At 44.6% G+C, this 72,089-nt stretch overlaps 1 protein-coding gene and 1 pseudogene across 5 annotated transcripts; both read right to left on the bottom strand.

The window, feature by feature from the left end:
• Positions 1-11,776: 11,776 nt before the first annotated feature.
• On the bottom strand, positions 11,777-31,018 carry LOC143725686 (protein-glutamine gamma-glutamyltransferase K-like; annotated as a pseudogene). The gene is made up of 15 exons (XR_013198304.1): positions 30,935-31,018; positions 29,704-30,109; positions 23,529-23,693; positions 17,694-17,870; positions 16,282-16,533; positions 16,031-16,149; positions 15,849-15,956; positions 15,546-15,723; positions 15,304-15,435; positions 15,006-15,192; positions 14,549-14,702; positions 13,818-14,075; positions 12,746-12,906; positions 12,480-12,616; positions 11,777-12,354 (listed from the first exon to the last, which is right to left on the bottom strand). The product of XR_013198304.1 is annotated as a protein-glutamine gamma-glutamyltransferase K-like (transcript).
• A 4,335-nt stretch (positions 31,019-35,353) lies between these two features.
• LOC143726103 (cytochrome P450 2J4) lies at positions 35,354-58,701 on the bottom strand. 4 transcript variants are annotated; one of them, XM_077219115.1, is made up of 12 exons: positions 58,617-58,680; positions 51,503-51,720; positions 50,381-50,583; positions 50,141-50,303; positions 49,293-49,442; positions 49,005-49,165; positions 42,219-42,395; positions 41,863-42,001; positions 41,598-41,785; positions 39,078-39,219; positions 37,922-38,153; positions 35,959-36,204 (listed from the first exon to the last, which is right to left on the bottom strand). In XM_077219115.1, the coding sequence occupies exons 3-11, from the start codon at positions 50,576-50,578 to the stop codon at positions 37,957-37,959; spliced, it is 1,515 nt and encodes a 504-aa protein (XP_077075230.1). In that variant the 5' UTR covers positions 50,579-50,583; positions 51,503-51,720; positions 58,617-58,680; the 3' UTR covers positions 35,959-36,204; positions 37,922-37,956. The 4 variants fall into 4 exon arrangements, with proteins under 4 accessions (XP_077075231.1, XP_077075228.1, XP_077075229.1 ...); XM_077219116.1 differs by lacking the exon at positions 51,503-51,720 and having other exon boundaries at positions 35,354-36,204; positions 58,617-58,683; XM_077219113.1 differs by lacking the exon at positions 51,503-51,720 and having other exon boundaries at positions 35,354-38,153; positions 58,617-58,701.
• Between the last annotated feature and the right edge of the window lie 13,388 nt (positions 58,702-72,089).

Genomic DNA, 72,089 nt, shown 5'->3' on the forward strand with positions numbered 1-72,089 from the left:
AGTGTAGGCTATAGCCTACATTATTTTGAACATTTAAAAAAAAATCATTTCTTTAGGGCACTTTTTTAGGCCAAGCAGAGATTCTGTTGTGCTTGGAAGGTACAGTGTATTTAGTTGATTTTAGTGTTAGTAGTAGGCTAATGCTATGCTGTCACTTTAGCCTATTCGCGCTCGAATGTTTGTTTTATTTAAACATGTTTTGAGTTGTGGGAGTTCATTTTAGCTTCGAGGTAGAGAAATCGTTTAAAGGAGCTATGAGAATCAAACAAGCTTTTCTACACTTTGTACTATAGGCTATATCTGATGGTTTAAATATTATTTTAGATTAGGGCTGTCACAAAAAACATTGTCCAGTGCGTAAATTGTGTCATATATAAAAAATAGCGTCTGACCAGAGAATGTCTAATATGGGGAGAAGTTTCACTCGCAATAAACTTCCGGGTTCTGAACTGGTTGCAGTTCCACTCTGGCTCCATATGAGGGCGCTCACAGGACGAGTGCAGAATGAATGGAGGTCTATGGCGATATATACCCCTAAAAATCCAATTTTCTCAGGATATCATTTTTTGTCTAGTAATTTGAATGTTGTTTTCGAAAGGAGATGCAAAGAAATTACAGATTACTGGGTGTTAGATTTTTTAGAGTCACTTATTAGCTTTAAAAAGTATTTTAAAATGTCAATGATGTCATACACATCGTACGACCAGAGAACTGGAACTGCTTTACGGCAATCCTTCAGTCCTTCAGGTATCTACAACACCGCTGACACACAGGTAAATAATACACCTGCTAGAAGAGTTTTTGTTTTGTTGTTTTAAAAGACCGTGCCAAAAATACACACACACACACACACACACACACACACACACACACACACACACACACACACACACACACACACACACACACACACACACACACAGTAGTAAGTAACTCCTAAAAAAAAACATTCAGTCTGTAGAGGGTGATTCAGTGAAGTAGTTCAAATATTAACAAAACAATTTGTGTAGCAAGCTAGATGAGTCTCCCCTCCCAACACGTATCATTACGATCTGTGTGATAGCCCATACAACCTGGCCAATTTTGTACATTAGCCAAAACTTTCCCTCCCACGTGAACCACCGTAAATTCAGGTAGGCTTTGACAAGACAGGAGCACACTTACCTTTTTTCGTCCTTTGGAAATGAAAAATAGGACAACCCTTTCCCACTATTAGAACACACCAGCGAGGCATTTTTCTCCTTTTTCAATTTTTATTGATAATTGGCACTATTGAGCGGGAAATTGGTTGTTGTTGTTTTTTAAGGTGGCAATACTATACCATATGTATCCTGTATTTCCTAACACAAGAATAACACAAGTACTTGGTGATGCACCGATGTGAAAATTGTGGCCGATACCGATAACCGATATTAATATTGCTGTTGTGGGTGGCCGATACCGATATTTACTGATGTCGATATCTCTGTATAGAAAACACATTTTTATGATAATCAAAATAAGAGCTATTTTCCAAAACACTTTTCTTTTAACTTTTGTAATTTATTTTCAGAAATGACTGATATTTACCTGTGTGCAAAATATGTCATCAGATTTTCAGAAGAAAAAATAAATATTAAATAAAAATAAATTTTTAGGCTATAAAGGATACAAATGTGCCCTGAATTCACACTATGAATAAGCCAACCCTGAGTATTCTCAATAAACATCTAACTCACTTGAGACCAAGTCACTGTATTCTGTGAACATTGTACAACAGTTCAAAACTTTAAAGTACAGTACTGCCCTACGAAGGCAAAATACCTTAACTTCTATTTTATAGCACAATGTTATGATAACACTTAAAATGTAAGCAATATTAACCCTATTAGACTTACTATGATAAAAATGGCTTCATGTATAAACAAGAAGTTGAAGTAGTGAGAATAGTTGGAATGTCCTGTATGAACAAAATGACGGAGTATGTTTTTGTTTCCACGGTTCGATCGTGCCCGCGTTCTCTCTCTCTCTCTCTCTCTCTCTCTCTCTCTCTCTCTCTCTCTCTCTCTCTCTCTCTCTCTCTCTCTCTCTCTCTCTCTCTCTCTCTCTCTCTCTCTCTCTCTCTCTCTCTCTCTCTCTCTCTCTCTCTCTCTCTCTCTCTCACCCCTTATCCACCAAAAAAGAACTGGTTCGGAACTGGTGCTTGATTAAAGTTGGTTCGGAGTTGGTTCAACTTGGGAACCTTCTCAGAACCTGTTTGTTTTTCCACTGACTAGAGCGCCCAGCGAACGACGTCGTTACGTCACCGTGTACGTCACCATACATCTTAGCTAGAAACGCTTGCAAGTACATTACTTTGGGATTATCTCTAACTCGTGTACCAAGAAGCCTTTAAAAACAATTGAAATATGTAAGTCTTTTAATCTTTTCCTTTGATATGTAATCTTTTCAGATTAGTTATGTACCTCTGTCTTGTGTCTTTTTTTCCTTTCCATTTATTTGTTCTATATTGTGACTGTTTTCTTCTTTGCATAATGTTTTCAATAAAAATAAAAAAAACTAGAAACGCTTGCGCCAACGTCAAGCATAACAATTACAATCGCGGACTAAATCGCGTTTCTGCAAATGTTTCTCCTGGCTTTGCGATCCTATATTATGGTCAGAAAAGATGTTTTGAACACATCTAAACCCGCCCCCAGCCCCCGGCATAAGCATGACGTGGTAAAAGAACGTTCTCTTACGAGAGGTTCTCTCGTATTGCGTAAGTTTAGCTTACGCTACGGGAAAGATTCATCTTCTCGAGATACTGAAGCCAAAAAATTATCCTTAATTTTGTATAACTTGTCAACGCAGTGCAGCAGCTAGCAGACCTAGAGCAGGCCATCTCGCGTGCTCATTGGCTGCCCTGCGGGCAACTGCTGCAGCCTACCAGTGCGCCCGGCGTGACGTCACGCCCAATGAAGGGCGCCCGCGCCTTTATAGCGTCACAGCCCACCAGATAGGCGTGGCTTAGCGTATAAAATAGGGGCTGTAGGCTGAATTCTCTGATTTTTCGACTCTTCAGCGAGCTCTTCGCATCGCTGGATTTGAGAGAAGCCACCGCCGCCGTCGAACAGCGAACAGCCAGCTTAGGACAGCGCTGAGGAAGCCGGCCGTCTTCGCCACCTTCAGCCATCCGTGCGAGCTACGCTATCCGGCGACGTATCCTTTTTTGCAAATCATTCTAAAAGAGCAGCGTGCGTCTTTTTAAAGATGCCTCGCACTTCCTGCGGCCCGTGTAAAGCCCCGCTCAGCGCCGGAGACCGCCACCTGATCTGCGCTCTCTGCCTGGGCCTGGAACACGCAGAGCTCGCCCTCGCGTCCGGGGGCTGCGAGCTCTGTGAGGAGCTTCCGCTGTCGACCCTGCGGGCTCGACTCGAAGCGTTCAACACCACAGCAGTCACTCCGCCTCCTGTGGGAAAGAAAGCGCAGAAAGAAGCGCCGTTCCCTGAGACAGCCGGAACCTGTGGCCACAGCGACGCGCTCGCCGGAGAACCTCCCTCGAGCCTCGCTCTCGCCTTCCCCACCTCTCCTCACTGACGCGCAGCTGCCGCTTGCGAGCCTCACTGCCGTCACTTCGGAGGATGAGTCCGTGGGACACGCCACAAAAGACTGCTGCTCTATCCTGGCATCAGACAGCGAGGAATGGTCGCTTCACTCCGCCTCCTCGTCAATCCAGGAATCCGCCCGTACCCGCGCTGGAGCTGACGCGGAACTTATGCGCCTGCTGACGCAAGCTGTCGACCGTCTCGGGCTCGAGTGGTCGCTGCCGAAGGAACCCGCGCCGAACAGGCTCGACGGCTGCTTCCTTCAAAGTCGCCGCCGCGCAGTTTCAGAAACCAGGCCCGCTCCATTCCTGCCGGAACTTCATGCGGAGCTGACGAAGTCGTGGAATTCGCCTTTTTCGGCTAGACTTCAGTCCCAGGCCTCCGCGTCGCTCTCCCGAGTGGACGGCGCCGCCGAGAAAGGGTACACAGCGATTCCCCCTGTGGAAGAGGCGGTCGCAGCGCACCTTTGCCCGCCCTCCGCGAGATGGCGGTCACGGTCAGCCCTCCCGTCTAAAGCCTGCAGAGCCACTTCCGCCTTGGTCGGCCGCGCTTATGCCGCCTCCGGCCAGGCCGCGTCTGCTCTACACTCGATGGCTGTGCTTCAGATTCTGCAAGCCGACCTCCTCCGTGAATGGGATGAGAAGGGCCGGGACCCAGCTGCGGTTACGGATTTGAGAAGCGCGACGGATCTTTCTCTCCGCGCCACCAAAGCTGCAGCCCAGGCCATCGGACGAGCCATGGCCGCGTTAACCGTGACGGAGAGGCACCTCTGGTTAACGCTCGCGGATATGAGGGAAACTGAGCGAGCCACCTTTCTGAACGCGCCGCTTTCCCCCACTGGTCTCTTCGGCCCAGCGGTGAACGGGATTGTTGACCGCTTCTCTATGGTGCAAAAGACCACGCAGGCCATGAACCTCTTCCTGCCGCGACGCTCGAGTTCCGCCACAGGCCGCTCTCGCGAGAGACAAAGCCAGCCTCCTGTGCGAACCAGCACCCAGCGTCCAGCACAGCCTCAGCATCAGCCTTCGCAGCGATGTCAGGGCGGCCGCCCTAGATCGCGCTCAGACAGCCGTCGCAGACCGCCGCCCCCCAGAGGGCCTCGGCAAAGGCTCACGCTGAAGTCTGAGCACGCGAAGCCCTCCTAACAGCGGGAGAGAAAAGACGCGCGTGTCCCGCTGCGGCCGGACCGCCGTCAAAGTTCATTTCCCTGTCAGTCTCCTTCGAACAGGCTACTGCAGTGGTTCAACTAGCAGCCAACGAGCCGGTTTATTCACCCTCTCGCCTGCACACAAACGCCGTTTTCACGGCGACCCAGAGAAATCTCAAAAAGAGTATAATGTCTGGTCCGGCTCACGCCGTCAGTGTTTTAAGTGTAGTGAATGTGCCCACGCCCCAGTGTTCACCCCTACACATAAGCACTCAAAATCCCGTGTCACTCACAGAGCACACTCTCATAAAGCGCAGAAAAGCCGCTCGAGTGTTGAATGTAAGAAATGTGTCCACAGGTCTGTGCCCACTATCTGCCCGCTCTGTTACACGATCAAAAAAGCTTATGAACGTAAGTCTCGTGCCCGCCAGAGAGCGCTCACGCTTGCTAACACAAACCTTCCCCCGGGTCCCGCCTGTGCGTTTAAGTGTTATCACGAAACACAGGGCGTTAATAAAACGCTCCCCATCTACTATGATCGGGGCATCAGATACAGTTGTAAGTCTCGTGCCCGCGTGCGCGCGCTCACGCTTACAGAGAGCTCTCCCGCCCAGAGCGCTGCTCGCGCGTCAAAGTGTGGCAAAAGTATGTTCCCCATCCCTTATGATCGGGACATCTCACATAAGTCAGCCGGTCTCGGCTGTCAGCGAGCGGCCATTGCCCAGAACCGAGAGCGCGCGCGCCGCGCTCTCGGCTCCAGTTCAGTTTCACAAGCCCGCAAATGGCGGCGGTCTGAACCCGGAGGCCATTCGCCCCCTGGCGGCTCACATAGCTGCGTGGGAAACTATCCCAGGGATTTCAGAATGGGTGTTGAGCACAATAAAGCAGGGCTATGCACTTCAATTCGTTCGCCGTCCTCCGCGCTTTCAAGCCCGGACCGCGACGATAGTGAATGCGGAAGTAGCACACCTACTTCACGCAGAAATAGCAAAGCTGCTGTGCAAAGGGGCTATAGAAAAGGTGCCGCCTTCTCTGAGCGAGTCAGGCTTTTACAGCCGATATTTTCTCGTGCCCAAGAAGGACGGAGCCTTCAGACCTATCCTAGATCTGAGATATTTGAACAAAGTGCTTGTAAAAAGACCGTTCAAAATGCTTACGACCAGAAAAATCCTCGCGCACGTTCGCCCGAGGGACTGGTTTATTTCTCTAGATCTGAAGGATGCCTATTTTCAGATTCAGATAGTACCCCGTCACAGGCAATTTTTGAGATTCGCCTTCGACGGTCAGGCATATCAATACACCGTCCTGCCGTTCGGCCTGTCCCTAGCACCCCGTACATTTACAAAGTGCATGGACGCGGCGCTCGCCCCCCTGAGAAGTCAGGGGCTGCGCATAATGAACTATCTGGACGATTGGCTGATATTGGCACAGTCAGAGACAGAACTACTATCTCACAGAACAGTGCTTCTCAGTCATCTGGAAAGCTTGGGTCTCACGGTCAACTGGACCAAGAGCTCATTACTGCCCAGCCAGTCAATTTCCTTTTTAGGAATAGAACTGGACTCGGTGACCATGACGGCTCGTTTATCGACACAGCGCGCGCGCCGTGTTCGCCACCTAGCCGCATCTTTCCAGAAGGGCAGATTTCTCCCTTTGAAAACATTTCAAAGGATGTTGGGCTGTATGGCATCAGCTGCAGCGGTGCTCCAGCTGGGCCTACTGCGCATGCGCCCGCTCCAACGCTGGTTGAACGCTCGCGCGCCTCGCCGAGCCTGGGTGTCTGGCGGCCAGAAAATCAGAGTGAGTCAGACCTGCATAACAGCTCTGCAGCCCTGGTTAGTGGCCGATTGGTACCAGCAGGGAGTAATGATGGGAACCATCTCTTATCGGAAGGTCATCTCGACAGACGCGTCCAACTCGGGTTGGGGCGCGCTGTTCGAGGGCAGACCGGCCTTTGGCCAGTGGTCAGACCAGGAGAAGGGTTTTCACATAAACTGTCTGGAAATGATAGCGGTCGAGAACGCGCTGAAGTGCTTCCTCCCGTTTATACAGGACCAGCATGTTCTTGTCCGCTCGGACAACACATCTGTGGTATCCTATGTAAACCGTCAGGGCGGTGTCAGATCCAGAAATCTCTGCAATCTGACGGAACGCCTCCTTATTTGGTCACAGACGAACCTGCGCTCGCTGAGGGCGGCGCATGTGCCTGGCCATTTGAACGACGGCCCAGACAGACTGTCCAGGGACAATGTTCCCCCAGGGGAATGGTCCCTGCACCCCCAAACGGTCCAGAAACTGTGGCGCCTATTCGGCAGAGCGGAAGTCGACCTGTTTGCGTCAAAAGACAACGCTCAATGCCCGATGTTCTTCTCGAAGGACGAGGACGCGCTGGCCCAGGTTTGGCCCAGCCTCCCGCTATATGCTTTCCCTCCGGTCTCTCTGTTGCCACAGGTGATCAAGAGGATCAGGGAAACGCGCCACTCGGTGCTCCTCATAGCCCCGCGTTGGGAGAATCAGACTTGGTTCCCGGAACTGGCACGGCTTGCCGCGTTGCTGGCCACCTTATTTTTTCCACTTATGTGCTTCCCCTTAAGCTCGGGGTCTCATGTGGATGCTTGGCGCGCACGGCGTTGACAAAGTGTTCCCGTAGCGTAAGCTAAACTTACGCAATACGAGAGAACCTCTCGTAAGAGAACGATACTCGGTTACTAACGTAACCTCGGTTCTCTCTAGAGAGGGAACGAGTATTGCGTAACCGGCCGTGCTCACGCCACGAGCGACTTCGCTTCAGTCGTCGAAAAACCAGAGAATTCAGCCTACTATTTTATACGCTAAGCCACGCCTATCTGGTGGGCTGTGACGCTATAAAGGCGCGGGCGCCCTTCATTGGGCGTGACGTCACGCCGGGCGCACTGGTAGGCTGCAGCAGTTGCCCGCAGGGCAGCCAATGAGCACGCGAGATGGCCTGCTCTAGGTCTGCTAGCTGCTGCACTGCGTTGACAAGTTATACAAAATTAAGGATAATTTTTTGGCTTCAGTATCTCGAGAAGATGAATCTTTCCCGTAGCGTAAGCTAAACTTACGCAATACTCGTTCCCTCTCTAGAGAGAACCGAGGTTACGTTAGTAACCGAGTATCGATTCTAGTCCAGCAAAGAGTTGGTGCTGCTTTGGAACCAGTTTTCCTGGCCGAGAACCGGTTCTTTGGTTGTCGAAACACAAAGAACTGGTTCGCGCGCAGGCAACGGCTCCGAACCGGCTCACAAATGCTTTGGTGGAACAGGGGTAGAAAACACACACACACACACACACACACACACACACACACACACACACACACACACACACACACACACACACACACACACACACACACACACACACACACACACACACACACACACACACACACACACACACAAACAAACAAACAAATTCCAGCATTGCAATCTTGACGTCCCAGACAGTTCATAATAGTCACAGAGCTTCAGAGCTAAGGCAGGGCTACAGATTAGGTGTCCCTAAAGAACTGTATCTAACAGTTAGTAGTTCCGCATTCTAATGGATTTGCTTTCTAGTCGGTTGTTTGACATGGATTTTAACCAGGGTTCAACAAAAGGTAGGCTTTAAATTACTACATTCCTGGTGCTGGTGTATAATGGGTGTGTCGTTGCGGCTCCGACCAACAAATTAGCGTAGTTTTCAGTCAGTGGACTGTCATTGACAGACGAGAGCTAGCATTTTATTTCAGTTGTAGCCTACATGTCGCCTTGTATGACGGGCTGTGAATTAAGATATCCTACAAGCCTGCTCCAATGCAGCGCTTTTTACTAGACATCAAGTTGTTGATTATGGCTCGAAACGAGTTTGTGTCTCGTTTGTGAAGTAGCATCTCTAGCTAAAGGCTACCGCTAGCTATTACTGGATTTTAAAGATAATCTTTTTTATGCACCCGTGCCGTGTGTCATTCTTACCTTGATCATTTTCATCATCATTTTCCCCCGAGAGTATGCCATTATTCAGTAATCTAACAAAAGCAATCACTATGAAACATATAACTTACATGTGTGTCTGAGGTGATTTAATTGTTACATCATTACCCCGTAACTCCAGCGCGACAATACTTTGATGGTCGGTCAGAACAAGGCAGAGTGCCATAATTTGCGCCTCCAGCACCTGCTTCAGCACATTATGTGTGTAATGTATGCGCTCGTGCAAAAACAAACATCCCCGCCGGCCCCACATAAGCCTATACACACGTCAAATACACATGAATGATTATCGGCCTGTTCACATCGGTCCTATTTTGACATCGGAACAATACCGATGTGTAAAAAATTGACCATACCGGCCAATATTACATCGGCGGCCGATATATCGTGCATCACTACAAGTACTCCAATTCAATTTATTTTCCGTGTTAATTTCACAGTACATACATAACCATAGGCAGATAAATGTGCCATCAACCAACCAACCAAAAAAAAAAAAAATTGCTGCGTTGAAATAAAAATTGGGAGAAAAAGTCTGCCTTAACATTCTGGTCCCGCTTCGGATGCCATCAAGCGGTATCTCTGGACGTAACCAGTCCTTCACTGACCAATCAGCGTTCATTAGCAGAATGCTAGCATGTATGGACAACAACCCAACCTGTAAGAAATCGAAAGGACATAAGTACTCATTCATTCAACTTTCGACCTATAACCCATGTTGAACTTGCAAAACCTACAATCAAATCTGAGATCTCTCAATGGCAATCGGTGGAAAGAGACAAATTTAGCCGTCTAGCCCCATAGACTCCCATTCATTTTGTACTCGGACGATCGCCCCCCAGTGGAATTCTGGTGGAACTACAACCAAAATCCTTTAAAATAGTGCTTAATAGGGAGTGGCCAGGCTTTCCGTAGACGGGCTTTGGTCTGACTGTAATAGCCATTATGCTCTATTTATAATTTGTTGTAGTTACAATGCTGGACACTGGGTGGAGTGTGGGTTTAATAGGTATAGGTAGCCAGAGAGCAAGTGAATTCAGGTGTAAGTAATGAAGGAAGCAAACAATTTTTGACCGTGTCAGTAGATCGTATGAGGACATGCAAACTTGTGGATTACAATGTGTTTGAGCATTGTACTGTGCTCGTTTGAACTGTGACAAATAAAGCTGATAATACTGCAGAACTGTAAGCGTTTTGTTTGGATCGCGGGTCAGAAATAATCATATAAAAACAATCCAACACTGCTAAGGAGCTGAGTGCAGGAATAACTTCTGTGATACGGCAATCCTTGAAGCTTGCATCTTGTTTTATTTTGTACAGGTCTGCACGGTCAACAAAATATGTGCTCCAGCAGACTAGCACTCACCCCCATTCTTCCATACTAACACACACACAAACACCAGCTGTATTAACCCCACTTAATTTAATAATGACACTACCCTTCTAACATTTGGTCACATGACTTTCCCATTACATGGCTTCTACAACCATTAAGTGACAAGAAGGTTATTGTCGCTTCAGCGTCTACTTATTATATTGGTATGATTAAATAAATGTATAAATTTTATGAAGTCTTAAAGGATTAGTTCACCTCAAAATGAAAATTTCCTGATAATTTACTCACCCCAATGCCATCCAAGATGTTCATGTCTTTCTTTCTTTAGTGGAAAACAAATTAAGTTTTTTGAGGAAAACATTTCAGGATTTTTCTCCACACAATGGATTTCAACGGTAACCAAATTTTGGAAGTCCAAATCAAAGCAGTTTCAAAGGACTTTGAAGTGCTTCAAAGGGCTCTGCACAATCCCAGCAGAGAAATAGGGTTTTATCTAGCGAAACGATTTAAAAATAAAAAAATAAAAAATTATATACTTTTTAACCACAATTGTTCGTCTTGTGCTAGTCTGCGACGCACCAGGCATTACTTAATCACGTTGGAAAGGTCACGCTGGACGTCGGCGGAAGTACCGCCCCTTTGTACCGCTCCATTGTTTACCGCCCCATTGCGTGGAAAAGGAGGATCGTTCAAATTTTAATGTATGTTGAATGACATATTGATCTCTTTGTGTCAGTTCCTGGATCCTGGGTGTTTAAAACAATGGGGCGGTACTTCAGCCGACGACAAGCGTGACCTTTCCAACATGAATGATTACGTAATGCCTGGCAGACAAGCACAAAGGGCATTTGTGGAACAAATAACAAAGATGAACAAATTTGGTTAAAAAGTATATACATTTTTTAATTTTTTGAAAATGAGAGATTGTTTCGCCAGAAAAGACCCTATTCCTCAGCTGGGATCGTGCAGAGCCCTTTGAAGCACTTCAAAGACCTTTGAAACTGAAAAAAAATTAATTTCTTTTCCACTGAAGAAAGATGACATGAACATCTTGGATGGCATTGGGGTGAGTAAATTATCAGGACATTTTCATTTTGAGGTGAACTAATCCTTTAATGATTATTAAGTAGACTATCCTAAATACAGATTACTACTAAAATAACTTCTTTTATTTACTTCAATTCTGTAATCAGAGCTATAAATTTAAATTAAAATCAATCAGTATTTTTGTTTGGTACAGCATGCATGTCATACTCTTTATATAGTCTACACATCTCAAAACAAGACGAGAACGGTTTCTGAGTGTAAGTAAATACTGACAACTTTGACAATACAGTAACAATGCCTTTATAGTAGCTCGACCTGTCACTCAATGCAGTTCAGTGCAAACTCACTGACCGCCCATGTGCACTCACAAATACTCAATATACATAATCAATTAATTAATGTAATCATAGTTTCAAACTCACAGCATCTTGAATCTAAATTTCACGATTCAGTTATAACAAACCCAGTTCTTCTTACACATTTATTCAAATGAAAATGCTAGTGATAAAGTTAAATCTTGGAACTTCTGCAACCTTGTTTTCATGTGTATGTTGTTTCTTCCATTGTCTATCTTGTTTATGCATAGTAAAAGCAGTAAAAAGGTAATAGTAAAAAAGTATCTTTTTCCTGAGAAAATAAGCCAGAATTATGAGATATAAACTCGCAACTGCAAGGAAAAAAAGTCAGAATTGTGAGATGAAAACTTGTTTATTGTCCTTGTAAATAAAACCATATTATAGTCAAGCATTATAGAAGTACTGTTTTTTCAAGCATTATTAAAACACTTTCCATCATTTCAGGGAAATAAATAATGCTTATAAGTACACATAACTAAAACGTATTACATTGATTATAATTGAATTTGCTACAAATATTTTCTTTTAAATATGAAGTTACACATAGGCTACATATTAATAATCTGGCTTGTGATCATTTAAATGAGGAATATGTAATATATGTTGTTACTTTTATTGTAAACCATAAATAAACTTTAGGTCCCTCACTTTAAAGTACTTTAAAGGAATATGAGATACAAAATGCTATATTATACATAAACAGCATCTAATCATAAGCCTTATGATCCCATAGTTAAATGCACTTTAGCAAGTTGACACAAACCATCTCTGTTTAACCGTTAATCATTTCACTAACAACAACGTTGGTGAATCCATGCACCTGCGTGAGCTGAGGACAATCAAGAGATGCCTGGAGTTTATGTGGCCCGTGACATTTGGGAATAAATGTCTCTGTCAGGTTCACGGTGTCACTGAGTGACAGAGAGAGAAAATTATTATGTACATATTTCATTTGTATTCATTTTACACTGTGCTCATCAGTCAACTGTAATTTATATCAAGCAGTGAAAATTAATATAATACCCTTGCGTCTTACCCGTAGTTAATTGTTCTAACAAACTGTAATCCCAGTCCTTCAAAATTGAAAACTACATTCTTCAGCACACAGGGCAGTGGGTTCTGGAATTTGATTTTGAAAGTCATCTCTTTGCCCACTAACCCACCACATACAGTCTGAAAAAGGTTTACAGATGATAATCAGGCAAATTATGGTGCCATACTGGGTTGCAAAAACTCTAGCTCCAACACATACACTGGCAGATGAAATCACTATATAAAGAGTTCATAAATAAGAAAACTCACAATGATAATGATATCTGGTGTGCGCAATCTAAAGTTGAACTGGCTGGCCAGTATCTGTGTCATCTCTGAGACCCGTCCAGAGAGTGTAAGCATCAACACTGCTTGATCAACCAGGTGGTCCTTATAGTCCTCATACTGCGATGTCCTCTCCAGAATCTGGACTACCGATAAAAGAAACCAAGATAAACAGTGATTGAATACAAATCCTTTCATGACAAAATTTCATTTGAAATAAATGATCATCCTCATTGTTATGCTTTTTTTTCACAGCTGATATACTGTATGTGAAGTCTAAGATGAATTTGGTAGGACTGGGTTAACATGGTTTGCACCAAATTAATGCAAAACTAGAAAAGGTAAGTTTGTCTAGACAAATGTTGATGTTGGCTTTACAAAGTATTTCCTGAAAGTTTATAAAAGGTCTAAATTTGCATTTTAAAGGTGCACTGTGTCATTTTTTAGCGGCATCTAGTGGTGAGGTTGTGAATTGCAACCAACAGAAGTTAAGGTGGCTGACAGGAAAAGACAGTAGAGAGTAGCCAGTTAAGCAATGAGGTTTCTTTTGCAAAGATAAATTAAGAAATTACGTTTACTTAATTATTCAGTAAAATGATATGCTATTGCGAATATTATTGTTACTTGTTCGCCATTGTTTCAGTGTTTTATTTGCTGACTTTAGCTTGCTTCTTTGCACAAAGAACCACATGAGGAAGCGCGTTTGTCCGTTTAGGGCTCCTGTAGAAACACGTCGGTGCATTTCAGTCTGGACCCACGTTGTATGTAGATAGAAATGGCTCATTCTAAGGTAATAAAAACAACGGTTCATTATGTAAGGTCTTTATAGACCACTGTAAACATAGTTATGTATATGATATTGCTTTTCTGTCAACAGATCCTCCTAAATATTACACAATGCATCTTTGAGTCAGAACAGCCTGAAGGACTGTGGCCAGTTTGGAACAAATCTGTCATCAAACAAACAAATTCTTCAAGTACAATAATTCAGTACACTATCATTATTGATTTATTTTAGACTACTTTCAAACTATTTGAACCTTCTATCATAACTCACCCTCAAAAGACTTGAGCTCAATGAGTGTGTGGTCCTTTTTCACTAAGGCCTTGTGGGCTCCGGTGTAGTGCATGGCTGCCACCTGGCTGTAAAGAGTGAGGCTACGAGGATACATGCACTTGTTCTTCAGAATGATGGAAAGCAATGAATCCTGACCAACACGTGGTCCATCACCGTGCATGTTGACTTCGATGATCACATCCTCACTGTAAGACAATGAGTAATTGTACCGTTTTGAGCCATGGCAACAGGCTGTTTCTTCAGCAATTCATGCCCCATTCGAACCTTATGAATAGATCAAATAATAAATGATTAAATATAATATGAATATTAAAAGCACTGTGTTTGAATGCCATGCATAAAAACGTCTTTATATCCATTAATCACTGAAATCACATCACAGTGACAGGACTAACCTGTCAGAAAACTAGCAAATGGAAATGTTCTTTGTTTAAAGAGGTCTATAATACTATAACGACATGCTTGTTTTTATATAATAGTATACTTAATTTTATATTTTGTCAGAATACATGGCTAAGTTGGAATGGCAGTCAATGGAGAAAGATCCTTTTCCCCACAGAATGGTGTAGTTAGCTCTGCATGCTAACCAGCCAAACCTAATACAGAAACCAAGACAGTTGGCTTTAGTGACTATAGTGATCAATAATACTGTCATTTAGATCCTTCATATAAGAGCTGCGTTTCTGTGACGTACATGTGTAGCTTTTCACCTTCTGGATGTTTGTAGAGGTGTGTGATATCTACACGTTGATCTGAGCCAACAGCTTTGGTGCTGATGTAGTGACCCACTGCGTTCTTGTCAACCTGAATCACAGCAAAGTTTTCACTAGCTTTACGCTGCCAGTAGACTTTATCACTGTTCACCTACAACACAGAGGCAAACATTCAGCACACCAGGTTTGTGCATCTGTCCTTTTGCATTCCACTTCAGTTCCTAAACTTAAGCAAGATGCAGAATTGTAATTTGAATCTAAAGGTGTAGAATTATACATTTTATTTAATATATTTAATTTTTCAATATTAACCAAAATCGTGTTATCATACACACAGAATATGACATTTCCTGAAACATTCCATGACATTTATAATTAGAAATTAAATGCTACATGTGGAAATATTACATGCAACATCAAACCCTGGATGATGGGAGGTAAAGCATTAACATACTCCAGCAAAAAGGAAGGGGGCATCATGCTGAACCTGTCCACTGAGGATCGCAGCAACAGATGTTGGGCCGCAGCGGAAGAAGCCCTGGCTGGTCAGCTGAGGAGTGGAATCAACCACCTGCCAACCTCCAAAACCAGATTGCAGGTCGGGACGAGCCATCCAGGTCTAATTCCACACATGGAAGTTCCTACATAGAGAGAATAGAATAGAATCAACCAAGAAGGGTATAGAATTTTAAATGAATATGGATGCAGTGAACTTAAAGTAACAGGAATGTGTTTACGCCACGTGATCTTACCAGACCGAATAACGGTTTAGATGTTCAATTGGCTCAAATTTCTCATCTAAATAAACATCAGTTGCCAATTAGTGTCATGAGCAGAATTGAAGTTTGAGACCGGACGAGCGGGAATGCCCAAACCTCTCAAAACTGAGGATGGAGAGATTGAGAGAATAAGTAATCCAATGCACATAACTACATTAATTCTTCCAGTCACGTTACTGCTCGCTTTTTTCCATCCAATATGTTTGACATCTTACTTGTAGTGGTGACTCCAGCAAAGACCCAACACTGTCCATATTTGACAGGTTTTCCTCCACTTTTGTGGTATTGTTTCAGGATGGCACTGCTTCCGCACCAGGAAGAAGGGGAAGTTCCATCTGTGTAGGTATTTGACCAACTACCCATCATCACGCCACTGTTGTCATTGGCATTAATCTGTCACAATGATATCAATGTTATATTGTCATCTGCTCTTTTACCTAAAGCTTGTTGTTCTCCTTGTCTAATAAGGTTGTTATCCAGACCCAAAAACCTAGTTTGAAAATGTTTGGAAAACTCACTATTGCAGACACCACTCTGGCCAAGTTAACAGGGTCTCCCCATCCTGAACAAAGACCACCACTCTTCTCCAACACAAAGAAACACGCAGCCAAGACTCCTTCATCAAACTAACAATAATAAGAAATGTGATTAATGTTTGTATGCACTTTTATATGAATATGAATGAACTTTTGGCCCTTACTTGACCAAAGTTCCATGTCCTGCAGCCAATCTGCTGTTTAGTCCCATAGTAGATTCTGCCCATGTCGTTCAGCACATACTCAACTCTCTCCGCCTCTTCATGCAGGTACACACCGTCATCTGATAAAGAGAAATTTTCCTATATTTAACAGCACTTTCTAGTTTTCCCCATTTTTTGCTCAGCATCAGGCTTCAGATGTGATTTAAAAGCCCACTAAAATAAAAAGAGATTGCACTATCATGTGCACATACCTTTACACCAGGGGTTGAACAGCATGCAAATGTCATTTTCAGGAGTGTCTGGTAAAGTGGCCTTTCCTCCTGGGCTGTTGGTTATGACAGTGAGCTTGTATCGTCCAATAGAAGCTGTTGACTGAGAGTAAACACACAGCTTGATTCGGTTTTGCATTTGTTCAACAATCTTGGCTTGCCAGCAGTCTTCCTTGAATTCCTTCACTAATGGAACCATCATGAGTGGCTCGTTCCATATTGATGGGATGTTACCTATAAAATATACGACACAAGAAGGGGAAATTATGGTGTGGATAGATCCATATACTGTACACATTTTACAGTGGGGTTAAAAGATCAGAAAATCCATTGAAAATATTAGGATTTTTTTTTTTTTGGTGAGGGGGAGGGGGAACTGTACAGAGGGAAAGATATTTTTGCAGCCAATGAAGCACAAGATGCTTTGAAGCATCTCAACTCATACTTGAGAACATGATCAACAGAACATTCTTAAATTGTTGAAAATGTTTAACGTTTCAATGTAACTGTTATTCTGATAATTTTGGAATTAATTTTTTCTAGTGGTCGCAGACATTTTGGACCTTCTAAATGTAATATCCAGATCTCTCATGACAACTCTCAGAGAGATTGGCATGGTAATGGATACGGCAATGTTAATGCATTTGGTCTTGGTGGAGTAGATCTGCTACACTGCTGCTACTGAAACTTGTTACTGCCAATACATTCACAGACATGCTGCTGCTGCACACATAACATACATGAAATAAACCCCGTAGCAGATCTATACAGGTGGAGCTGGGGAAGGTGTAGGGTTTCTGAAAGCGAGCCGCAATAGCCGTCATTTCACCGTCTAGGTTAACTATAGACCCGATATAGTCCGGCTATGAGTAACCCCACTTTTAGCTAAAATAACCTTGAATTTGGTTACATGTGGTTTTTGCCAAAATAACTTGCGAGATGTATTCCATCATGTAAGCAAAATAAACAGTGATTACAAGGTGTTTGGTTTTATTTCTTAACTCATTTAATTTCTTTGGTATCTAATTGATGACAAGTCTATTCTTGGGCTATGGTTTAGACGACTATTAAATTTTCACTGACAGCCCAAATTTTGCCTTGTTTTAGCTTAGACTTCTGGTCTGTGTTTGGACGGCTATTAGACATCTTTTAAACGCAAAATTGCTGGCTGGGTACCGAATTTGAATGTTGAGCCACAGCTCATTGCCCCCTGATACAACAGCAACCAATCAGTTGCGCAACTAAATTGCTAAATAACTAAATTGAGTTAAGGACCTATCAGCCTGTGCCATCTAGAGTTTCATGACCTTGTTATTTAGTCATTTTCTTTAGGGTCTCAGAATGCATCTGGCTGAGTATTCAGAAAGCATCTAACCAAAAAGGCCTTAACTGACATAGTCTCAGCTCCAGGTGAAGTTGTTCACAGTTTGGATTAAAGGGACGGGACAGCTCAATCCACATCTCAAAACATTGCCCTCTACGGATGATGAGGTGATCGCTAAGATAACGATCCGTGTGATGCTCTCGTCGATTTTGTCCTGTCCTAGATTTGATGAGGTCAGAACACAGATCTGAGAAGTAGAAAACAGTTAATGAATAGAGTAGGGCAGTCAGTTCATTAGAATTTTTAATCAAATTCATGCTGCATACAATTGGCTGATGTAGAAGTTATGCTTAAGCACATCTTACATCATGCATTACATTCCAAAGACTTCTTACCATTCACCACATGCTCCACATGTGTCCAAGTGTCTGTGCAATAATTCATAATTCTGTTCTTGACATGCTCCTTGTCATAAGATTTTTGACATGATTTGAAGTGATTGCAACAGCAATGCTCCCAAATGGATACGCTGTCCTCCACTGTACACTTTTCAGTATGATGGATTTGAATGACCTTTTAGAAGAATACATGTTTATTTCATCATTAGTGATTGATCAAAAACAAAACTCAAATAATGAAGCATTGGAAAAAAGGTTGTTGAGGTTTGTTGAGATTAGGCTCTCAACTCCTTACAGATCTTCATGGCTTTCTCAACTTCTTTAACTCTCAAACGGATTTAGCTACAAAACACTAAATTAGGATCCACATCTTTTTTTGTTTTGTTAATCCGGCCAGGATATATTTTTTGCCTGTATAGCTTTATCAACTCAGTGACTTTTTATATACAGACAAATGCACAGATTACCTCTTCACATAATCAGAGAAAAAATATAAACAGTCTGCTAAAGACGTTCCTGGGCTTCACTTGACCAAATTTGTAGCAATCTGGAAATAAAATTGGATAACAAGAGCATAAATCAATATTTGAGTTCATTACTTACATGGGTGTAGTTCTGAATGTGTTTGAAGAGTTTGTTATCTGAAAGAATTAATAAAGCGAATGTGAAGCAAATCTCTTCTTTTGTTCAACTGTTTCTCTCCAGATAAGTCCAGTATATATTCAAACTTCTATCTCCACCCCATCCACAGCTCACAGCTGAAGAGTGTGAGGAATTTCCCATCTGATGAGAGAGAGTTTAGTGCTTAGGATCAGAATCAGAAAGAGCTTTATTGCCAAGTGTGCTTGCACACACAAGGAATTTATTTTGGTACTGAGGCTTCCAGTGGACATATACAAATACAACATGAAACATAATACTACAAATTATAAGAATAAAAAATAAAAATATAAATATATGAGAATAAAACTATCACAGTTGGGTTTAGTCAGAATAGACATTTTCAGATTTACAGATTATGAACCTATTTACAGTGTTTTGAATATTATAAATAAATAAATCTACATATAAGTATCACCTGAGTTGTAGGGTATTGCACTAAACAGTGGGAGTATTGCACTTACAGGCATATGCCTTGGGAGGAGTGTTAACTGTTCAGGAGGGAAATGGCCTGTGGGAAGAAACTGTTCCTGTGCCGAGATGTTCTTGTGGCCAGTGATCTGAGTCTCCGTCTTGACGGTAACAGTTCAAACAGGTGGTGTCCCGGGTGAGTGGAGTCTGTGATGATTTTACCTGCTCTCTTCCTCACTCTGGAAGAGTACAGGTCCTGGAGGTTTGGCAGGGGGGCACCAATAATCCTCTCCGCAGTCCGGACTGTCCGTTGGAGTCTCCTGATGTCTGATTTGGTAGCTGAACCAAACCAGACAGTGATGGAAGCGCACAAGACAGACTCAATGACAGCTGAGTAGAACTGAATCAGCAGATCCTGTGGCAGGTTGAACTTCCTCAGCTGGCGAAGGAAGTACAGTCTCTGCTGGGCCTTTTTCACAGTGGAGTCAATGTGATTGTCCCACTTCAGGTCCTGAGAGATGATAGTGCCCAGGAACCTGAATGACTCCACTGCTTCCACAGTGCTGTTCATGATGGTGAGTGGGGGGAGTGCTGGGCTGTCCCTCCTGAAGTCCACGATCATCTCCACTGTTTTGAGCGTGTTCAGCTCAAGGTTGTTATAACTCCACCAGGCAGCCAGCTGTTCAACCTCCAGTCTGTAAGCAGACTCGTCACCGTTTCGGATGAGACCGATGACAGTGGTGTCGTCTGCAAATTTCAGGAGCTTGACAGTGGGGTCTTTAGAAGTGCAGTCATTAGTGTACAGGGAGAAGAGCAGTGGGGAGAGAACGCACCCTTGGGGAGCACCAGTGCTGATTGTGAGTGTCTTGGATGTGTGTTTCCCCAGTCTCACTCGCTGCTGCCGGTCCGTCAGGAAGCTGGTGATCCACTGACAGATCGAGGATGGTATGGAGAGCTGGGTCAGTTTGGCTGTGAGAAGACCAGGCATGATGGTATTGAAGGCCGAACTGAAGTCCACAAAGAGGATCCTTGCATAAGTCCCTGGTCTGTCGAGATGTTGCAGGATATAATGCAGTCCCATGTTGACTGCATCATCCACAGACCTGTTTGCTCTGTAAGCAAACTGAAAGGGATCCAGCAGGGGTCCAGTGATGTCCTTCAGGTGGGCCAGCACCAGTCTTTCAAACGACTTCATGACCACAGACGTGAGAGCGACAGGTCTGTAGTCATTAAGTCCAGTGATTTTGGGTTTTTTGGGGACAGGAATGATAGTGGAGCGTTTGAAGCAGCAGGGAACTTCACACTGCTCCAATGATCTGTTGAAGATCTGCGTGAAGACCGGGGCCAGTTGGTCAGCGCAGGCTTTTAAACAAGCAGATGAGATGCCGTCTGGGCCTGAGGCTTTCCTAGTCTTCTGTTTTTTGAAGACTCGGCTCACGTCCTCCACACAGACCTTAAGCTCAGGTTGGATGGCAGGAGGGGGGAGTGATAATTGGAGAACAGGAGGTGATGCTGAATGTGTGAAGTGCAGATCAGACCGGGTGTGTGGTGTGAATGAGGGCTTTTCAAACCGGCAGTAAAATGAATTTAAATCGTCAGCCAGGTGTTGATTGTCCACAGATCGAGGGGATGGTGACTTGTAGTTGGTAATGTTCCTCAGGCCATTCCAGACTGATGATGGGTCGTTGGATGAAAACTGGTTTTTCAGTTTATCAGAGTAGTTCCTTTTAGCAACTCTGATCTCCTTTGATAATCTGTTTCTGGCCTGGTTATACAAGATTTTATCCCCACTTCTGTAAGCATCCTCTTTGGCATGACGAAGGTGTTTGAGTTTCCCAGTAAACCATGGTTTATCATTAGTGAATGATAAGAATGTCCTGGTAGGAATGCATGTATCCTCACAGAAACTTATATATGATGTTACAGTATCTGTGAGCTCATCCAGATCATTGGTAGCAGCTTCAAAAACAGTCCAATCAGTGCAATCAAAGCAGGCCTGTAGATTCTGCTCTGCTTCATTAGTCCATCTTTTCACAGTCCTTATTCCAGGTTTAGCTGATTTCAGTTTCTGCCTGTAGGTCGGTATGAGATGAACCAAACAGTGATCAGAGAGCCCCAAAGCTGCCCGTGGGATGGAGTGATATGCATTTCTTATTGTGGTGTAACCAGTGGTCCAGTATATTACTGTCTCTGGTGGGACATGTAACGTGCTGTCTGTATTTTGGTAGTTCACGGGAAAGATTTGCTTTGTTAAAATCCCCAAGAATGATTAAAAGAGAGTCTGGGTACCTTTGTTCCGTTTCAGATATTTGTTCAGCCAGCTGTTGTAGCGCCGCGCTCGCGCACGCGTCTGGAGGGATGTAAACATTCACGAGAATGAAAGAGGAAAATTCCTGAGGCGAGTAGAAGGGTTTACAGTTTATGAAATGTGCCTCTAAATTAGGAGAGCACATCTTCTTCAGTGTTGTTACATCTGAACACCAACTTTCGTTAATGTAGAAACACAATCCACCACCTCTCGTTTTCCCCGTTAGCTCCGCGATGCGATCCGCTCGGAACAGCTGGAAGCCCGGCAGATGTATTGCGTTGTCCGGTATGGCTTCACTCAGCCAGGTTTCAGTGAAGCACAAAGCAGCAGAGTTTAAAAAATCCTTGTTAGTGTGGGTGAGGAGAAGAAGTTCATCCGTTTTGTTAGGAAGGGATCGGAGATTCGCGAGATGAATGCTGGGGAGTGCAGTGCGCAGGCCGCGCTCGCGGAGTTTAACCAGCGCGCCGACTCGCTTCCCGCGTTTGCGTCTGAACGCGCGTTTGAACAACAACACTGCCCCTCCGACGAGAATGTCCAGCAAAACGTCCGAATAATCAAAAACTGTAGAAAAGGTTTCTGGTGTGTGTTTCCTAATGTCCAGTAGTTCGTCTTTGTTGAAACTGATAGGAAAAGAATGACTAAACGCAGAACAAACGAACAAAAACAACACAATAGCTGGAGAGCTCCACACCGAGGCAGCCATCCGCGGCGCCATCTTGGATATATAGTGCTTAGGATGAGTCTAACAAGTTAATTGTAACAGCTTATTTAAATACTGTATCAATGCCTATTTTCATTGCCAAACCATCAAGGTATTAAAGATGGAATGTTGCAAATGGCTCCAGTGAATGATTTAAGTCTCTGGAAAAAGAAAAAGACATTCATCAAAATGGCCAACAGAATGTCTCATTGACAGTAATTCCTCACTTAACTATAGACACACCAAATTCCAAATTGTTTGCCTGTATCAGTAATATAATTACATCTCAAATTTGCTATGCCACTGTTCACATGTACATGAAAACACATTTTTTGGTATATAATGTAATATGTGGCCTATATGAAAAATCCTCTTTAAACAAGATCTTGACCAAAAATTGATGCACCATTTAATGGAAATAAAATCACAACATTTATTTCTTGAAATTGTCATCCTGGAATATGGTCATGATGTGTCTTCCTACATGGCTGTTTAAGAAATGAAAAGCTACACACTCCATTAATTAGGGTTAAGAACTGTTGCCAAACATATAACATGCTAGAAACATAATAATCACTGCAATAATGATCCAATCATAGACTCTTGAAGTCCTCCTGTGGTGAAAATCAAGCTTTTAATGTTGTTTATATGTCTATGAGGTGTTTTAGTATGCTTTAAGACAAACCATTTGTAAATTCATAAGTCAACAGCATTGCTGAGTATTTTCTCCTTAAAACTGCAGTCAAACAAAGACAGACTCAAAATGCGGTTTCAAATCGCTGGTGTTTCTGACCAATCAGATCAACGTGTGATTGTCAACGAGTGGATCTCTGAGCTGCTGTGAGAGAGTGGCAGGGCTCATTTGCATATTAAAAGAACCGCATATACTAAATGAAGCAAGGGAGTAGAATTACATTCAAGCTATTTTAAGGCATTAAGAATTTTTTTTTTCAAGGAAAAAAGTTTAAATATTTAATTTTGGTGATCAAAGATGAGTTTTAAGGTATACAATGATTGACCACAGCCAGACTTTAAGTATTTGCCTATTTAAATCCAAACAGCAACTTTTTTTTGGGTGCAAAAATCATAAAATTTTAAACAATTTTTTAAACTGGAGAAATAATGCATTAACAAATCTTTATTTTCCATTTATTTCTTTGTACTTTTAGCAGTACTTATACTTATACAATAACTTTCTGCTAGATTTTTTACTGTAAACTAAGGACAGCAGTCATCACAATCCAACATACAGTAATCACATCATGTTGTCAATTGCACGGGCATGAGTCGGCTTGCAGCAAGGCCCTTCTGAATCCAGTTTGACGACTGGAAAGTCATGTAAACCATAATCACAGCATGATGGGACACAGTTGCAGAATTTAGTGCAAGGTTTAACACAGCATGCCACTTTCTTGCTGTTGCTCTTACCACCACATTCACCGCATGATAGGACGAGGTTGTAAGGATAACTCCAAGGGTTGTGGCAAACTGGCACATAGCACGGCGCTTTCTTGCAATCGTCCAGCGTGGTGACTGCAAAGCGTCCGATCCGGCAACACTGGATGATTGACTTTTCACAAGACATAGTGTGAGCTGCAACAAACAAACAAACAAAAAAGAGTGTGAGAGAAAGAGATTGGGAGAGAATAAATGGCAAGACAAAACGTCTCAGGTTACGACTGTAACCATAGTTCCCTGAGAAAGGGAACGAGACGATGCGTCAACGACGCTTTGGGAACGCTCCCAGCGTGAATGCGTCTGAAGCATCTATGTCAACTAGTCCAATGGAAGGAATGAATGTCACAGGCGGGTGACGTCATGACCAGGAAGTGATAAAAGAGCATCCGGTGCAAACCGGCATTAGCTTCAAAAATTGCCGAAGCAAGCCGATCACAGGGATGCAGGAAGTATGGCAGGGTGACGCATCGTCTCGTTCCCTTTCTCAGGGAACTATGGTTACAGTCGTAACCTGAGACGTTCCCTTTCGAGGGAACTCGCGATGCGTCAACGACGCTTTGGGAACGAGAATACCCAAAACGCCAGACTTTCAAATGCCTGAGTGTCAGCCTGTTGTCACACTGCACCAAGCACCTGGAATCCTGGGGCAGCATCCAGGTCCAAGCTGTAAAACCTCATGAATGTGAGCGGTGAGGACCAGCCCGCCGCATCACAAACGTCTTGGAGAGAACTCCAGATAATACGCTTAGAAGCCATACTCCTAGTGGAATGAGCCCTGACCACCAAATGGTTGGCCAGAAGACTCACAAGCAAGAAGAAAAGTCTCGACTATCTATATGCTCAATAGGTTGGATTTTCTCGACAGAGAAGTCCGATGAACATAAGTGTCCAGTGCTCGCACTGGCACAAGAGGTTCAGCTTTTCCTGGTCCGAAAAATGGGGGAGGACAGAAACCTGCAGCACAATAGGCCTCGGAATAATGGTAGGCACCTTTGGAACATATCCATGTTTCGGGTAAGATTGCCTTGGCCATCCCGGTGCACTCAAGGCAGGTGGGGACCGAAAGGGCCTGAAGGTCTGACTCTTATAGGGACGAAATAGCTAGCAGAAAATAGTCTTAAAAGAAAGGAACTTCTCTGAGACCAAATCTAAGGGCTCGAAGGGAGCCCCAGATAGGCCTTCTAGAACTATTGCAAGGTCCCAAGCCAGCACCTTAGTGCAAGTTGCATGCCTCAGCCTCAAAGTGCCACGAAGGAAACGAGTGATCAGGGGGTCTCGACCCAAAAATGTACTACCCACCAGGGCGTGGAAAGCCGCAATGGCCGCCACACATATTATACCTTAAGCGTGGAAGGACATAGACCTGATACACAGCGTTCTTGCAGAAACTCGAATACTGTGTTTACTGAACAGTTAACCGGATCCCACTGACGCTGGTAACACCAAGAAGTGAAAAACTCTCGAAATAGTGAATATAGTTTCCTCGTAGCGGGAGCTCTGGAGCTTAGAATGGTCTAAACAACCTCGGTTGAGAGACCACTCTCTATGAGTTGGGCCCCCTCAGAGGCCAAACCCACAGTTCCCAAATCCCCTGCCGGGGGTGCAATATTGCATCCCCTGCCTGAGACAGAAGGTCTCTCCTGATCGGGACCTCCAAGGGAGGTCCGTCGAGGAGAAAAATTAGGTCCGCAAACCAAATTCAGCTCGGCCAGGGTGGTGCTACTAAATAGGCTTATTCCATCCTGGCGGATTCACTCCAGAACTCCTGGGAGCAGAGCAACGGAGGGAAATGCGTACAGACGTAGCCTCGGCCACGTCTGCACCATAGCATCCAGCCCCGAGGGGACTGGTTGAGTGAGGGATAACCAGAGTGGACAGTGCGTCGTATGCTGAGACGAGAACAAATCCACTTCTGCCTGGCCGTAAAACTCCCATATTTGCTCCACCGCCTCGGGGTGGAGTCCCCTGGCCTCAGCCCCTGCCTCGACAGGGTGTCTGCTCCAATATTCTGGCCCCCCCCCGGAATATACACTGCCCTCAGACAGCGTAATTTCTTGAGGGACCAAAATAAGAGGCCACCAACGTGTTGTCTGTGGGTCAAGAACCAGAGTTTCCTCCATATAACCAAGGCGCGGGGATACTGCCGCGTGATCTTGATCGTAAGGAGTGGGTTTCCCCTCAGGGAGAACCCTCTGGTCCTGAGCCACCTCTGTAAAGGTCTCACGTACAGCAGGTCAAAGGGTATCACATTGGACGCTGCTGCCCTGAGGCCTAACAGTCACTGTTCCAGAACAACATATGATGGCCCCTCAGGTCTGGGAGGAGATGTCTCAACGCATTGAAGACGACCATCATCTCTAGGCAATTCATGTGCCAAGAGAGATGATGACTCCTCCACAAGCCCTGAGCTGAGCGGCCTTCCAATACCGCTCCCCAGCCGGTGAGGGAAGCATCTGTCGAGATCACAACTCGATGGCAAAGAGCTCCCAACACCGGACCCTGGGTTAAGAACCAGTGTTTCCTCCATATAACCAAGGTGCGGAGACACCGCCGCGTGATCTTGATCATACGAAGTGGGTTTCCCCTCGGGGAGAACCCTCTGGTCCTGAGCCACCACTGTAAAGGTCTCATATACAGCAGGCCAAAAGTTATCCCGTTGGACGCTGCTGTCACAAGACCCAACAGTCTCTCTAACTGTTTTACAGTGCGTGACTGGCCTAGCCTCAGCTCTTTTGTGGCTGTTAGGATAGCAGCTACACGAACGGGCGACAGAGTGGCCCGCATCGTCACTGAATCCCATACCACACCAAGGAAAGTGGTTCTCTGTACTGGAGAAAGCACACTCTTCTTGGCATTGAGCCTCAACCCCAACATCTGCATAGGAGCGAGAACGACACCTCGGTGCCGAACCGCTAACTGTTCTGATTCCGCTAGAATCAGCCAGTCATCTATGCAATTCAGAACGCATATGCCCTGCAGCCTGGCGGGGCCAGAGCTGCGTCTACACGCTTCGTGAATGTGCGGGGTGATAGAGCTAGACCGAAAGGAAGTGCCTGATACTGGTGTTCTTTGCCCCAAAGAAAACCTCAGGAACCTCCTGTGCTGAGGGAGGATGGAGATATGGAAGTATGCGTCTTTTAGATCTATCGTGACAAACCAGTCCTCGGATCTGATTTGAGTCACGATCTGTTTGAGTGTCAGCATTTTGGACTTGAGTTCCAGCACCAAACACTCCAACAGACGAAGATCTAGTATGTGACGCAGCTCTCCATCCTTTTTTGGAACAATGAGATAACGACTGTAAAGACCCGACGCAATGTCGGGTGAGTACACCTGCTCTATAGCTTTCTTTGCTAACAGGGCCTTTACCTCTTGCTCCATTACCAGAGCCTGCTCGGAATGCACTAACGTGAGCAACACCCCGTTGTAGCCTGGAGGACGAGAACCAAATCTGCCTCTTACTACTAACTGCAGGACCCATAGAGATATATTTGGCAGTAGCTTCCGCGCTGCCAGAAAATCTACCAAGGGAACCAGCCCCTTGAGGCTGGCCTCTGGTGTAATAAAGACAGCCATTTCGGGGACCTGAAGCATACTGGCAGGAACCACCCGAACTGACTGTTTTCGAACCCCCCTCAGAGGGCGCATTCCGACGCAATGTCGAGTTGACGCTGCGCCAGAAGCTCGCTGGAGACCGCTGCGCCCCGAAGCACCAAGGGTGGCGGGGTTGGCAGAACGGTCCCCTGAGGGCACCGAGATGGAAAGGGCACCGTATAATGAGGTGTACACCATTCCACCCCGGTTGGGGCTGCCCTCACCGGTCTGACGCCGGTGGCGCCAGACCTTTTCTTTTGAGCCGCAGCCTTCTCAGCGTGAAGAACGGTCCTCGGATCCGGCTTCTGCTTTGAAGGCTTTGGCTGCTGTGTTGTGTATGAGAAACTAGACGGCTGGAGTTTTTAAGAAATTCAAATAAATGGATGGGAAATACTTCTCCCAAACATCTAGTTTCATTCTCTAGAAACACACAAGTTCATTCTCTAGAATCTGCATGCCTGTTTTCTGAAAGCACCTGAATCGGACTTAAAAACTCACGTTTTCATTCGTTTTTCTTGACTGTGTTGAAAGGCTCTTGTCTGTCTTGCTGGAAGCAACTCTTCTCTCGCTCTCGATTTTATATCCACATCTTCATCTCCACCTCGTCCACAGCTCAGAGCTGAAGAGTGTGAGGAATTTCTCCGTCTCATGAGAGAGACAGTTTAGTGTTTAGGATGAGTTTCACTTCAATACAACACCAGTGCCATCTTCACATTATTACATAAGCAAATTGTGTCAATTAAGTAATGATGGGACAGCAAACAAGTTCATTCTCTAAATGAACTCTAAATGGAGTTCTAAATGAACTCTAAATGGAGGTTTAATGAGAAGTATGAGAGTATAACACGATGCCATTCGTCGTTATCTGGGCTAAAATTAAATTTCATTATAAATTAATGAGAATTTTTAAGCAATTTGTCTGTTACTGTACGTCCTTACCATACCGTAGTCTTCTATTGTTTTATAACATAAATTAGAAATATACCATAAACAAACCAAAATAATGATAATAATTTGTTATAATGAACCTTTTACATAATCATATATATTTGTGGTCTCAACTAAAAGCCACAGTGCAGAACATAATAGTGTAATTATTGTAATATTATGTTTTTATAATTATGCAGCTAAATAAGTCAGCTATCAGTCTTTGCTGACTCAAGCCTGCAGTTCGTGAACTAGTCATGCTTAAAGGGATAGTTCACCCAAAAATGAAAATTCTGTCAGTATTTACTCACCCTCATGTTGTTCAATCCCGTAAGACCTTCGTTCATCTTCGGAACACAAATTAAGATATTTTTGATGAAATCTGAGAGCTGGATCACTCCTCCATAGGCTTCTAAGGGATTGAAACTTGCCAGCCCTGAAAAGTTATTAAAGATATCGTTAAAATAGTCCAAGTGACTACAGTGGCTCGATCTTAAGTTTATCAAACGACGATAATACTTTTTGTGCGCAAAAAAACCTAAAATAACGACTTTATTTCAACTATTCATTTCCTTCTCTTTGGGCCTCGAGTCAGTTCACTAGTATAATAGCGTAAGCTTCTGTTGTTGTACGTCACACCCATCACACACATGACCAGCGTCGGCCAATAGTGAGCCTACGTGTGACGTAGCTCTACGCAATCACACTACGTTAACTGACTAGTGGGGAGAGAAGGGGGTCAAGTTTTCCTTTCTTTTTGTCTTTAGCTAATCACATGCCTGTCAGTGTTCGCTAAATCGAGTGTTGAATCAGTTTTCCTCTGTGGAGAACGATGCTATTTGAAAGGAACAACATTTTTTATACTTTTTCATATTGAATATGATTGCAAGGTCTGTTTACAGTGTATTCAGGGTAGGAGGCCTATTGATGTTTCTCTAATATTGTGGTTGTAAGGGGGGTGTTGTAAAATATTCAACTAACACAATTAATTAACCTAACCAACATTGTATGCGGGGCCCATTTGGGTGTGAAATGGGCTGAAAAATGGGCCCCATATAGAATTGTCCGCAGGGTCTATAATGGCCCCATGTTAAATGCCCAGATGGACTTCATGCAGGATTGCACTTACTACAAGGTGGGACCCAAGTGGACAACATGCACAAGACCTATCTCAGTCCCAAGACAAAAACAGCCTACATGCAGATTATTATTTTATTTTTTGTAAATGGTTTTTAGTCAGTGAGCTTTTTTTTATATTAAAATGTGTTGTATTCCAATGCGAAAATATGCCACATTCTGTTCTGATCTCTATATTGGATTTCAGTAACACAAGTGCATGTTTAGAACTACAGAAATAACCCATCCACACGGGCACATTCTTTTTAAAGTTTGTTATTTCTTTGCATTTTTAGCCTAATTTTTCCAGTTTCATTCAATGTTCAAATTAACAATAACATTTCCTTTATTCTTCTAAACCATATACTCACATTTTCTTTGTAAACTTTTTATTTTCCATGTAATATTTCTTAATAATTCTACACTTTTGCAATTAACACTTTCTGCATCATTATTCTTCTAAACAGAAGAACCTGAGGACTGAAACATTACAGTCCAACATAATCACAGCTTTCTGTCAGTAGATCATAAACCGGCCTGCCGCTCACGCTCTTCCACTTATTGACTGGGAATGAGACGGACACTTCATTTCCACATGGTCTCCTGCCTTCATCCTGGATGAGCGTCTGGACTCCATGATCATGGCATGACGTCAGGTCGCTGCAAGGGTTGTGCTGACAAACTGGCTTGAAGCAGCCGTACCCCTGCTGTCCACACACTCCACTGCACTTACAGTCATCCTGGAGGACGACAGCCTTACGACCACAGCACGTCTCACAGCTGCAAGAGTTCCTGCCGACAGCAGCGCAGCTCTTCACTTTACTGCAGTCGGACTGGAGTTTAACGGCTGGGAAACGTTCCACCTGGCAACCGTTGTTGATGGCTGACTTATCACAAGACAGGGTGAGCTGAAACTATTGAAAGGAGCGATTGATGAATAGCAAGAAAACACACAATCAGCTTTTTGAACGGAATAATTATCTAAGTTGAATACTTACATGTGTTCAGTTTTTTTTCCTAATTGTATTTGAATAATGACCCGCGTCTCTGTGTTTTCAGTCTCACTGTTGTTTTTCTCTCACAAGAGACCCGGTATTTATATTCACATCTTCATCTCCTACCCGTCCACAGTTCAGAGCTGAAGAATTTAATGTTTCATGAAAGGCCGGGTTTAGTGTTTAGAATTAAGTGTCATTCACTTAAACTTAAATACAGTATAGTGTAATTTTTTACAGTGCTACGTAAGAGAAAAAGATTGTTTCACTTGCCGTATTTAACTTTAGATAAGTGTATTTAGCATTGCACAAGTGAGAGTCGTTTCAGTGATAATGGGAAAGGTTTAACAAGAAGTAAAAATATACCTCAGCTGACCTCACAGAATTATATCCGACAAATGAACCGACTAACATCTTTATTTTATGTCTCTAAGACCCTGTTTACTCTTATTAAGATGCGCTTTGGTCAATCGGATCACAAGTAGGAGACACATTCCTGTTTACACCTGGCGTTTTAATCTGTCTCTTTTGTCCACTTGCAACCACTTCTGTCCTGATTTCTTCGATGGGATGGTCTAGGACAAATGTATATATATTTTTTTATTTTATGATCTTTTGTTCTAATGGACAAAATAAGCTCACGCAATTTACATGTGAACACGACTGGAGATGACGGAAAAACATACAGAGAGCAGCAATGAGTGTTAGAAATCAGGAATGGTGAGAGAACATTGTTCTTGGTACATTTTTCATCATTAAACCAAACTTGGGTCTCCAGTCATAGTTTAAATCCCATCTGTTGGCACACTTCCCATAATGTTTACTCATTAGACTGTGTTTTGTGGCCGTTCGAACACATTTACATGAGCGTTTACACTATGAAAGCAATCCAGTCAAATGTGTTTTCATCTCTGGAAAAGGTCGAAAGTGGACAAGCTCAAAACGTTTTAGACCTCGTTTACACCGGTATTTAGCGTCGTCCACTTGTGATCTGATCGACCAAAACACATACCAAGGGGAAAAAGGGGGCCTTATGAATTGTGTGAATCCAACATAACAGAATGACTACATTCAATGATCGTATTCATAAATAACAGTTTTTTTCTACACAGTGCATGTAGTATGAAAACATAATTTGAGAATATATGCTCCTGCCAACCGTATTTAGGCCTACTATTGCATAACATGGAGATTCCACACGTGCGGTTTATTAAACTGCTTTTTAACTCAGTTTTAGTAAACATCCATTCCTATCGTGATAAATGACACTTTCTCTCAACCCTGTAAAGATTACACTAATGCTGTACTTAAAATTAATGGTAACACTTTACGGTAAGGGTACAGGAATTATCATGAATTCATGTATAAATTCATGCATGAATTCTGCATTCATTCATGCATTAATATCTCATGAATCATCAGGAACTAACACGAGTTCAACGTTTTTCATTCATGATTTCATGGATGAACAACACCTTAATTAAAACATTAACTAAGATGAGCACATCATCATGAGTTATGATTTATTACACATGATCATTATGTTTTCTTGGTTCTTTGTCTAGGTCAGTAACCTATAGTCACCACTTTAGTTGAGGGGCCACACACATGATGAAGTCATTGGTAGATAATGCTTAGTTAATGATGACTACTGTATTGGACAGACCCCAAAATAGACCTATCGCAACTCATAGCACACAAATTCTGTTGACATTCAAATACAGTAGTCATCATTAACTAAGCATTATCTACCAATGTTTTCATCATGTGTGTGGCCCCTCAACTAAAGTGGTGACTAGTCCTTTGAAACACTGATGAACAATGTGCTATTAATGGTGGCATAACTGTGAACAAAGAAAACATCATGATCATGCGAAATAAATCATAACTCATGATGATGTGCTCATCTTAGTTAATGTTTTAATTAAGGTGTTGTTCATCCATGAAGTCATGAATGAAAAATGTTGAACTTGTGTTAGTTCCTGATGATTCATGAGACATTATTGCATGAATGAATGATAATTCATGTACCCTTACCTTAAAGTGTTACCAAATTAATTAAGTGAGACTCATAATAAACACTAAACTCTCCCTCCCAATGCATGAGACGGAGAAATTCTTCACACTCTTCAGCTCTGAGCTGTGGACGGGTGGAGATGAAGATGTGAATATATGTCTGCTCAGGAGAAAAACACCAGAGCGAGAGAAGAGACTGACTCAAATCAGTCTAAGCTTAAATACAATAACTCAAGACTGAACATGTAAGTATTCAACTCAACTCTATACTTCTATTTAATTTTTAAATGATAACCATTGCCTTCATGTAGCTGATTGTGTGTTTTCTTGCTATTCATCAATCTCTCTTTTCAATAGTTTCAGCTCACACTATGTCTTGTGATAAGTCAGCCATCAACAACTGTTGCCAGGTGGGCCGTTTCCCAGCCGTTAAACTCCAGTCCGACTGCAGTAAAGTGAAGAGCTGCGCTGCAGTCGGCAGGAACTCTTGCAGCTGTGAGACGTGCTGTGGTCGTAAGGCTGTCGTCCTCCAGGATGACTGTAAGTGCAGTGGAGTGTGTGGACAGCAGGGGTACGGCTGCTTCAAGCCAGTTTGTCAGCACAACCCTTGCAGCGACCTGACGTCATGCCATGATCATGGAGTCCAGACGCTCATCCAGGATGAAGGCAGGAGACCATGTGAAAATGAAGTGTCCGTCTCATTCCCAGTCAATAAGTGGAAGAGCTTGAGCGGCACGCCGGTTTGTGATCTACTGACAGAAAGCTGTGATTATGTAGGACTGTGATGTTTCAGTCCTCGGTTCTTCTGTTTAGAAGAATAAAGAAGCAGAAAGTTAATTGCAAAAGTTTAGAATTATAAAGAAGTATCAAATGGAAAATATTTTTTTTACAGACCTAATGTGTGTATGGTTTATTTCTGTTATGTTACTTAGTTTTTCCTTTCATGTTTTTTACATGTTCATCATCTTTCTTTAGTGTGTAATGTTGCTGTTTGAGCATGAAAAAGCTCTGTAAAATTTCAAAGTCTCCATTGTAGTCTTGAGATTTCTTCTGTGAATGAACACATCACAATATTTCTATTTGGGGGCATTTTTGTAATTTTAACAGTTCTGATTCCGCTAATAAATTAATTCTGCAAAAGAAATGCAACTGGACAAAGGTATGATCAAAATTAACATTGTTTTTAGGTATTCAGGTACAGAAACTGTAATCAAATGTAAAATAACACCACTTTATAAATAAAATATACATTATAAATATAGTTACAAAAGTTATTCAGTCAATAACTGCGATTGAATTTTATCTTTGTCTTTTGTTGTTTGATTAACAATAATGACACAAAGTGACAGCAGCCTAATAAACCTGCTGCTGTCTAAGAACTGATACACGGACCCATTATACTGTTATACGTGAGTTCCTCTTCAGTCAGTCAGTCGACGCCATGTCGAGACAGACGAATAGGAATCTCACTAGAGAAGCCAATCTACTTCGAGTGAACTAAACAAGCCAATGCACATTGGCGTGCAATCAATTGCATCAGCTGTTCAGCCTGACAGCGCGGGTATATAATGAGCAGAAGGTGCGACTTCACTTCAGCTTTTTGCTTCGGAGCCGAACACATCGATGCTCTCTTCAAACTCCCAGGAGATTATGAAACTTCAAACCAGCCTTTTTCTCGGACCTCTCCACCCTGGTGCGGGCGTGACAGCACAGCAGCGCGAGCGGTCTTCTCTTCTCTCTCTTTTTTGTTTTTTACTGAGCAAAACAAAAAAGCTGTTGTCACAGCTGGTAAGGTGCGCAGTGAGAGCGCTCAACAGACGTTTTCACGGCTGGTAAGACCAGCGAGAGAGAACAGCGCACAGACAGGTTCACATTCCTGACTGTGTTCGCGGTGACCGTTCCCCAGCATGCTTCAGTCCTTTTAGTCCTTAAAAAGAGCTTACACAAATAGATTGCGTCTTTATCAAGATGACTTTCTATCTGTGTGTTTCTGGATGTGGTCGTTACCTGGGGTCACTCATCGTTGATGAGTCATGTACCCATTGTGGGAAGATGACCATCTCGGAGCTGCGATCGAGATGCTCTTTCCTGCAAAGGGGCGGAGTCCCCGTGCCTCTGCCTCAATCCAACCCTCCCCAGAGGGTTGCTTCGAGCAGTGACACAGGAGACCTGAGAATTACGGTTAGCCTACTTTTATAGCTTTTTTTAGATTACTATTATAGCCTACGTGTAGACCCGGTCTCCTCCCGTTTTCTCACCCTAAACAGGTAGAAGCACAGAGAGGTCCGGCTCTGTCGGCTTGCTGCACCTTACTGTGGACCCTTATTACTCCAGAGTGAAAAACCTGTGGAGTCCTCGAACACCCTTGACCCGGACATGGCGGAGCGTCCGACGCCAGGCCTTTATCCGCTGAATCCTTGAAACCGGGTCTCGGCTGGGTCCTAAATGCGTAACCCTACAGGGATGCCTCCTAACGGAAGCACGTGTCTTTCTCTTGGGCTAAGTCACCCAGTATTCATTATTCATGTGTAGTACAGCCTTCGGGCTAGTTTATATGTAGAGATAGGTATGTATACATATGTATATAGTCCACATAACTCCTTGAAGAAAGTGGCTTACACGGCGTACTCCTTCCTCACAGAAAGGGCACGCTTTTCCAGTGTTATCCAATAACAACAGTGACAGGGACACTCTGTGTAAGCCTCCTCCTATCGTCCTTCCAGGCAAGGAGTAGAGGCTTGCACAGGGCACTGGATGGGGTGCAGCAGCTGTGGCCCTTTGGTAGGGATTCCTATTAGTCGGTCTCGACGTGGCGTCGACTGGCCGACTGAAGAGGAACGTCTCAGTTACATATGGTAACCCTCGTTCCCTGAAGGAGGGAACGGAGACGCCACGTCCCGTCGCCACATCTGCTGCTGCCCGCCAGGGAGGCCAGCTTTTCAGGCTTGGCTCCTCAGCAAAAAACAGAAGTGCAATCGCACCAGCTGCTCATTATATACCCGCACTGTGAGGCTGAACAGCTGATGCAAATGAATGCACGTCAATGTGCATTAGCTTGTTTAGTTTCACTCAAAGTAAAAACAGCATGCAGGTTTTCTTGCGCTTGAATAGTTTAAAGTCATATTAAAATGCACACAGAGAAATCAATAAGAGGAATCAAAATTTTAATCACATAACAAGTTTCCGATTTTAATTATACATAAAGGGTTAAAAGGTACCATCAGCCAACCTGGCAAAATTACCTGCTTATTACAAGGCTACTTATCAAATAAATACACAGATGTAAAATATTGATTTAAGTGGATGTTATTTTATTATCCAAAACAACTGCAGAGTGCAAGAAGGGATGTGAAACTAGAGCAGCATATAGGAATATGGTCATAGTGTAGAGCATAGATTTATTTCAATAGCAGTTTCTCAGATGAGCAAGGAAGTTATTTAAAGGGATACTTCAGCTCTGGGAAGATGAATGTGTATTTAATAGTGATCATTTATATAGTAGAAATGTGAAATTGTTTTTTAAATTGAAGCATTCTAGACTGAGAAAAGGCAGAAAATGTATTTTTTACTCAGGTGGCTGAAAGACAACAACTCCCAGAATGCACTTGCTTTGCTGCCCTTACGAAGCCAAGCCACTCCCAAACCACGCCTACCGGTTACAGGCGGCAGTATCCGAAAAATTTCTCCACACATTCTCTAGGCTAATACATACTGTAGTAACAGTAAAGGTTTATAAAAAGAACCACAACCAATGTGAGTTATAACTTTTAATTAAAAAAATAATTAATATTAACACTTTTACACTCAAAGCTCTTCCAGAGCTTCAGCTGTTTCCTTATATTCATTCACAGTATTGTCCGTCAGGAGCTGGATATCTCCGTCTGATATCCTGGACAACACAGGTGGGCAAAACGAGACGATAGCCTTTACTATGTCTCTCGCCTTGTAGGACCCATTCCATAAACTGACGCTAGGCTGTTAGGCGTCGGCGATATTGTCTACAAAACAGTAATGTTAAGAACAACGTTAGCAATGCGAACTATTTGCACATACAGTATGCTAGCATAGATGTAAATATAACAACAATAGCTCAGCTGACTACGCGTGAAGAACATTGTGATAATGCCGAGTGTCCAAACTCTGTACATTACGTCTTAGTAAAAAAAAAGAAAAACAAACCAAATAATCACTTTACACTAAGCCCTCCGTTTGTCCCTGAGGGCTTTGGCTGACGTTTCCAATTTATCTCGTCCTGAAGAAAATGGCATTGCTGAAATTCACGACAGCAATAGGATTCTCTATCTGTTTCCATAGGCGCACAGCGAGAGCACTGACAGCTCCAGTCCGCCCCAGCTGGAGTCTGGCCGGGCTCGAGTCAGGTGTTGGTCCCCTGCTGCAGCAGCTGCTCCGGCCGCCTCTTGTTCCTCCATCTCCCGCAACTGTTCATCGCTGTATTGCGGCTCGTACAGGTAGCCGCGGGCATCAGATTCGCGCAACAGATATTCGAAAACCCCTTCTGCCATTTCAACTTCAAAACTACCTTCCGCCATCGTGATTAGACTACTATACAAACTTTCTACACAGAGCAAGAGCCTGTCAGCTTAGCTTCTACAGAAAGATGGCTGACACTATCTTTACTTTCTGTGAGTGAGATCCTGCCCCATATGGGCGTGGTGAAAACATGCAGAACTAGCTACTAATACTGGCTGTAGTTTTAAGCCTCTGGCCCAAAAATCCTCCGATGACACAAAATGACGATTTTTGCGTTACCGGAGGATTTTTCCCAGACTAAAAATACATAAATCTCTCATATCAGGGGGATATGTGGGGAGGATGCACGGTAATTCGAAAATACTACTGGTTTTCTACTGATACAAAGCTTAATGCTAAATCCTGAAGTATCCCTTTAACCAATCTCCTGAGTCACAAATGCCATTTGATTAATGATTCTGGAGACAGGAAAATGACGTGATGACAAAAATTATGGCACCACAAGAATATACACAGACCTTCACGAGAAAATATCCAAAATCATGACGAAGACAGCGGAACATACAAGTCCAAGTCATGCTTTTAAAACACCTTATTTTTAATGCAAGAGCAGGTGCAGCCATTGGTAATTTAAATGTGTGAGGCTTCTGGTATCATTCACTTCAAGTTATTTTAGCTGTACAAAACAGTCCGTAATTGAGGTTCTCTCAACAATATGCAATATTCTAACTTGTTATCGTTATCATCACACTGGCTTGTAGCACAAATAGTTTTAGTTTACTGCACTTTGTTATTGTTCTTTATCTCCCTACAGCGCTAATGAATCAGAAGTCTCACACGGTCACAAAAAATATCTTTCTTCCGCATTGCAAAATTAAGGAGCCCCTAAAGGGACAGGGGGATAGAAAAAATATGAGATGGGAGGAAAAATTACATTTCATTTGCCTTCTATCACAAGCGTTTTGTAGTCGCTCGCAAAACTTTTGCATTCTTTGTGTGCAAAAGTTGCATCCTAAATAGTTTAAACTTTGCCGCAAAGTCAGAGTCAATGAAATAATCATAAAGTTAACTGCCTTCGATTTCCAACACGTCTCCTATGTAGGATACTTAAAATGGAGAAAAAGTAGCCTGACTACTGACCTTGTGTATGAAATGAAAATAAAAATGACAAATTCATAACTACATATTTCACATGTTACCAGAGAAAGAAATGGTTATCTGTACCTCATCAATGTGCTTTAATGAGGCGATTCTTTATATTAGGTTGCAATAGTGTCGCATTCTCGAGGAACAGCACGAATATGGAAAGGTTCAGGAGCAGAAGCGATACCAACTGTTCTTTTGAGACTTAGCGTTTGTCCCTCAGGAGGCAGGAAGGTAAAACGCTGCATCAGCGAGATAAAGAAGAGGAAGAGCTCCATTCCAGCGAGCTGCTCACCTGGACACATCCTCTTACCTGGAAATCATGATCTGAATCAGTAAAGCTGAGGTAAACTTAATAAAATCTAATTTTAGTGTACATTAGTTTATACACTATCATTCAAAAGTGTTGGGTCAGTAACTATTTTTTAAATTTTATTCAGCAAGGACGCATTAAATTGATCAAAAGTGAGAGTAAAGATGTTACTAGGGATGAAAGATATATCGGCCACCATATTGGTATCGGCCGATATATGTTAATTTTTAATGTTATCCTTATCGACCCGATAAGAAAATTTGGCTAGTATATTAAAGCTGATAAATAATGGATTATTTCCTTCAGCGGAGACACTTCAGATTTGCACTGTTCACCATGATGGTTTTGAATTGCTTGAAATATGATTGGAATCACTTTAAAAAATGGAAAATACAGTAAAGTGCAACACGTGTGGCTCAAGTCTGTATTATAGGCTACATACAATTATAATGAAAACATCATAATTATGTGCCAATATATTGTTGCTGGACAAAACTTTCATATCGGTGCATCCTTAGATGTTACAAAAGATTTCTGTTTCAAAGAAACAGAACTCTTATGCTCTTATGAACTTTCTTTTAATCAAAGAATCCTGAACATTTATCACAGTTTCCACAAAAATATTAAGCAGCAAAACTGTTTCCATATTGATAAATGTTTTTGTGCAGCAAATCAGCATATTAGAATGATTTCTATATGAAAGATCATGTGATACTGAAGACTGGAGTAATGATGCTGAAAATTCAGCTTTGATAACAGGAATAAATTACATTTTAAAATATATTACAAGAGAAAACAGTTTTTTTAAATTGCAATTTTTTTTACTGTATTTTGATCAAATAAATGCAGCCTTGGTGAGAAGAGACTTATGTGTAGAGAGTAGTGTATGTGTGCATGTATTTATTATTTTATATTATTACCTACCTATTGAAAAGGGGATAAAATTTTCTCTCTTCAAAAATTTGCCATTTTCATCCAGGAAGTGTGCAGGATTGAATTCATCCGGAGTGCTGTACTCTTTCTTGTCCTGTAAGATTGGCTTCAGCATCGGCAGCACCATCACACCCTGTCATTGGACAAAACATAAGAAATGTTAAGAACATTACAAACATTAAACAAAGTGTTTGTTTACTGAAATAGAATCATGTTATCGGTACAATATATTGTTTTTTTTTTTAAATCTGTATGTTTACCAAATTTAACCCTTGTGCGTCAATTTTAAAAAATTACTCTGAGGTCTTTAGAGGACAAAATTGTCCGTAGCAAAAAAAATTACATAAAAATATGAAGACCACATTAGATCCCAGCAAAGCATTATATACACAGCGCTGGGATTTCAAACCTGAGAAAATGGCAGCATCTGGTAAAAATAAAAATTAAATAAAAAAATAAAAAAAATAATATTTTTTATTATTTTATTATATATATATATATATATATATATATATATATATATATATATATACAGGCCCTTCTCAAAAAATTAGCATATTGTGATAAAGTTCATTATTTTCCATAATGTAGTGATAAAAATTAAACTTTCATATATTTTAGATTCATTGCACACCAACTGAAATATTTCAGGTCTTTTATTGTTTTAATACTGATGATTTTGGCATACAGCTCATGAAAACCCAAAATTCCTATCTCAAAAAATTAGCATATCATGAAAAGGGTCTCTAATCGAGCTATTAACCTAATCATCTGAATCAACTAATTAACTCTAAACACCTGCAAAAGATTCCTGAGGCTTTTAAAAACTCCCAGCCTGTTTCATTACTCAAAACCGCAATCATGGGTAAGACTGGCGACCTGACTGCTGTCAAGAAGGCCATCATTGACACCCTCAAGCAAGAGGGTAAGACACAGAAAGAAATTTCTGAACAAAAAGGTTGTTTCCAGAGTGCTGTATCAAGGCACCTCAGTGGGAAGTCTGTGGGAAGGAAAAAGTGTGGCAAAAAACGCTGCACAACGAGAAGAGGTGACCGGAGCCTGAGGAAGATTGTGGAGAAGGACCGATTCCAGACCTTGGGGGACCTGCGGAAGCAGTGGACTGAGTCTGGAGTAGAAACATCCAGAGCCACCGTGCACAGGCGTGTGCAGGAAATGGGCTACAGGTGCTGCATTCCCCAGGTCAAGCCACTTCTGAACCAGAAACAGCGGCAGAAGCGCCTGACCTGGGCTACAGAGTAGCAGCACTGGACTGTTGCTCAGTGGTCCAAAGTACTTTTTTCGGATGAAAGCAAATTTTGCATGTCATTCCGAAATCAAGGTGCCAGAGTCTGGAGGAAGACTGGGGAGAAGGAAATGCCAAAATGCCTGAAGTCCAGTGTCAAGTACCCACAGTCAGTGATGGTCTGGGGTGCCATGTCAGCTGCTGGTGTTGGTCCACTGTGTTTTATCAAGGGCAGGGTCAATGCAGCTAGCTATCAGGAGATTTTGGAGCACTTCATGCTTCCATCTGCTGAAAAGCTTTATGGAGATGAAGATTTCATTTTTCAGCACGACCTGGCACCTGCTCACAGTGCCAAAACCACTGGTAAATGGTTTACTGACCATGGTATTACTGTGCTCAATTGGCCTGCCAACTCTCCTGACCTGAACCCCATAGAGAATATGTGGTATATTGTGAAGAGAAAGTTGAGAGACGCAAGACCCAACACTCTGGATGAGCTTAAGGCCGCTATCGAAGCATCCTGGGCCTCCATAACACCTCAGCAGTGCCACAGGCTGATTGCCTCCATGCCACGCCGCATTGAAGCAGTCATTTCTGCAAAAGGATTCCCGACCAAGTATTGAGTGCATAACTGAACATAATTATTTGAAGGTTGACTTTTTTTGTATTAAAAACACTTCTTTTATTGGTCGGATGAAATATGCTAATTTTTTGAGATAGGAATTTTGGGTTTTCATAGGCTGTATGCCAAAATCATCAGTATTAAAACAATAAAAGACCTGAAATATTTCAGTTGGTGTGCATTGAATCTAAAATATATGCAAGTTTAATTTTTATCATTACATTATGGAAAATAATGAACTTTATCACAATATTCTAATTTTTTGAGAAGGACCTGTATATATATATATATATATATACACACACACACATACATACACTTTATAGCTAAATGGCCCCGGGATTAAAAATGATTCTTTTAATGTGTTTCAATAACTGGCATTATTAACACAGGTAAAATTATATAGGCTATGAAAAAAAAAGTGAAAAAAAGGTAAAAAAAAAAAGGTCAAATCTCCTTAAGGATGCACAAAGGTTAACTCAAATAAACTCATTCTCGCTTCTAACATAATCGTTGAATTTGTGCCAATTTAAATCCTGTACAGTACAGTAATGCAGTAGCTAATGAAAGATGAAGCAATTAAAAAATATATTTTCATGCAAAACTTTTTATGCTTAATTTTGATTTTGAAAAATGCTTTACTTGCCTTTGGAATGAGGCATCCTGCTACTGTGGTGTCTCTGCTGGCAACTCTCGGTGGAATGAAGGCAAGAACATTCGCGAACCTCTGAATTTCATGCATCACAGCGTAGGTGTACGGCAGATGTGTCCTGTCTTCCATCAACGGCTGACGTGTCTGTCCAATCACCTGATCGATCTCGGACTGGACTCTCTCTATGGAAAGTGAACATGCAAAGTATGTGGACAACACATTTGACAAACAAGTAGGTCATAGGAGCGGAGCGGCCCACCTTGCACATCTGGATACTTGGCCATGTAGAGTAAAGCCCAGCTGAGTGATTTAGCAGTGCTTTCTGTTCCGGCTCCAAACAGATCCAACACACAGTGTATCAAGTTCTCCTCTGTGAACTCTGCTTCACTGTCCTTACTCTGGGAAAGACGAGAGAGAGGATTCAACGGACAGATGGGGGGTTAAAAACAGGTAAATGGAAAGTAAAAAAATATGGGATGAGTTTTGTGAACAAATGCATCCTTTGAGTTCAATTGATTTCATTTGAAATGCATGAATTATCAGTCTACAAAAATTCGAAATCAGAAGAGAAGATTTCCTGAAATCATTATGCCAGGATCTGATAAAACCTGTTACCCTCTCAATTTCATCCAGATAACAGTCAATGTAGTCTCTAGGACTGGAAGGGTTTCTGTCCTCTTTGTGCTTCGTGATTTCCTCCTGAAAAAAGAGCTTCAGCTTGGAAAGGTTGGCAAATGCAGTCTGGTGCTTTCCTGGCAGCAACGACATCACGGTGGGAAACGTGTTATACAGCTGTTGAGGGACAAATACATTTGATCATCAGTATTTCATCAATCTTTGCAGTAAATCTCACATTTTAGTACCATTGATCTGGCTTCATAGCTAACATAAAATAGTCATGATTTTTTTTTAAATACATGGTCCTGGAAGAGTTTGGATAATGTTGTCGGCATGTCGAGAAGACGCCATTCCCTTTCGTTGTCACTCCGAGTTACGTCGGATGACGACGAATGGGGTTTCGCTTAGAACACCTATCGACTTCGAGTATTACAAAACGAGCCAATGGCAAAGAAATGCCATGGGTCTGCGGAATTTGCATAGCGTATCTCCGCCTTACCTCGTGGGTATAAAAGGAGGACGCCGGCAACAGGCAGATATGTTTTCGCTTCGGAGCCAAGAGTATTTCTTCACTCCACAGTCATCTCTGACTTCGCTCTACGAGACGAGCTTCTCTCTCCGGTGTTGGTGTGACGGCGATCTGCAGCGAGCTCACAGTGCCTGCTGATCTGTGCAGTAATCTGCCAGTGTGTGTGTGTCTCCCTGTGCGCTTCAACATCGCGGAGTTTTTTTCTCTCCTCTCATAAAAGAGCTCGCACGCGGCACGTCTTTTAAAAGACGGCTCGCCCGTGCATTTCTGGTTGCAGCGGACTGGTATCGGACTCTGATGGGCACGAGCGCTGTCTAGTGTGTTTGATCATGCTTGAACAGCGCTCGTGGGTGACTCATGTTCTCGCAAGGGAACGTGATCATCGCGTCATATATAGGTCGAGACTCGGTGAACTCGCAAGAGTGAGAGTCCCCTCATCCACCCCCCGATCTTCGGCTGGTGGCCAGGGTGACCTGAGGGTTACGGTCTGGAACAAGGCGCCGACTACGCGTCCGTGACCCCAGCCCCCCTCTTCAATGACGGTGCCCGCTAGTGAACTGCTGATTTCCGCGAGTCTACCCTATGGTGGCCCGCGTGTTTCAGTTGAAGCTACAGAGGAAGATGCCATGTCTGTTGCAGCATCACTAGGTGGGCTTGAGTCTTCTGGAAGTGAGGGCTCGTCACAGCTGCCACCTTCCGGTGTGCATACGGCTGTGCCTGAGTCTGATCCGGAGATGACGGCCATGCTTTCCTGGGACGATTGGTTTTGGGTAAGGCCGCCGACCCTCGTCCGTGGCAAACCCCAATACCTCTCTTCCCGGACGTGCATGATGAGATCTCGAAGTCCTAGAAGACCCCCTTGTCTTCTCAGGACCGCTCGCTGATCTCATCCGCCTTTCCTCCCCTCGATGGGGCCGCTGCCCTTGGGTACACTGGGGTTCCCCCGGCTGAACGCTCTGTTGCGATGCTATGTGTCCTCAGAGTGCTTCTTCTCGGCGCAATCCTAAGCACCCGCCCGTGGCCTGTAGTTTTTCGTCTACGCTTGTGGCGAGATCCTGTAGTGCCACGGGACTGGCAGCCGCCTCTCTGCATGCCATGGCTGACCCAGATGCTCATGGACCTGCACGAGGGCGGGACTGACCCAGGGCTCTTCACTGAGCTGCGCGCCGTCACTGACCTTGCTCTCCGAGCGACGAAAGTGGCCGTATGCTCCCTGGGTCAGGTGATGCTCACCATTCTGTGGCTGAACCTGTCTGATGTGCTGGATGTCGCACGGACCCGTCTGTCCGACATTCCCATATCCCAGGTCGGCCTCTCCGGCGGTGCGGTTGAGGGCTTGACCAACAGCTCTCAGCCGCTCATGAGCAGACTGACGTTGATTCTGTCCCGACGGCCCCGCCGTCCGCCCAGGTCCCTCGGTCTGCCCACCGCCGAAGGCGCCCCCCCGCGGCTCCCACCCCGCCCGTTCACCGGGCCGGCTCTGGGGGCCGCGGGCGGACGCCACAGCCCCTCTCCAGCCCCGCCCCCCGCTACACGCCGGGTTAAGCGGCGCTCCTGAGACGGGCTCCTCGGGGATGGAGCAGACTGAGGTTGACTCTGTCCCGACGGCCCCGCCGTCCGCTCAGGTCCCTCGGTCTGCCCACCGCCGTGGGCGCTCCCCCGCGGCTCCCACCCCGCCCGCTCAGCCGGGCCGGCTCTGGAGGCCGCGGTCGGACGCCAAAACAGTCCTCTCCAGCCCCGCCCCCCGCTACACGCCGGGTTAAGCGGCGCTCTTGGGATGGGCTCCTCAGAGATGGGACTCAGTTCTTTCCAGGAGCTGGTAGCAGGACCACTCCTTTCCCCGGGTGAGCGCCGGGGAAGAATCCTTATTCTCCAAAGAACTGACTCTCCCGTCTCTGAGCACAGAGAGTTCGGACGACACAGAGCGCCGCCCACATGCCGTGCTCTCCTCGTCCCCCTCTGTCCCGGAGGTGGTTGACACGGCGTGCCGTCCACGACCGCTTCGCCCCTGTCCCCCTCTGTCGCCAGACCCTTGACAGAGCAGGCCCCTGTGGAACGCTGGTCCTTCCCTGGCCTCCTCTGTCAGGGTGCGGTTTTGACCTTGCCCCCACACCGGGCCGCTATGCCGTCCACGTCTGGGCCGGTCATTCCGCTTCGCTGCACCACCGGAGGGACGTCTGTGGTTCTCGACGCCGCTGGCACAGTTGGGAGCCTGCCTAGAGCTTCCCTTCTGTTCCGCGCGAACCATCGGCTCGGCTATGCGATTCAGTTCGCACGGTCTCCTCCCCACTTCAGGGGAGTCCGCTCCACTTTGGTCGATGGCTATGCCCTATCATGAGAGCGGAGGTTGCTACCTTACTGGCGAAGGGTGCGATTGAGACTGTCCCTCCAGCCGAAAGGAGGTACAGGGGTACAGCCCCTACCTCCTTGTCCCGGAGTAGTCTGGTGGGTTACGGCCAATCCTGGTCCGAACCGCTCCCTTCACAGGCTGCCGTTCAAGATGCTCCTGGCCAAACGCATTTCTGGATGTGTGCGGCCACAGGATTGGTTTGAAGCGATCGACCTGAAGGACGCCTACTTTTATGTCTCCGTTCTCCCTCGACTCAGACCATACCTACAGTTTGCTGTCAGGGCGCGCGCATATCAGTACCCTGTTTTCCCACCAGGTTTGCGAATACAGGGACCCAGTGCTTCGGCACCTAGCTCGTCTGGGCCTTCGGGTCAACCGGGGAAGGAGTAAACTTTGCCCCGTGCAGAGGAGCTCTTTTCTCGGTATGGACTTGGTCGCCTTCTCCACTCAGCCATTGCTGACTTGCCTGAGACTATCAAGCGCAAGAGTGCGGTTCCACTGAAGTTTCTTCAGAGGCTCCTGGGGCATATGGCATCTGCAGCCGTGGTTCGCCGCTCAGATTGCTTCATATGAGACCGCTTCAGCTTTGGCTCCGCGAACGAGTCCCGAGGTGGGCATGGCAACACGGCACCCTCCGAGTACCAGTTACTCCGACCTGCCGTCAGACCTTCACCCCGTGGTCGAACCTCAGTTTTCTACGGGCCGAGTACCCCTGGAACAAGCTTCGCGGCATGTTGTTGTAACGACAGATGCCTCCTCCACGGGCTGGGGTGCCATGTGCAATGGACGTGCTGCCGCGGGCTCCTGGACAGGACCACGAACGCCTCTGGCACGTCAATTGTCTCGAGTTGCTGGCCGTACGTCTTGCTTTGCGCCGCTTCCGGGCCGTGCTCTAGAACCAACACGTACTAGTCCGTTCAGACTATACCGCCTCTGTAGCGTTCATCAACCATCAAGGTGGTCTACGCTCCCGCCGTATGTCGCAACTCGCCCGCCACCTCCTCATATGGAGTCAGAAGCATCTGAGGTCGCTTCATGCCATTTATATCCCCGGAGCCCTGAACTGTGCAGCCGACGAGCTCTCACGGCTTCAGCCCCTCCCGGGAGATTGGCGACTCCATCCCCAGTCGGTTCAGTTGATTTGGGACCAGTTCGGGGACGCACAGATAGATCTGTTTGCCTCCCACGACTCGACCCATTGCGCCCAGTTTTATTCCCTGACAGAGGGCACGCTCGGCACGGATGCTCTGGCGCACAGTTGGCCGCAGGGCCGCAAGTATGCGTTTCCCCCAGTGAGCCTTCTTGCGCAGACCTTGCGCAAGGTCAGGGAGGACGCGGAGCAGGTCATTCTGGTCGCGCCATACTGGCCCGCCCAGACCTGGTTCTCCGAACTAGTACTCCTCGCGACAGCACCTCCCTGGCCGATCCCTCTGAGGAAGAACTTTCTTCCTCAGGAACGGGGCCACCTATGGCACCCTCGTCCCGATCTCTGGAACCTCCACGTGTGGCTCCTCGATGGGACGAGGCAGGTTTGAGTACCCTACCACCAGCGGTGGTGGCTACCATCACTTCCGCTAGGGCGTCGTCCACGTGACACGTCTATGCGTTGAAGTGGAACCTCTTCGTCAGCTGGTGCTCTTCTCACCGAGAAGACCCCCGGAGATGCTCGATCAGCGTTGTGCCTTCCTTCCTTCAACAGGGGCTGGATCGAAGGCTGTCTCCCTCCACCCTGAAGGTCTACGTTGCCGCTATTGCCGCACACCATGACCTCATCGAAGGTAAGTCGGTGGGGAAGCACGACCTGGTTATCAGGTTCCTGAGAGGAGCGAGGAGACTAAATCCGCCCCCTCCTCTCGTTCCATCTTCGGACCTCTCAGTGGTTCTAACTGCCCTGTAGAGTGCTCCATCTGAGCCCCTGCAATCAGTCGAGCTTAAATTCCTGTCTATGAAGACAGCGCTCCTGGTTGCACTGGCCTCCATCAAGAGGGTAGGGGACCTGCACGCATTCTCCGTTGACGAAGCGTGCCTGGAGTCCGGGCCGGCTTACTCTCACGTGATCCTGAGACCCCGGCCTGGATACGTGCCCAAGGTTCCTACCACTCCATTCCGGGACCAGGTGGTGAACCTGCAAGCGCTGACCCTGGAGGAGGCAGACCCAGCCTTGCACTGCTCTGTCCAGTACGCGCTCTCCGCGCCTATGTAAACAGGACGCAGTGTTTCAGGACCTCAGACCAGCTCTTTGTCTGTTATGGTGGGAAGCTGAAGGGAAAGGCTCTCTCAAAGCAAAGGTTGTCTCACTGGATAGTGGACGCCATTGCTTTGGAATACCAGCAGCAAGGTCGACCGTGCCCCCTTGGTGTGACTGCCCACTCCACCCGGAGTGTGGCATCCTCTTGGGCTCTAGTGCATGGCGCCTCGCTAACAGACATCGGCAGAGCTGCAGGCGGGGGCGACACCTAACACATTCGCCAGATTCTTTAATCTCCGAGTGGAGCCAGTGTCCTCTCGTGTACTCGCTTCAACCAGCTAGTACCGGACCCGCTCAGGTGTCTTCGCTTGCTCGCCATTCCACTCCACGGACTGGATACGTGCGATATTCTCCTCAGGTGAGCTTCCCCGGAAGCCCTGAGCTCCTCCAGCACTCCTGACGTCGGCGCCAGTGTCTATTGCCTGCGTGTCGGCTAGGTGCCTCCCGTGTGCATGGTCCCTCCTCTGAGCGACCCCCACATGTGTATTTCCACTGTAAGCCTCTTTGAGCATGTGTCTTTCCCTTGGCAAGCCACCTTGCCACCCCTGGGGTTGAAATATTCCACCTGCGGCTGGACACCCCAGTGTTCTCCATATGTCTCCTTCGGGTCATATGTGTATTCTCTAAGTCCCCCCCCTCTGGGTTGGCAGTAATTGCATATTTCCCCTAAACTTTGGGATATGCTCCCCAGTGTACCTTGGTATTCCTGTGCTAAATAGGAGTCCTTCGTCCGTGCCAGTCTCACGACAGGGATCTCAGATTTACGCAGGGCACTGGAAGACAGCTGAGAAGGTGGCGTGATTAGACTGGTAACCCCATTCGTCGTCATCCGACGTAACTCGGAGTGACAACGAAAGGGAACGTCTCGGTTACGTATGTAACCCTCGTTCCCTGAGTAGGGAACGGAGACGTTACGTCTTCCTGCCACTTTCCGCTGTACCGCGGGGATCGCCTGAGCTCAGTCTTGGCTCCTCAGCGAAGAAACATATCTGCCTGTTGCCGGCGTCCTCCTTTTATACCCACGAGGTAAGGCGGAGATACGCTATGCAAATTCCGCAGACCCATGGCATTTCTTTGCCATTTGCTCGTTTTGTAATACTCGAAGTCGATAGGTGTTCTAAGCGAAACCCCATTCGTCGTCATCCGACGTAACGTCTCCGTTCCCTACTCAGGGAACGAGGGTTACATACGTAACCGAGACGTTTTCTGCACTGCAAAAGCAAATCCACTTTGCTGCACTTCAAATGTACGAGGATTCGTGCCGGAATTGAAAACGTGAAAACCGATGCATCGTTACTGTTCGTATAACTTTGTATCAAGTGCCGAGGAAGATCAGAGCTGAAATTTAGATATTTTAATGGCCATTTGGTTTCTGACACGCACTGTAAGCCGTCGACCAACTGCCCAATTAGAGCAGAGCAGGCTCACGGAAAGGAGGAGTTTAGAAAGACCGAATCCTTTATTGAATTAATTTAGATACTGTGAGAAAAGATCTCATGCTGCAATGTATTATGAGAAAATTTAAGTTTTTCTGACCTTGGAATCATGTAACCCTATTCTAGTAGGCTTAAAACAAAATAGCATAATAGGCAAGGCCAGTTTTTATTAGGAGGACTTTTGTGAAAAAGGTCCATTATAGTAAATTTGGTCTCATACCCGGCCCCAGACATTGATGGGAAGCTTGAAAGTGTCATCTGAATACTGCAACAGCTCATGAAAACGATGGTTGTCATACTCAAACTTGTAGCCAAAAACCAGGCTGCATATTATATTGCCCACTGCGTAGTTCAAGATGTGATGAGGATTGAATGGCAAACCTTGGAAAGCAAAAGAGAGGAAGAATGGTTACGGCTGCAAACCATACTTTCAAATCTTCTCCTGTAGAGAGCAGTATACTTGTAGCCTGTTCAGATGTTTGAATTCAGGCAGAAATGGTGCTCTGACCTTGCTTGGTTTGAAAAGTACTACAGACAAAGAGACACTCCTGCAGGATGGAGTTTTCTAGCGTTTTCTTGCCCACACCAAAATACTTCAGTGTTGCCAGAGCAAAACGCCTCTGATGACGCCACATGTGCCCACCGGAGAAGATCAGACCTAGATACAAAGAGACAAAAAGAGCAAAATCTATGATTGCTGAAGTGTTTTGCACTGAGGCTATGTAAACACCCTTTTTACAAATGTAATTGGTAACATCTATTATTTATGGTGAACTGATCATTTGCTGCTGGTTGTAATATTTGCGCTACTGGATCCTACAAATTGTTGGCATGTAAATGTGAACAGTCATGTGTTAACCAATATGGTTTCCTTCCATGCATTTCTTAGTTTCCATAGTATTAAATGAATGAACTTCCTTATTTCAAGATAGACAGGAAAATTCAATTTCTCACATTACATTAAATCCAGGATCACTGTAACAATTTACAGAATGTATGAACAGTCATGAACAGTTCTGAATGTTTTCAATGACAAAGCTTGCTATTCTAGCCACTGCAAACGGTAATTTTACCAATACAACAGTTCTGGGGCACTGATTGAAAATTATAGCAAAAACATTTGATATTTCGTACAGAAACACTGTAACATTTTAGTTCAGTATCAGCAAAAATAAAAACATTTGTTGTGTCTGAAAGTCCATATTACACCTTGAATAAAAGGCGAATTACAAGATGTTTCCTGACGTTCGACAAAAAGATGAATTGGTGAGCAGTTTTATGATTGATAACAGACTTAGTGTTTTTGAACATTTTAACGTGTAAAATGGTGTGCGGTGTTCTTTTAGCTGTTTTTACCTTTCCCTTTACAGATTCTGTCATTCACAGGGAAGTACGGCCGGTCTGTGAAGATGTCCGCCTGTTCCACAAATGCCTCTTTGAAAGTCTCATATCCAGTGAGCAGTATGCAAGGTTTGTTTCCTAGATAAAATGTGCTCACATCTCCATACCGTTCAGCAATCTGATCAACATGTCAACTTGTAAATGTACACAACTGATTTAATAAAAATACTGGTATGCATCTGAAAAAAGACATACCTTCGGAAAAATGTCCATTGGATCGCTAAAGCCTATACTCATTACGTTTCCAAGCAAAGGCAGAGGGAAGGGTCCTGGCGGCATGTTCTTTGACTGAACATCTAGCAGGTGTTTCACCAACAGCAGCACACACAGAAATATCAGAAGTCCCTGAATATCCATCCACTGACCCATCAACTGTGACAACACGGACGCCATGCTTACTGAGACCAAAGAGATTTTGCACACATAAATGATCTTTATAAGTAGCCCATTCTTCAAAACTGTAATACCACGTAGGTCACATTAAATGTATGAATATCAGTGAATTACATATAAAATACCAAAGCAAATTTCTGTCTGCTCTCAAATGCTGCAGGGGCTTTTCTCAAAACTATCAATGGTCAAGCCGGTGTTTAAAGGGATAGTTCACCCAAAAATGAAAACTCTGTTTACTTAATTTTTGTTCTGAAGATGAACGAAGTCTATGAAGATATTTTGTTGAAATCTGATAGCTTTCTCTTCCCGTCGTTGACAGCTAACTTAACTACTCTGACGCTTCAAAAAGTACATGGAGAGATCGTAAAACTAATCCATATGAATTGAGGAGTTTAGTCCAAGACTTCTGAAGAGACTTGATGGCTTTATGATGAACAGATTTAATTTTATTCACATAAACATTCATCAACTCACACGTCAGTTGGGACTTGTGGTAAACAGAAGCTCACTGTGAACTGAGTGAGCTCGCAGATTTCAACAAAAAGATCTTCATTTGTGTTCTGTAGATGAACGAAAGTCTTACGGGTATCAGGACATGAGAGTGAGTAAATATGACAGACTTTTCATTTTTTTCAGCTGTCACTTTGTTTTTAGAGGACGTATGAAGTCAGGTTCAGCGGGTGTAACGTTAGTTCATCTCATGTTTCACAAATTGTAATGCACTTTCTCATTATTGGGGCACTATTGTCCAAGTATTGAACACGACTTGTATTGTTATAATGCATTTTAAGCACATCAAATTCCCAAACACTTTTGGGTTAATTATAATGAACCCATTTGCTAGGCACACTCGCAAAAGTTGTAGTGTTTTACTGCACAATACTACTGCAAAGTTGTAGATGAAGGAAACAAGTTTGTACTTACCGAGAGATCACAGCGTGTCCTAATTTCCCCTCAGGCTTTTATCAGTAAATAAAGAAAACGTCTCGGTTACGTATGTAACCCTAGTTCCCTGATAGGGAACGAGACGCTGCGTCAAACGCTGCGGGAACGCCCCTGCGTTGTGCGTCATGAAGCACGTATGGAATCAGCCCAATGGAGAGATGAAACGTCATAGGCGGGTGACGTCATCGACCAGGAAACTATAAAGCACCCCAAAAACACAAGCGCATTAGCTTCTGATAGGCTTGAAGGAAGCGCTAACGGGAGTGCCGGGAGTATGGCGGAGCGACGCAGCGTCTCGTTCCCTATCAGGGAACTAGGGTTACATACGTAACCGAGACGTTCCCTTTCAAGGGAACTTCGAGCTGCGTCAAACGCTGCGGGAACGCGAATACCCACGTCGCCATAGGACCAAATGACCGTCATGTGAGACTAGCGCACAGAGGACGAGAGCACCTGTGCCCCAGGGGTAGAGCTTAAGTCTAGGTCATAGAACTTAATAAAAGTATGCGGTGAAGACCATCCAGCCGCATCACAAACATCACTCAGGGAAACCCCCGACAAAAGAGCTTTAGAAGCAGCCATACTCCTGGTAGAGTGAGCTCGGACAACCAAAGGTGAAGGCTGGCCAGCCGACTCATAAGCAAGTGAGATAGCCTCAACCACCCACTTGCTCATTCTCTGTTTAGACGCCGGACACCCTTTCCTGGGTGGCCCGAAACATACAAAAAGTTGTTCTGATTTCCTCCACAGGGCAGCTCTGTGGACATAAGCGTCTAATGCCCTAACAGGGCAGAGTGAATTAAGTTTCTCCTGGTCCGATGACATAAATGGAGGAGGACAGAAAGCCTGCAGAACCGTAGGTCTAACAATATTAGTAGGAACCTTAGGAACGTAACCTGGTCTAGGATGCAGAAAAGCTTTAACCATGCCAGGTGCAAATTCCAGGCACGAGGGTGAAACCGACAGAGCCTGCAAATCTCCGATTCTTTTTAGTGAAGAGATAGCAAGCAAAAAGATAGTCTTAAAAGTGAGAAACTTCTCGGGAACTTCTTCGATAGGTTCAAAAGGAGCTAGGGAAAGACCTTCTAATACAATGGCCAGATCCCAAGTCGGCACCCTCGTACGAACTGCTGGCCTCAGCCTCAAAGTGCCACGGAGGAAACGAGTTATAAGCGGGTGTCTCCCAAGAGAAACTCCACTGAAAGGGACGTGGTAAGCAGCTAGTGCCGCCACATACACCTTTAGTGTGGAGGGGGATAACCCTGTGGAGAAGCGCTCCTGCAGGAATTCCAGCACTGCACCCACTGGGCAGTTAACTGGGTCCTGCAGGTGTTCTCCACACCAAGAAGTGAAAAGTTTCCACTTCAAGGCATAAAGCTTCCTCGTGGATGGAGCTCTGGAGTTAAGAATGGTCTCAACAACCTCGGTTGAGAGACCGGAGTCTATGAGCTGGGCCCCCTCAGAGGCCAAGCCCACAGTTTCCACAATTCTGGGCGGGGGTGAAGTATCGTGCCCCCCGCCTGGGAGAGTAGATCCCTCCTGACCGGGAGCTCCAAAGGAGAACCGTCCAGGAGAGAAATCAGGTCCGCAAACCATACTCGGGCCGGCCAGAACGGGGCTACTAGTAGTAGACTGACCCCGTCCCGGCGGACCCTCTCCAGAACTCCTGGTAACAGAGCAATCGGGGGAAAGGCGTACAGACGTGACCTCGGCCACGGCTGCACCATAGCATCCAACCCCAGGGGGGCTGGAAGAGTGATGGAGAACCACCGATGACAATGAGTGGTCTCCTTGGAAGCGAATAGGTCCACCTCGGCGCGACCGAAACTCAACCAAAGGAGCTCCACCACCTCGGGGTGGAGTCTCCATTCCCCTGGCCTCGGCCCCTGCCTCGACAGGGAGTCTGCTACCACATTCAAATACCCAGGGAGATACATTGCTCTCAGAGATAGTAGCTTCCCTTGGGACCACAGGAGGATCTGACGGGCCAACTTGTAAAGCCGGCGAGACCGCAGGCCCCCCTGATGATTTATATAAGAGACCACCGACGTGTTGTCTGATTGAACTAACACATGATGGCCTCTCAGGTCTGTTAGGAAGTGTTTCAGAGCCTGAAACACAGCCAACATCTCTAGACAATTTATGTGCCACGAAAGATGATGATCCTGCCACAGACCTTGGGCTGGGCGACCACTCATGACCGCCCCCCACCCTGTGAGGGAAGCATCCGTCGTTAGCGTTATGCGACGACAAAGAGCCCCCAGCACAGGACCTTTGGATAGGAACCAAGTTTCTCTCCACATGACCAGAGCACGAAGGCAGCGCCGCGTGACTTTGAACGTGCGGAGCGGATTTCCCCTCGGGGAGAATCCCTTGGTCCTGAGCCACCACTGTAGCGGTCTCATGTACAACAGGCCGCAAGGTATAACGTTGGACGCTGCTGCCATCAGACCCAACAGTCTCTGAAACTGCTTGACAGTGAGTAGCTGGCCTAGCTTCACTTGTTTCACAGCTGAGAGAATCGAAGCGATGCGGGTCGGAGAGAGTCGCGCCCGCATCGATACCGAATCCCAAACGACACCCAGAAAAGTGGTCTTCTGGGAAGGAGATAATACACTTTTCTTTGCGTTCAGCCTCAACCCCAACTTTCTGATATGAGCGAGGACGACATCTCGATGCCGAACCGCCATCTGCTCGGTCTGAGCTAAAATCAACCAATCGTCGATGTAATTGAGAATACGAATGCCCTGAAGCCTCAGAGGCACTAGTGCTGCATCCATGCATTTCGTGAAAGTGCGGGGAGATAAAGCTAGGCCAAACGGAAGAACCTTGTACTGGTACGCCTCGCCCCCGAAGGCGAACCTCAGGAACTTCCTGTGTTGTGGAAGGATGGACACATGGAAGTATGCGTCCTTCAGATCTATCGTGACAAACCAGTCCTCGGACCTGATTTGAGACACGATCTGCTTGATAGTGAGCATCTTGAATTTTAGCTTCCCTACCGAGCGATTCAATATGCGCAGGTCTAAAATTGGACGCAACCCCCCATCCTTCTTTGGAACGATGAAATATCGGCTGTAATAACCTGACTCCAAACTGGGAGGAGGAACCCGTTCTATAGCCTCTTTTTGAAGGAGCGTTTTCACCTCTTGTTCCAATACCAGAGCCTGCTCGGGGCCCACCACTGTGTGCAGAACCCCTCTGAATTTTGGTGGACGACACCTGAACTGGATAGCATAACCCTTTTCTACTGTCTGCAGGACCCAATGAGATATTTTTGGAAGGCTTTTCCACTCTGCCAGAAATTCTACTAAGGGTACCAGCCTCTCGAGACTGGCCTCTGGTGTAACTTGAGCAGCAGACGCAGCGCCCTGTAACGGCGCACCGGCAGGGAACAACTGGTCTGACCGCTCTGAGACCCTCCTCAGAGGGAGCGAGCGTCCCTCGGGAAAGCGCTCGCTGGGATCGTCTGTGCCCCGGCATAAAGGCGGGGTTGGCAGAACGAGCCCCTGAGGGCACCGAGGAGGAATGGGCACCGTAAAAAGAGGTGAACACCTTTCCGCCTCGGTGGGGACCACCCTCAGCATCCTGAACGGCTTGGCGTCAGGACTTCTTCTTAGCCGAAGCCTTCTTAGCCAATATAACTGTCCTCAGATCAGTTCTACTGGGAGAAGGCTTCGGCTGAGAGTGTCGCGGCTGAGCCCACTGTCCAGCAGGGGGAGCACGAGACGCGACACTCTGCCTCTGCTGCGCTCTATGTGATGAGCTCGAAGACGGCCGGGGCTGCTCCCGCCCAGCAGCCCCAGGGACATGAACTTTAAGGGGAAGAAACTTTTTAAAAGCTGCAGTTTGTTTCTTTTCTTCTTGGAATTTATCGATAACTGAATTCACAGCATCACCAAACAACCCCATGGGAGAAAGAGGAGCATCTAAAAGAAAAGCTTTTTCTCTCTCTTTAATATTAGTCTGATTTAACCACAAATGTCTTTCTGCGGCCACCAGAGCTGCCATAGAACGACCCATTAATTTGGCCGATTCTCTGGTGGCACGCAGGGATAAATCAGCAGCCTGACGCAGTTCGCGAACTACGTCAGTACTGACCTCCTCACTCTCACTCATGTCCCTTAGCAGATCAGCCTGGTATGCCTGCAAGATTGACATAGTATGCAGACATGACGCAGCCTGACCTGCTGCCGAATATGCTTTACCCACCAAAGCCGAAGTGTTTCTTAAAGGCTTGGTGGGTAATGCCGGTGCCTTAAAAGATGATGCTGCTTCGGGGGAGAGATGGCTCGCAAGCGTCTCTTCCACACGAGGCAACGCACCATAACCATGAGCCTTGGCTCCCATAATATTAGCGTATGTTGAAGTCTGGGGACTAAACACTCTATATGACACCGGTTTTCTCCATGATTTCGACACCTCGGTGTGGAGATCATGGAAAAACGGCAGGCACCGGCGTGGAGGCTGCACACGTGACGGCAAAAATCTCTCATCCAACTTTGATTTAGAAACAGACTCCTGTCTAGTCACTGGCCATTCAATATTAAGTTTTTCAACAGCTCTTGTTAACACCTCCATAAGCTCATCACTCTCAGGAGTGTGGGGTGGCGAATCCTCCACATCTCCCTCAACACTAACAACATCAAGTTCCTCAGAACTGGATAGCATTGGTGCCTCAGCCCGAGCGGAAGAAACCGCAGCGCGTGCTTCCGAACCCGGGACTGAGGCACTGGATCTCACAGGTGAAGGGAGAGATAAGGCAGAGCCCGTCTCAAACCCCGCTGTGAGATCCATCTGCGATCCCCACGATAAGCGCCGCCGCTCTGCCTCGGCAGAAGCGGGACCCGAACCGCGGGGAGCGCGCACCGAACCGCTCTCCTCAAAGAGCGACCGGCGGGAGCGGAGCGTCCTTAACGGCAAACGCTCGCAATGCTCACAGTCTGCTCCCTCGAGAGCAAACTGGGCATGCTGAACTCCCAAACAAACAACACAAAGATCATGTGTATCCCCGCTCGTTAAATAACGCGAGCAGGGAGGAACACACTTTCTAAACTGCTGTTCGTCCGCCATAATCTCTCAATATATATATATATAGGGATAAATTGTTTGTGTGGTGCAGGGTATGTAAGACAGACAATATCACACAGGGACAGATTCACATGTAGCGCGACTGAAAGCACAGAAGCTAATGCGCTTGTGTTTTTGGGGTGCTTTATAGTTTCCTGGTCGATGACGTCACCCGCCTATGACGTTTCATCTCTCCATTGGGCTGATTCCATACGTGCTTCATGACGCACAACGCAGGGGCGTTCCCGCAGCGTTTGACGCAGCTCGAAGTTCCCTTGAAAGGGAACAATGCCACAGGCTACCGTAGATGCTCTGCAATGTCATAGCCTCAACACGTTCAGAAACTTCTCAACACATCTCACATTTCAAGCCCTGATTCGCTTTGCTACTTGATCAGTTTTGATAGTAGCCTACTTGAACAGGTGATCTCAGAGGCGTCGTTGCATAGACCTCCTTGTCTCTTTTAAAATAAACGAATTAATGAATAAATAAATAAAGGTGAGAACCGTAAAATATTATTTTATTTTAGGGAGTACATTTCAACCACGTTAGTTCAAACGTTACCTGACGCCAATTCGCTAAAAAATAAATAAATAATACAACATAGTGATGATTAGTTTTTTGGACAAAAACTGGTAGAATGCTGCTTACAGAATGCAGGTCCGGACCATTTGACTCGTATCTTTATTGTCTTTTATATTCTTCTGTTATCTCGTCAACGTAATGTTATATAACGTATGAATTGTTCGAACATGCACCTCTTCCATCAGGGAGAGTGAAGGAAATAGACCGTACAAAGTTCGAACCGCAGGGTTAATATCGCTTAGTGGACGCGAATCTTATCATATCGCTAGTAGATTGCTAAACTTGATATTATAGCTTTTTGAGCTATCAAAAATACACGGAGGCAGGATTGCAGTGTGAACAGCAGCTGTGTTTTTTAAATGAACGTGGTAAGCGTCAGAAAACTCGCATCTACCCCCCCAATTCCCATTGGGACGTGTCAAATATTATGCATGGGTCACGGTGATTTGTGAATTGTCCGTAGATCAGTGATGTGTGAGCTTGTGTATGCCCCTAATATAGCCTACGTAATAAGATTATCAATAGTATTTTCAGATAACGAAACTATAAAGCAATTAGAGTGCGAATTTACTGCATATGCCAATTATATATTACACAAGGTTTGTCACGTTCATTTGAGATAACCAAAGCAGCAGTAAACCCGTTCGAGAATTTGAATCGGACGCTTCATTGACATGATCAATGCATATATCAAAAACATTTTTTTTAATAATTTTAACAGTTTGTTAACTGTTAAGACTGGTCCATTGGATTAAGCTGCTGACTGGTGTGCAGTTAGTTTTGATGTATGTGTAACTGTGCTGTGGGCTGTGATCTACTTCGTGTTATCTTTCATAATCTTTTTGTCTTAATTGATATACAATGTGTGCAATTACTGTATTGATCCATACGTTCTTTGAACTCATTCATGGAAAATAGATGGGAGACAGCACAAAGTACAAAGGTTGTAGGATCTTAATTGTTTTCCTTTATTTTTTAGCATCATCATATTTAATAAAAAAAGTAATAAAACATAAAACTACATAGCAGAAATATCCCAACCCTCACACACACACACACACACACACACACACACACACACACACACACACACACACACACACACACACACACACACACACACACACACACACACACACACACACACACACACACACACACACACACACACACACACACACTTACAGACAATCTAGTATCTCCAATTCATCTATACTGCATGTTTTTGGATTCTGGGGGGAACCAGAGCACTTGTTGTAAGCCTAAACTTGACATTAACTGTAAATATCCCTCAAATCTGATTGGTTGATTGAAATGTTGTTCAAAGATTAACAAGGAGGTTGATCTAGGAACAAGTTTTACTTGGTAAAATCATGTTCACCAAATTCACATTCACCATATATAAACATAGGCTAACAGCAGAAAATAAAATTTTTACCTTGAGTGCTTTGAGCAGTGGCTGCTGGCCGAAGATGTTGCCAATGAGAAAGCAATCAGTGCGTGTCTCTTGGTTGTTGCTCAATAAATTTATGGACTGTGGAGGAATTTCATCTCACCAACAAAACCGTGCTCCATGTCTTATGACGCACTGAAAAGAGTGCTGTTGGTGCATTGCTGACCACATAATGATAGTGGAAAGATTATGGTTTTTCAGAACATGATGGAGAAAGACCATCTGTAAATTATAAAATCTACAGGACATTTAACAAAAGTATGTAATAACAGGTTGGTCCGGGGTTAAGGAGAACTAAATATTTATTTCTTGAGCAGCAAATAATCATATTAGAATGATTTCTGATTTTCTTTTTCCCAGTAGTGTATATAAACAAATTATATCATTTATAGGGTGAAATCAGGTAAAAATCCAGAGATCCATGAAGATCTCTGTGGTCTCAAAAAATAAATAAACAGTCTTTTATTTAATTTGACATAATTTTAGTATGACGTGACAAAGCATTATAATAGCAAGAACAGAACAAATTTCTGTGAAAATCATTCATAAGTTCTTGCGCTCTGCTTCTTCTTCATGTGTTTATGCGGTTTCCAGGGAACACACAAACTTGTGAACAGTTCCCAATGCACTGAAAGTCACTTGACTCAAATTTAATTGTTACAATAAGAAAATATAGCGAAATCTACAATACTGTTTGAAAGTTTAGGGTCCACTAAGATTTTTTCATGCTTTTGAAAGAAGTCTCTTAAGCTCACCAAGGCTGCATTTATTTGATAAAAAATACAGTAAAAACAGTAATATTGTAAAATATGATTAAAATGTGAAAGAACTGTTTTCTATTTGAATATATTTTAAAATGTAATTTATTCCTGCAGGCAAAGCTGAATTTTCAGCATCATTACTCCAGTCTTCAGTGTCACATGATCCTTCAGAAATCATTCTAATATGATGATTTGATGCTCAAGAACAATTTATTAACATTATCAATGTTGAAAATGTAATATTTTGTGTAAACCATGATATTTTTATTTTCAGCATTTTATGATGAATAGAAACTTTAAAGAACAGCATTTATTTCAAATATAAATATTTTTTAACATTATAAATGTCTTTACTGTCGCTATTGATTAATTTAATGCTACCTAAAAGTCGTAAAAGAAGCCTAAACTTTTGAATGGTAGTGCAGATAGGAAAAAAAAAAAAACCCTAATCTGAACCTTGACTGACAGATAGCCGGGTAGAAATTATGGCACAAAGTGCATGGATTCATAAATACAATTGAGCATTATATTTTGATGGCCAGCTAACTGTCACAAATCATACGTCATCTCAAACTAGTTCCACAATGAGCTCCTTGTTTTCCAATGACCTCCACAGTCATAAGATCTAAGTTCTATAGACCACCTTTGGTTTGAGGTGGAACAGTAGATTTGTGGCATGAATCAGTGGGGTCATGCCCATTCAAAGTTAGGGGGCACGTGCCCCCTAAGATTTTTCCTCCCTGATAATTTTTTTGGTCACAACTTTATTCCTATTATGCTCCATAAGTACCATTGCTTATAATGTCTCAAATGTATTCTTCTGGATGTTTAATAAATCGGTCAGCATCAGCCCGCCCCTTTTTCCGAATATGGTGTCTGTGTATGTCAAATCTAGAGCGCTACGCGTGTAGCGCTCCAGAATCTTTGCTGTGTATGTTCAAGCAACTCACTCGTCTCACACGTTGATCTGGCAATGTTTTACAGATGGTCTTGAAGTGGTAAGTGGGAAAAGCAACAAATCGGCATTGAATTAGTTATTGGATGATATTAAAAGGTAGTGGGATTACTAAAGTAATGTTACATATTAAATTTGATTTGATTACTTTTTTATATTTCTGTCAAATATTAACCATTTTCAAATAAACGGGGTAGTATTAACCTTATTCAGCACTGAAATCTGTCAAACTTCTTTCAAAGTCCTTCATCATAAATTAATATTAAAATAACTTAATTTCAGAGCACCACAAAGTCAGACCTCAGCACCTTTATGTACCTTTAATGTAAGATCGTTCTTAGGTCACATACCAATTTAAAATCATAACATAAAAACTGCAATGGTGCTGTTTTTAAAATCACGTGTAGTAGGCCTAAGTGTACAGTAAGTGTGTGTGTGTGTGTGTGTAAACATGCTTTAATGAAGTAGACTTCAAAAGCTTTTGAATTTGAGCTTACAGTTCTTTCATCAACCTGTCTTTTACATAAACTTACAAAATAGATACTTTAACTTAGTCCAAAGATAGAGGAGGGTTGCTGCTAGCTCCGTTAAGGTATTTCTGTCCCTCCCAAACTGCATTGAAATAGTATGTTTAGCAGCCAGAATTGAAAAATTTTAAGGGGGAGAAACCCCCTGACCCCTCCTAACATGATCCATATCACCCGTCAGAAAACAATTGCAACGTCTCAGATTGTGCCCCCCCCCCAGAATTTTGGCTTGCATGACGCCCCTGGCATGAATGACGCCCCTGGCATGAATGAAGCAAAATCTCTCTGGAAAGTTTCTAGCACTTTGCTGGGTCTGGGTCACGGAGGATTCAAGTGTTTCGGAGGGTCATATCCTGTTAGAAAAGTGTACCAGACAAAGTGGCCAGTGGTTTTGATGAATGTAAGTGATACACAAATGAGCTACAGCCTGCTGAAAACAACAACTCGGTTAGTTCACTCAAAAATAAAAAAATTGTCATTAATTACTCACCCTAAAGTCGTTCCAAACCTGTAAGACTTTCGTTCATCTTCGGAACACAAATGAAGGTATTTTTGATCAAATCTGACCCAGTTCTGTCTCTCCATTGACAGTTACGCAACTACCACTTTGAAGCTTCAAAAAGTTCATAAAGAGATTCTAAAACTAATCCATATGAATTGAGCGGTTTAGTAACCAAATTTTCTGAAGAGACTCAATCGCTTTATATGATGAACAGATTTAATTTAGGCTTTTTTTTAACATGTAAACATTGATCAGCGAACATAAACAGAAGCTCAACCGAACCTGCTTGATGGGCGAAAAATAAACCTCATTGGTTCTTGCAGAAGCTCAAACGTGCTGCGTAACACGAGAATGAAGCTCATTGGTTCTTGTAGAAGCTCAAACGTGCTGCGTAACACGAGAATGAACCTCATTGGTTCTTGGTGAAGCTCAAACGTGCTGCGTAACACGAGAATGAACCTCATTGGTTCTCACTGAAGCTCAAACGTGCTGCGTAACACAAGAATGAACCTCATTGGTTCTCGCTGAAGCTCAAACATGCTGCGTAACACAAGAATGAACCTCATTGGTTCTTGCTGAAGCTCAAACGTGCTGCGTAACACGAGAATGAACCTCATTGGTTCTTGCTGGAGCTCAAACGTGCTGCGTAACACGAGAATGAACCTCATTGGTTGTTGCAGAAGCTTAAATGTGGTGCGTAACACGAGAATGAACCTCATTGGTTCTTGGTGAAGCTCAAACGTGCTCCATAACACGAGAATGAACCTCATTGGTTCTTGCAGAAGCTCAAACGTCCTGCGTAACACGAGAATGAACCTCATTGGTTCTTGCAGAAGCTCAAACGTGCTGCGTAACACAAGAATGAACCTCATTGGTTCTTGCAGAAGCTCAAATGTGCTGCGTAACACGAGAATGAACCTCATTGGTTCTTGGTGAAGCTCAAACGTGCTGCGTAACACGAGAATGAACCTCATTGGTTCTTGCAGAAGCTAAACGTGCTGCGTAACACGAGAATGAACCTCATTGGTTCTTGGTGAAGCTCAAACGTGCTGCATAACACGAGAATGAACCTCATTGGTTCTTGCAGAAGCTCAAATGTGCTGCGTAACACGAGAATGAACCTCATTGGTTCTTGCAGAAACTCAAACATGCTGCGTAACACGAGAATGAACCTCATTGGTTCTTGCAGAAACTCAAACATGCTGCGTAACATGAGAATAAACCTCATTGGTTCTTGCTGAAGCTCAAACGTGCCTGGGCAACACGAGAATGAACCTCATTGGTTCTTGCAGTAACTCAAACATGCTGCGTAACATGAGAATGAACCTCATTGGTTCTTGCTGAAGCTCAAACGTGCTGCGTAACACGAGAATGAACCTCATTGGTTCTTGCAGAAGCTCAAACGTGCTGCATAACACGAGAATGAACCTCATTGGTTCTTGCAGAAACTCAAACATGCTGCGTAACACGAGAATGAACCTCATTGGTTCTTGCAGAAACTCAAACATGCTGCGTAACACGAGAATGAACCTCATTGGTTCTTGCAGAAACTCAAACATGCTGCGTAACACGAGAATAAACCTCATTGGTTCTTGCTGAAGCTCAAACGTGCTGCGTAACACGAGAATGAACCTCGTTGGTTCTTGCAGCAACTCAAACATACTGTGTAACACGAGGATAAACCTCATTGGTTCTTGCTGAAGTTCAAACGTGCTGCGTAACACGAGAATGAGAACTTTTTGTTAGTTTTTGAAGCGTCAATGTGGTAGTTGTGTAGACTTTCCATCAAAAAGATCTTCATTTGTGTTCCGAAGATGAACGAAAGATGAATAGGTTTAAGTCCCATTTAAGTCTTTAAGGCCCGTTCAGTGTGATAATTATAGCAATAAATATATAGTTCTAAAAATCGTTTTAAACATAAAAGAATAGCACAGTCCACACCACTACTACAACAATAACGGCACAGAGAAACGATATCATTGGAATCACTCTCCGAACGATTTTTCTCCAGCTCATTAACAATTAAAACAATGACAGCGAATCAGAATCCATCCTGCTTTAAAGCGCTCGAGCATTTAAAGCGGAAGACGACAAAACTGTGTGTGCAGAACGATATCATCCACTTGTGTGTATGCTAATATAGTTATTTATACAGTTATCGATCTTGGTGTGAACGAGCCTTTACACTGCATAAATGATTTTTAAGAGCCATAGTATTGTCTACATCTACCGGGCCGGCCCTGACCAATTTGTCCTATATGCAAGATTTTACTCGCTGCATAGCAGCCAATTCCATGACTGATAATTGTTTTCATACCCTCACACAGAAATTGCATAGCTTTATCTTTATTAGGCGTAAAGTCGGCATGAAACGAAAGATGCGATACATTAAAACGGAATTATGATATTATGATCTGTGGGAAACGATTTCTCAACAAGAAAAAAGTATGACTTGATTTGTTCATAGGGAATTGATTGGATAACTGTGGTTTGCTATTGGTGGATCTCATGTGAGTGACAGGTTGCCCCGCCCTCATCATCAGAGAAGAGAAGAGTTGTCTCTGCAAGAGGGAGGGGAAGTTATTTTTATTAAAGGTTACTAGGACACATTCATTAAAAAAATAAAATAATGATGTGCACAGGTAAATCATTTATAATAAATACTGCAATCTTCCATACAAATAAGAATAGTCAATTTCATGGTAATTTTAATATTCAACTTGAGTTTCCTTAGTTGACAGAATCTGGATGCTTCAGTAGATCAGACAGCAGAGAGTGAGGTGATAGTAGCTCAGATCCAACTCTCTGAAGTGTGAAGGTTTGATCTCAGAGCTGAACTGCCTTCTTTTGGTCGGCTACCATACGGATAATCTACAAACATTGAAGTTGAGATTATCTGTGAAATCAGAGCTGGTAACATACAAGTTCCCTATCAGGGAACTCGAGCTGCGTGACAACGCTTTGGGAACGCCCCTGCATGAGTGCGTCATGAAGCACGTATGAAATCAGTCCAATGGCGAGACGGAACGTCATAGGCGGGTGACGTCATCGACCAGGAAACTATATAAGCACCCCAAAACACAAGCGCGTCAGCTTCTGAGTCTTCAGCAAGCGCTCTGTGTGTGAAATCATATCAGTCTGTCTCCCAAGTGTTTTTGTGTGTCCTTAGTATTGCTAGGCAGGAGTTTTTCACATATATATATAAAAAAAAAAAAACTATAAGGAGACGATATATATATATATATATATATATATATATATATAATATGGCGAGCGAACAGCAGTTCAGAAAGTGTGTTCATCCCTGCCCACATTATATCACGGGTGGGGACACTCACGATCTGTGTGTTGTTTGTATGGGAGTGCAGCATGCCCAGTCAGCTCTCGAGGGAGCTGATTGTGTGCATTGCTAGCGTTTGTCCATGAAAACGCTCCGCTCCCGCCGAGCTCTCTTCGAGAAGAGTGGTTCGGTGTGCTCTCCCCGCGGTTCGGGTCCCGCTGCTGCCGAGGCACAGCGGAGGCTTCAATCGTGGGGATCGCAGATGGATCTATCAGCGGGGATGGAGACGGGCTCTGCCCTATCTCTGCCCTTACCTGGTAGATCCAGCGCCTCAGATCCGGGTTTGGAAGCACGCGCTGCGGTTTCTTCCGCCCGGGCTGAGGCACCATCACTTCAGCTATCCAGTTCTGAGGAACTGGACATTGAAAGTGTGGATACTGCAGAGACTGGGGACTCGTCACTTCAGTCTCCTGCTAGTGAGGAGCTTATAGAGGTGTTAACTCGTGCAGTTGAAAGATTAAGCATCGAGTGGCCAGCTGATAGACAGGAGTCTAGATCTAAGAGCAAGCTGGATGAGAGATTTTTGCCATCTCGCGCTGCACCTCTGCGCCGGTGTCTGCCATTCTTTCCTTATCTCCACACCAAGGTTTCGAGATCATGGAAAAGACCGGTTTCGTCCAGAATATTCACACAACAAACATCGTTATATTCTAATATTTCTGAGGCGAAATCTTATGGCTATGGGGCGATGCCTAAAGCTGAGGAAGTGTTGGCGAGCCACCTTTCTCCTGATACGGCATCGTCCTTCAAGACACCGGCGTTGCCCACCAGACCACTAAGAAACACTTCGGCTCTGGTGGGCAAAGCTTACTCGGGCGGCTGGACAGGCAGCATCCTGTTTACACACTATGTCGATTCTTCAAGCCTATCAAGCTGATCTGTTGAAAGATATTAGTGAGGGGCAGGAATTGAGTGCTGATGTATTGAGAGAGTTACGTCAGGCAGCCGATCTCTCTCTCCGTGCCACCAAGGAGACGGCCAGATCAGTAGGCCGTTCTATGGCAGCCCTGGTGGCAACGGAGAGGCACTTATGGCTAAATGTTTCCAATATGAAGGAGAAAGAGAAATCCTTCCTTCTGGACGCCCCGCTGTCGACTGCTGGCCTCTTTGGTGACTCGGTAAATACGGTCATCGAGAGTTTTCAAGAAGAGAAGAAGCAGGCGGCTGCGGTCCAGAAGTTCCTCCCCCTTAGGGTGCATGTCCCCGGGGCTGCTGGGCGGAAAGAGCAGCCCCGGCCGTCGAGTAGCTCCTCGCACAGGGCGTAACAGAAAAGGAGCGTCGCGTCTCGTGCTCCTCCCCAGCAAGACTGGGCCGAGGCGCGGCGCTCTCAGTCGAGGCCTTCCAGGGGCAAAACCGATTTGAGGACGGTTATTGTCGCCAGGAAGGCTTCGTCGAAGAAGCCCTGACGCCACAAACGTCAGGGTACTGAGGGTGGTCCCCACCAAGAGAGAAAGGTGTTCGGCGCAGTACACGGCGCCCGTTCTCTCTCGGTGCCCTCAGGGGCCCGTTCTGCCAACCCCGCCTGCGTGCCGGGGCGTAGACGGTCCCAGCGAGCGCGTTCCCGAGGGACGCTCGCTCGCTCCGAGGAGCGGTGTAATGCGGTTAGACCAGTTGTTCCCTGCTGGTGCGCCGTTACAGGGCACTGTGTCTGCCACTCAAAATATTCCAGAGGCCAGTCTCGAGAGACTGGTACCCTTAGTAGAATTTTTGGCGGATTGGAACAGCCTTCCAAATATTTCTCAGTGGGTCCTGCAGACTATCGAGCACGGGTACGCGATTCAGTTCAGATCACGCCCGCCACGCTTCAGAGGGGTTCTTCCCACAGTGGTGGACCCCGAAGAGGCTCTGGTTATGGAACAGGAGGTGAAAACTCTGCTGCTGAAGGGGGCTATAGAACGAGTTCTTCCTCCCAGCAGAGAGTTGGGTTATTACAGCCGATATTTCATCGTTCCGAAGAAGGATGGGGGGTTGCGTCCAATTTTAGATCTGCGCCTATTAAATCGCTCAGTAGGGAAGCTCAAGTTCAAGATGCTGACTCTCAAGCAGATCGTGTCACAGATCAGGTCCGAGGACTGGTATGTCACGATAGATCTAAAGGACGCATACTTCCTCATTTCCGTCCTTCCACAACACAGGAAGTTCCTGAGGTTCGCTTTCGGGTGCGAAGCGTACCAATATCGTGTTCTTCCTTTCGGCCTAGCACTGTCTCCCCGAACTTTCACGAAATGTATGGATGCAGCCCTGGCTCCGCTGCGACTCCAGGGCATCCGCATTTTAAACTATATCGACGATTGGTTGATTCTGGCTCAATCGGAGCATCAGGCGATACGGCATCGAGATGTCGTTCTCGGCCATATAAAGAAGTTAGGGCTGATGCTCAACGCCAAGAAGAGTGTGCTTTCTCTAGTACAGAGGACCACCTTTCTGGGCGTGGTTTGGAATTCGACAACGATGCAGGCACGTCTGTCTCCTGCTCGTATAGCTTCGATTCTCTTAACCGTCAAACAGGCAAAGCTAGGCCAGTCACTCACTGTAAAGGAGTATCAGAGAATTCTGGGTCTGATGGCAGCTGCGTCCAACGTTATACCTTGCGGCCTGCTGTACATGAGACCACTGCAGTGGTGGCTCAGGTCCAAGGGGTTCTCCCCGAGGGGAAACCCGCTCCGCAAGATCAAGGTCACGCGACGGTGTCTCCGTGCCCTGGCTATGTGGAAAGAACCTTGGTTCCTGTCCCTAGGTCCTGTGTTGGGAAACTTCACACTGCCAACTGTGGTTTTCCCTAAGTCCTCCAGCCCCTCTGGGGTTGGACGCTATGGTACAGGAGTGGCCGAGGTCACGCCTGTACGCATTTCCCCCGATTGCTCTGCTCCCAGGAGTCCTGGAGAGGGTTCGCCGGGACGGGGTCAGTCTACTGTTGGTAGCCCAGTACTGGCCGGCCCGAGTTTGGTTTGCGGACCTAATTTCTCTCCTTGACGGCTCGGGTCGATACTTCACCCCCGCCCAGATCTATGGAGGTTGTAGGCTTGGCCTCTGAGGGGGCCCAGCTCATAGAATCTGGTCTCTCGACCGAGGTCGTGGAGACCATCCTCCACTCCAGAGCTCCGGCCACTAGGAAATTATATGCACTGAGGTGGAAAATGTTCACCTCTTGGTATGGAGAATACCAGTTGGACCCAGTTAACTGCCCAGTGGGTGCAGTGCTGGAATTCCTTCAGGAGCGTTTCTCCACAGGGTTATCCCACTCCACACTGAAGGTGTATGTGGCGGCCTTATCTGCTTACCACGTCCCTTTGAGTGGAGCTTCTCTCGTGGGCTTTAGATGCGTATGTCCACAGAGCTGCCCTGTGGAGAAAGAGCGAACAACTGTTCGTTTGCTTCGGACCCCCTAAGAAGGGATGTCCAGTATCTAAGCAGAGGTTGAGCAAGTGGGTGGTTGAGGCCATCTCTCTTGCCTACGAGTCCTCTGGTCAGCCTTCTCCTTTGGCTGTCCGGGCTCATTCAACCAGGGGTATGGCTGCCTCTAAGGCTAATTTGTCAGGAGTATCTATTCAGGATGTTTGCGATGCGGCAGGATGGTCATCACCGCATACATTCGTTAAGTTTTATCATTTTGACTTCAGCTCCACTCCAGGGGCGCAGGTGCTTTCGTCCGAATGTGTGCTCTGACTTCACACGATGGACACTTGCGCGTATGGCGGCGTTGGTATTAGCGTTCCCAAAGCGTTGTCACGCAGCTCGAGTTCCCTGATAGGGAACGTCTCTGGTTACGTATGTAACCCTAGTTCCCTGAAGGGAACGAGACGCTGCGTGTCTATGCCATACTCCCGGCATGCCCGTGAGCACTTGCTTCAGTTTATCAGAAGCTGACGCGCTTGTGTTTTGGGGTGCTTATATAGTTTCCTGGTCGATGACGTCACCCGCCTATGACGTTCCGTCTTGCCATTGGACTGATTTCATACGTGCTTCATGACGCACTCACGCAGGGGCGTTCCCAAAGCGTTGTCACGCAGCGTCTCGTTCCCTTCAGGGAACTAGGGTTACATACGTAACCAGAGACGTTCAATAACCTTTATATCTTTTAATACCTGGAATGAGATGAAGAACATTTTTGCTGCAGGGTACGATTACATTTTAAACACTAAGATTGCATGCTATGCCTGCTTCTTTTAAGCAGTCGGTTTACTAAAGGAATTATGGGAATGAGGCAACAGTGCAAATATGCCCCCCAAAAAGTGAGTAGTATCTGGCTGGTCATGAGATCCTGACATTGATGCATGTAAGATAATGCTTTTTTTGGCCACTGATATGATTCAAAACTTTTAATGGGCGAATTCTTTTTTGATTTGAATCCAATTTTATGCATTTACATACATTTAGGGACTATGGTGATACAAAATCCAGGAAATAAGGAAGTTGATTATAATGATAAATTCTGCCAAAAATAAAAGTAGGCTACTAAACTATGAACAACAGAAAGATGTCTCACTTTTTTATTGTTTAATAGGGGCTGATTGCCAAGACTTGAGAGAATCATTTTATAAAGTAAAAAAAGTTCACCATTAATGTTTTGTGTGTAAATAAAATAGAAATAATGTGAGACCGAATTTCCACTGTAATGTAAAAACAACATAAAGACAGTATATTTTAAACAATTGTTTAATAGCATCTTTTTATGAATGAAGGCCATTATCACTGATATTAATATAGCTACTTCTGTCTTGATGAAACGGATAAGGTTAAATTGAATAAGGTTATCAAATAGTCTGCACTGCATAAATTATAAATTAAATATAGATTAATCCTTATTAAAGCTAGAAACGTTCTTTAGACAAGATCAGTGAGTAATTTGCTCTGTTCCTCTTTGTTCTTTGGTTAACTTAAGTGATTGACAGAATTGGCTGCTGACCCTTTAAGATCTGCTGCTGATGACATCATCTTGCATTTAATTTTCTCATTTACTCTTAACTTTCATTTAATATTTTATTTAACTCATTTAGACTGTTCTTGTGAGGATACAATTGACAAAACGGACATTTTGGCATAAATGTGTGTGTTATTATTCAAGCGCGAAAGAGAACTGGATTCTGGCGCGCTGTCTGTGCGTCGTGTGTGTGTGCGTGCGTCAGGACCATAGACTGTAGGAGGTCAGGGGCCTCATTTATAAAACTGTGCGTAGGATCCTTACTTAAAGTGTACGTGCGCCAGAAAGGCAAAAATGGCGTACGCAAAAAAATATTCAGACTTATAAAACCGCGCGTACGACGGAACCTGCGCAGAATTCACTTTATAAATCCCAGTTAGCGGAAGATTGTGCGCACATGCGTCTCCACCCCGAAAAAACCATATAAGGGAGCTTACAACGCCTAGTTTTACTATGCATATCCTGATCTGCATATCATTTGCATATGATTATTCATCCACGTGATAACATGTTTAACGGTACAAGACATTAGGAAAATATGAAATGCTGATGTGATGTAACATTAGTTTATCCTTTATTATCCTATCCTTACCCTGTTTTTGAATAAATAAATTAAATAGTGTAAAATACATTTCGGAGAAAGTCTTTCTCAATCTTTTCCACTGGCCAAAGAGTATTTTTAATTGTTTTATGTTTTTAATTGAAACAGATAGACCTTGTTGTGCATTATTTGCACGAAACTATTTTCTCAGACAATCTGCTATTATCATGATAAGCAATTATCTCTGTAGTTAAAACATTAAAACACAGGATGCCAGAGGAAAAGTGTTCAAAAGCATTGCATCCACAACAAATATTTCTATTTATTGAATAGCCTATAAAAAATGTTGTAACTTTTCAGTAATGATTTCATGTAATTTAAGTGTTTAACTCCATTAATCAGAATGGCATATTTAATCTAAATATTTACAACAGAAGTAAAACAAAGTTTAAATCATTATTTTATTTATTAGTGGTGCTTGCCATAGGCAAAGCAACACTAGTGTTATTGTGCATACTTATTATTAGTGGTGCTTGCTGAAAGCAAGGCAACACTATTGTTATTGTCCATACTTATTATTCTTTTTAGTGGTGCTTGCTGAAAGCAAGGCAACACTATTGTTATTGTCCATACTTATTATTCTTTTTAGTGGTGCTTGCTGAAAGCAAGGCAACACTATTGTTATTGTCCATACTTATTATTCTTTTTAGTGGTGCTTGCCAAAGGCAAGGCATCACTATTGTTATTGTGTATACTTATTAGTGGTGCTTGCCAAAGGCAAGACATCACTATTGTTATTGTGTATACTTATTATTAGTGGTGCTTGCCTATGGCAAAGCAACACTAGTGTTCTCTTGCATACTTATTAGTGGTGCTTGCCTATGGCAAAGAAACACTAGTGTTATTGTGCATACTTATTATTAGTGGTGCTTGCCTATGGCAAAGCAACACTAGTGTTATTGTGCATACTTATTAGTGGTGCTTGCCTATGGCAAAGCAACACTATTGTTATCTCACATACTTATTAGTGGTGCTTGCCTATGGCAAAGCAACACTATTGTTCCCTTTCGAAGGGAACTCAACAATATGTCAACGACGCTATGGGGAACGCCTGAGGCGTGACAGGTGTCTGAAATCACTATCAAATCACGTCAATCATATTGACCGGCGACAGCCCGTGAATCATTAGCGTGAATGATTAACGTGCGACCTGGAAGTATAAAAGGGCGCCTTGCAAACATGACAAATCATCTCATCGTCTTCAGGGACTGTCTGTTTGAGAACGCTACTCAATGAAACGGTAAGAAAATGAAATGTACAGCACACGAGTGTGTTTTTTTCCTGCCTGGGAGAAGAGCGCGCACGAGAGGTTCTCGAGGGAATCCTCTTTGTGAACTGTGAGCGTTTTTCTCTTAAAACGCTCCGCTCTCGTCTGGCCCTCTTCTCGAGTGAAGGGGGTTCAACGTCTGGTCCGCGTGGTCCCGCTCGTGCCGAGGCAGAGCGGCGACTTGCATCATGGGCTTCCAGATAGAGCTCATCGATCATCTTGAGAGTCCTGTAAACCTCTCAAATGATTTGACGGCTGACGAGGGCGAACTGCAGGCGCCAATGGTTTCCTGCAGTTGCTGCTCTTCAGGACGAGCAGGAGATGGCTGAGGAGGTTTATAATCAGGTAGATCCTGAACCCTCTCAGCCACCCTGCCCCGTGTATGCAGACCTGGTGGATGTTGTGGAGCGCGCCGCCAACAGGCTGTAGCTGCCATGGCGACGCGCTAGAGGAGAGACCGCTCGCGGTAGGCAATTGGCGATCGGTTTCTCCCCTGCCATACACCACCAGCTCAGGTGAGCCTTCCATTCCTTCCTGATCTTCACACGGAGATCGAGAGGGCATGGAAGAGCCCATGCTCTGCC

This window comes from Siphateles boraxobius, unplaced genomic scaffold (assembly GCF_051911475.1).
Source record: "Siphateles boraxobius isolate OS27281-9 unplaced genomic scaffold, OSU_SipBor_1 77, whole genome shotgun sequence".
Classification (NCBI taxonomy): domain Eukaryota; kingdom Metazoa; phylum Chordata; class Actinopteri; order Cypriniformes; family Leuciscidae; genus Siphateles; species Siphateles boraxobius.

Bases quoted from the DNA above. Each gene is read 5' to 3' on its own strand.
- LOC143726103 (XM_077219113.1), bottom strand. From the start codon at position 50,578: ATGGCGTCCGTGTTGTCACAGTTGATGGGTCAGTGGATGGATATTCAG. The intron at 49,443-50,140 runs GTAAAAACAGCT...CTTTGTATCTAG, and splicing joins CAGAATCTGTAAAGGGAAAG to GTCTGATCTTCTCCGGTGGG. The intron at 49,166-49,292 runs GTCAGAGCACCA...TTGCTTTCCAAG, and splicing joins TACTTTTCAAACCAAGCAAG to GTTTGCCATTCAATCCTCAT.